Consider the following 72,089-nt stretch of genomic DNA (forward strand, 5'->3'; position numbering starts at 1 on the left):
TGGGTGCAATTCGTCGCTAAAATGATATTCAGGTACATAATTGTATTTTTCGTCATATTCTGTGAACTGTGATGCCCAACTACAATGAGTAGATCAATGTCGTTGGATCGTGTCTCTCAACCAAGATCCAATGCAAACGCTTTGAGTTTAACACATTTGCTGAATCGCGGGGAATTTAGGTATCCCAGCAATTATTTGACGAATATTTTAAATGATATTGCAGATTTTTGAAAGTAAGCAATGCACTTCACTTCGAAATGTTGTTCATTGATGATACTTGTAGATTTCATTCAACCATATATTGCGAAGGCTTTAAAATGTGATTGTGATACTTATTTGCCACTAACGAAACTATTGTAAACAAATTTCATGAGACCATTGTTAGACAACTACGCGAAAGATTTAACAGATCGCAAAGAATCGTACAAAAACTTCAAGAACAAACCTCTCTCAAGAAAAACTCCAAAGATCTAAATACATTTTACCCACACTGTAATAAATGCCTTTTTATGATTTAACCAGTTAAAGATTAGCTCGTCGTTTGAATTTTAATGTGTCTTTTTACTTAAGTCAGCTTCTGTATTATCCTCAATACCTTTAACCGTTGTTTTGCAAGCTTTCAACAATTTCCCATAGTTTTGAGTTTTCCGCCAGTTTAAAACCTCAAAAAAGCGACATCTAGCGCCATATGTGAAATACTAACTGCCACCCCCCTTTTATTCGTATTGCAAGGCCTAGTATTAGAGATGGCAGTGGTCCGGAACAGGAAAATTTGGTCTCGCCGAATTGGTCTCGCCATTTTGGTCTTGCCTATTTGGTCGCGGGACTAATTGGTCTCACCGATTTGGTCTCGGGACTATTTGGTCTCGGTACTATTTGGTATCGTGATTATTTGGTATCGTGATTATTTGGTCTCGGGACTATTTGGTATCGTGATTATTTGGTCTCGGGACTATTTGGTATCGTGATTATTTGGTCTCGGGACTATTTGGTATCGTGATTATTTGGTCTCGGGACTATTTGGTATCGTGATTATTTGGTCTCGGGACGGTTTGTCTCGTGATTATTTGGTTACCTAATTAGTTACCTCCTTTTCCAAAACAATGGTTCCAATAATTCGTTGCCACCTTTTCCAAAACATTCTCCTACCAATTAGCTGCCACCTTTTCCAAAATATTCTCCAATTAATTAGCTGCCACCTTTTCCAAAATATTCTCCTATTAATTAGCTGCCACCTTTTCCAAAATATTATCCTATTAATTATCTGACACCCTTTCCAAAGCATTCTCCTACTAATTAGCTGCCACCTTTTCCAAAATATTCTCCTATTAATTATCTGACACCTTTTCCAAAACATTCTACTAATTAGCTGCCTTTTCCAAAATATTCTCCTAATAGTTAGCTGCCACCTTTTCCAAAATATTCTCCTAATAGTTAGCTGCCACCTTTTCCAAAATATTCTCCTAATAGTAAGCTGCCACCTTTTCCAAAATATTCTCCAAATAGTTAGCTGCCGCCTTTTCCAAAATATTCTCCAATTAATTAGCTGCCGCCTTTTCCAAAATATTCTCCTATTAATTATCTGACACCTTTTCCAAAACATTCTCCTAATAGTTAGCTGACACCTTTTCCAAAACATTCTCCTATTAATTAGCTGCCACCTTTTCCAAAATATTCTCCTAATAGTTAGCTGCCACCTTTTCCAAAATATTCTATAATTAATTAGCTGCCACCTTTTCCAAAATATTCTATAATTAATTAGCTGCCACCATTTCCAAAATATTCTATTAATTATCTGACACCTTTTCCAAAACATTCTCCTGCTAATTAGCTGCCAAATTTTCCAAAATTTTCTCCTAATAGTTAGCTGCCACCTTTTTCAAAATATTCTATAGTTAATTAGCTGCCGCTATTTCCAAAATATTCTCCTGTTAATTATTTGACACCTTTTCCAAAACATTCTCCTACTAATTAGCTGCCACCTTTTCCAAAATGTTCTCCTAATAGTTAGCTGCCACCTTTTCCAAAATATTCTCCAATTAATTAACTGCCACCTTTTCCAAAATATTCTCCAATTAATTAGCTGCCACCTTTTCCAAAATATTCTCCTATTAATTGTCTGACACCTTCCAAAATATTTCTATTATTGCTAATAAATTGTTCGTGGTAAGAGGCGGGCTTTTAATAATAATAATAATAATCTTCTTGCCTCCAAACACGCTAGGTTGGGTTGGGTTAGGTTCCGAGACTCATTTGTCCCGAGAACCATTTGTCCCGAGACCCAATTGCCCCGAGACCCAATTGTCCCGAGACCCAATTTTCCCGAGACCCATTTGTCCCGAGACCCAATTGTAACGAGACCCATTTGTCCCGAGACCCAATTGTCCCGAGACCTAATTGTCCCGAGACCCATTTGTCCCGAGACCCATTTGTCGCGAGACCCATTTGTCCCGAGGCCCATTTGTCCCGAGACCAAAACCGCGAGACCAAAACAGCGAGACCAAATCGGCAAGACCATAACGGCGAGACCAAATTGTCGCGTACCGAAACCGTGACATCTCAGTACTTCGAGGGGGTTATGGACTTCTGTTATGATTTGTTTACATTTTTATCTGGTTTCGTAGCAATTTATAAAATTACAATCAAAGTATTGTGTTTTGAAAGGGCCTAGTTAAAATTTTGTATCGTTTGATGACGTAGTAAGGAGAAATTTTCATTCTAGATGTTGCTCACGTGAAGCCTGTTAGTGTCTCAGCGCCGCGTTAAGCCTATTTTATTCAGATTCGCGCGGCAAGGAGAAAAACCCGCCAAAAATCTTCTCCGCAAATTTGCTTTTGCCCCCAAATTTCAAGTTTTCGAAGTGTTTTTTTTTCTGTGTTTTTCCTCATATTTAAATATTTATCAAGCATATTTTTGGATACAGAAGAGTTTAAACTCTCAAAACTGTAAGGTTTTCTGTAGATATGAGATAATTTTTAAATCAGGTCGCTATTACCTTCGCAAAAGCCAATGTGTTACTAAAATAAACTTTCAATATTGCAAAGATTAAGCAAATGATAATATGACGTAAAATTAAATTTAAGAAAATGTCATATCGTGCCAAACCCGGTACTCTTCGAAGCGTACCAGATTTCGGCAGAGAGAATGACGATGGACACCGTGTTTAAAACAGCGAATACCAGAAATATGACACCGACATCAGAGAGGGACGTCTTCGAAAATTCCAAACCCCGTTTCTGTTTCAGATATTTCTGACACGAATTCTTGGTCAAAAGGTTATTAGCTATGATTTGATGTCCCGTTTCCCAAAAATTCATGAGTCTGAAAAGAAATAAAAACCTTTTATCTCCAGTAAAACAATTTTTAATAACGAATGAACTGAGAGCACCTGGAACTTAGCGTATCGCCGAAATAGCTTTCAACAAGCAGGGCACTATAACGAACCTTTACCAGTTACTTCTATTATTAAGAATATATGTATTTTATTGATTAATTGGACCTGCCGAGCTGTGAGCCGCAGTTCCAGGTGTTCAAGAACGTTTCAGAACTGCCAATTAAACAATTTTTTGTAAATAATACAAGTTATTAGTTATTTTGCTGTAATCCCTTAAATTTCACCCAAATCCAAGATTTCGAGAATTTAAAAAATTTTACAATAAGTATATTTTAAATTAAATCAGAAAAACTAATTGCATTGAGGACCTTATGGTGCCTGTATGGTGCTTTTGCGAATAGCCAGAGAGAGTGCGATACGTCACTCTCATATATTAATTCAGTCCTCCATCTTATTGGCCGAGGTATCTAAAGGACAAGATACTAAAAAGTAAACTCGACTATTACGCGCTTGAGCCCTAGACCAGCGACAAGTTACGTTGGTAGCGCCCGTAGAGATGCTATGGTAGCGCCGTAGAGCGCCGTAACAAAGGCCTAGTACGCTAGCGAATCGTGGCATATCGTAACCATTTTGATGCAATATCAGAGTTCTTAAAGTGATCGGGAACAGTTTAAAAACTAACCGCACACCTAGAGTTAACACTCTGACAGTCTTTTATAATACAACTTGGCATTTCATCAATTAATTTTGATTCAAATTGATCAACGAAACGACTAACGAGAGCTAAACATACTTGAAGACAAGGTTGTCAAATTAAAAAAAACCGACTTAAATTGTTCTGTTTGGAGTGCTAAAATCTCATTGGCTAAACGTCTATTTAAAGCAGCCAACCGTCAGGCAGGTCTAGCCAAGCAAGACAGTGAAGTTTAGAGACAGGTGTTAATGGTGAAGTCCGTATAAAATTTTATTTTAATTATAAAATGAACACTATCGTTACTAATTTAATTTCAGTAGTACCACTATCTTATAAAAGTACTATTGACGCTAAGAGACAAAAAACGTTTACGAGTGTACCATTCCTTTAAGGCAAGATACGCTATCAACTTGGAGCTGGTAACGAGAAAGAAATGCATAAGTGCTATAATTTATATCAGGAATACATAGATTTCTTCTTCTTGGAATCTTTATGAGGCCATAGACCCCATACTAATTACTGATTGAATGTAAGGAGAAGGGCGTTAACATTTATTTAACAGCGGGTACCTCCCTCCTTGCGTTTCATTGGCTGTTCACATGTATAAGAATTGGTCGCTCCAAGCTTTTAAAGCGTGCGGTTATACCAATATCACGTGAAAGTGGGTAGCTACTAAAATATTTTCGTCGGTAAAACTATAAACAAATGTGCGGTCACCTCGAAAAGACGGCGTATTTTAAACCTTCGTTCGGCTTCGTTCCATTAGTTTGGTTAGTGCCTATATTTTTTCAGAAACCACTTTCTTAGCTGCATCTCTTCCTATCCTTAGCATTTCTTTTACTTGTTTTTTTTCATTGTTAAAAATAGCTTATTTTTTACAAGTTATTTAGTCTAAAATTAAACACTAAAAATCTATACAGTCACCGAGTCTAACAATCGACACACACTCAGAGACAAGAAAAATAGACAATTTCTATTGCACAATAAACTGTGACGTCAAGAGATTTTATATGTGCATCGCGCTTGAAAGCAAAAAGTTTAAGCTAATATCTACGCGGGATAGACATCTGCTTGAACAAACATTCAAGCAAAAGCGGCGCCAATGAAAGCTAAAGCTTTACCTTTTCCAAAATATACACCTATTAATTAGCTGCCACCTTTCCCGAAATATTCTGCTATTAATTAGCTGCCACCTTTTCAAAAATATTCTCTTATTAATTAGCTGCCACCTTTTCCAAAATATTCTCCTATTAAATAGCTTCCACCTTGTCCAAAATATTCTCCTATTAATTAGCTGCCACCTTTTCCAAAATATTCTCCTATTAATTAGCTGCCACCTTTTCCAAAATATTCTCCTATTAATTAGCTGCCACCTTTTCCAAAATATGCTCCTATTAATTAGCTGCCACCTTTTCCAAAATATTCTCCTATTAATTAGCTGCCACCTTTTCCAAAATGCTCTCGTTATTAATTAGCTGCCACCTTTTCCAAAATATTCTCTTATTAATTAGCTGCCACCTTTTCCAAAATCCTCTCCTATCAATTAGCTGCCACCTTTTCCAAAACATTCTCCTATTAATTAGCTGCCACCTTTTCCAAAATGCTCTCCTATTAATTAGCTGCCACCTTTTCTAAAATATTCTCCTATTAATTAGCTGCCACCTTTTCCAAAATATTCTCCTATTAATTAGCTGCCACCTTTTCCAAAATATTCTCCTATTAATTAGCTGCCACCTTTTCCAAAATATTCTCCTATTAATTAGCTGCCACCATTTCAAAAATATTCTCTTATTAATTAGCAGCCACCTTTTCCAAAAAATTTTCTTATTAATTAGCTGCCACCTTTTCCAAAATATTTTCCTATTAATTAGCTGCCACCTTTTCCAAAATGCTCTCCTATTAATTAGCTGCCACCTTTTCCAAAATATTTTCCTATTAATTAGCTGCCACCTTTTCCAAAATATTCTCTTATTAATTAGCTGCCACCTTTTCCAAAATATTCTCCTATTAATTAGCTGCCATCTTTTCCAAAATGCTCTCCTATTTATTAGCTGCCACGTTTCCAAAATATTCTCCTATAAATTAGCTGCCATCTTTTCCAAAACATTCTCCTATTAGCTGCCATCTTTTCCAAAATGCTCTCCTATTAATTAGCTGCCACCTTTTCCAAAATATTCTCCTATTAATTAGCTGCCACCTTTTCCAAAATATTCTCCTATTAATTAGCTTCCACCTTTTCCAAAATATTCTCCTATCAATTAGCTGCCAACTTTTCCAAAATATTCTCCTAGTAATTAGCTGCTACCTTTTCCAAAATGCTCTCGTTATTAATTAGCTGCCACCTTTTCCAAAATATTCTCTTATTTATTAGCTGCCACCTTTTCCAAAAAATTTTCTTATTAATTAGCTGCCACCTTTTCCAAAATATTTTCCTATTAATTAGCTGCCACCTTTTCCAAAATTCTCTCCTATTAATTAGCTGCCACCTTTTCGAAAATATTCTCCTATTAATTAGCTGCCACCTTTTCCAAAATATTCTCTTAATAATTAGCTGCCACCTTTTCCAAAATATTCTCCTATTAATTAGCTGCCATCTTTTCCAAAATGCTCTCCTATTTATTAGCTGCCACCTTTCCAAAATATTCTCCTATAAATTAGCTGCCATCTTTTCCAAAATAGTATCCTATTAATTAGCTGCCACCTTTTCCAAAATATTTTCCTATTAACTAGCTGCCACCTTTTCCAAAATATTCTCCTATTAATTAGCTGCCACCTTTTCCAAAATATTCTCCTATTAATTAGCTGCCACCTTTTCCAAAATATTTCTATTATTGCTAATAAATTATTCGTGCTAAGAAGGGGGCTTTTAATACTCATATAAATAATCTTCTTATCTCCAAGCAAGGTTAGGTTAGGTTTGGTCTGGTTTGAATGGGTTGGCTTAGGTTATGTTAGGTTTGGTTTGATTGGGTAAGGTTTGGTGTGGTACGGTTAAATTTGGCTGGTTAAAAAAAATGCTGCAGGGGTGATATTTTTTTTAAACGAGACTTTCGTGTCCAGAGACCAATTTGTCCCGAAACCCAATTGTACCGGGACCAACTTGTCCCGAGACCCAATTGTACCGGGACCAACTTTTCCCGAGACCCAATTGTACTGGGACCAATTTGTCTCGAGACCAAAAGTGTCCCGAGATCCATTTTCCCCAAGACCCAATTGTCTCGAGACCCAATTTTCCTGAGACCAATTTGTTCCGGGACCCATTTGTCCCAAGACCAAATCGGCGAGACCAAATTGTCGCGTACCGTTAGTCCAATCTTGGCTTGATGTTTGTCCAAAATCGGATAGAAATTTGTCAATCTGGGGTGGATTTTAGTCCAATATCGATGAGAAATATGTCTAATGTGGGCTTGGTTTTAGTCCAATATCGGTTAGATATTAGTCCAATATAGGCTTGATATTAGTCCAATATTGGGAGGATACGAGTTAAGTTTTGCGCATTTGCGTAAAATATGGATAATAGCCTGACCATTTCTGGATAATAATTGATCCCACAATAAATGATTCTTGGTCCAATTTTGGATGAAACTCGAAATCTGGCTTATCATTTAACAGTCCCATCTTTGACACAAGTTACGTTATCCAAAAATAGATGAATAACTGTGCTATCTCAGAGTCAGCCGTTTGGATCCTTTTGCATCCAATTTTGGAAAACGTTTTCTAACAATGTAAAGCCTGCTCTTTAACCGATGGAATACCTCATGTTTATGACGTTTTTGATGAAACTTGATGCGTTTTTTGCCATTATATGAGTATCGAATTCCAAAAAGAAAAAATCTTTCCCATAATGTAATGGCTTTTTCAATTTGTAACCGTGAAGGCAAAAATACTCCAAATGAACAACGCTGCTGATGTAAACTGCGTTTCCTTTGTTGAATTCGTCATCCATGGGATAACGTGTCTTCTCCATAGGAAACTTCTTCAACCTTCTCTCGAATTCCTCAAAGAGATCTTGACGGGTTGCCTGTTGAATACAATTTGAACTCGACACACATAAACAATAAATTCAATTTTCGGTTTAGTTGATGCAGTGGATTTGGTTTGCCGATGTATATGCTTAAAGGGTATGTGAATTTACAATTTCATATCATATTTTACCACGACAGTGGTATTATTTTACACTTTCAAGTCTCTACTTTCAAAATATCAAGTTTTTAACATAATTGAACCAAAGTTTCTATTTTTAAAATCCATTTAAAAATCACAAAAACTCAGTTTCGATATATCAACAATTTTGTCTTGTCGAGTTTGATTGCCTATTTTATGTCATCACTATGACGTGAGGAAAAAAGCGCGGGAATCCTATACGCGAAGTATACGCGTCTCAAGCTTCTCGCCAGGCTAAACTCTGGGTCTGATAGCAGAGAGAGAGTGGCACCATGTCACGTGAAAAAAATATGAGTGACGTCGGACTACAGAAAACGTTTTAGCCTTTCTTAAAAACAGAATTTCATTTAAAGCATTTTCAAAAGCATATTGCCAAATAAACAGAAATTGGACAATTAAAAGCTTGATATTTTTGAATTCACAGAAACTAATTCTATCTTTTGCTATATAAATCAGAGGTTTTTCAAATGAAGCTTCTCAAGTTCTCATTCCCATTAAGGGAGAGTTCAGGTAACATAATATTATTCTTTGAAAGAACGGCCTTTTTCTAAATAGAAAAGGTAAAAACTCTTATTACATAATGATTATCATTAAATTATTCTTAAAAACGAGGACTACTGAGCCGCCATTGCTTTAGTGGCGTCTGTTAAATCTCACCACTTTATACGTAGTTTTTCACAAATATAGTCTCTTAATATATTATCGAGACAATATTGAAGCCCGCAAGGTGGATAAAATATTGGTTTTGCCTATGTCGAGCATGGATCTTCAATGAGATTTTGACCTGTCGCCTATTGAAGAAGACTATAATTTTAACTCAACACACATCAATGACAAAATAATTTTTCAGTTAGGTTGACACAGTGGTTTGATTTTGCCAATCTATGGGGCTAACTCCGGGCATCAGTAAAAGGAGTTTTCTAACTTTAAGCCTTTGATTTGGCCACTATAATAATAGATTATATTTTTAAACGTGTTTTCGAGTTTGGGGTTATGACATGTTGCCGCGCAACCTTTTGAGGAAACCAGAAAGATAAACATGGTGTAATGTTCAAGTCCCTTTATACCTTAATATATTCATAGCTCTTTGCCCCTCGATGGAAAAGAGTACGCAAGTCTGGATATTTGAAGATATCCTCGAAGTGATTTATATTGCGATCAATTTCTAATGTCAATTTGGTTGACAAGTGAGCTTTGAAAACTTCCACCAATAGGAAACAGCGGACGAAATAGGTGGATAATAAAACCTTCTTGACTATATCGTATTTGATCTCCATGATTTTAAATACACTCGAATAAACCCGGCGGAGTCGCGGCACGAAACGGTTGGCAATTGTGTAAAATAATTTCAAATTGAATAAGACGAGGAACACATTGATAATAACCCAAACCTAAATAAGTGAAAAGTTAAAAAGAATAAAATGGTTAGCTTATGCCCGTTCGTAGGTAGAATGAGGAATTCTGGATCTTGGAGTTCCTCCCTCGGGCTGACCGGATAAATATTAGGAGAAGGTAAACATGCCTGTGGATTAAAGGCTTGAAAAATTGCGGTCATTGATATATGGTTCTCGGATTCGTGGTAATAAGAAAGCATGTTGTGTTCTGTGTACCATTTTGGGTGCGTACAAGTTTGGTTAGTTTTTTTTATGAATCTTGAACAAACGGTGAAAAGTTTATAGGTATATGTAATGGAAAGATCGTACTAAAAGGAAATGAGAAATCTATAAAACTTTCCACAAAGGTGACATGTAAGAAAATAGTACCTCATCGTTCTTCATTTCGCGGACAGGAATGTACGTTATATTTACCCTGATATAGAACAAAAATTTGAATTTTCTCCCAAATTCAAATTATCTATAAAAATGCCAAGAAAATTTACCGTCCTGTTGGATGTAAAAGGAATTTAAGATAAAAATTCTCTCCAGGATTTAGACCATCGTAATTACACGTTCTTGAAAAAATGTTGTATCGTTTCTAGAGAAAAAAAAAACAAAATAATCTTATACTTGCACTTTCCATTTTTCGACTTGTTCGGCAAGGAGGCCTCGTGATCGTAATCCATATTCTCGAGGAATGCAGTTTTGCAAATAAAAATCTTATGGGGCAATTAAGTAACGACAAACAGTGACTTTAATCTGTTAACCATCAAGTCTAATTGTCCATTATTAAATCACGACAGGACTGTTCACGAGTTCAAGAGCGAACTTTTTAAAGCCTACCCAACAGTATATCGCAAGCTGATATATTCCTTTCTATTTAGGCTTATTTTCTTCAATAATACCTTTCTTTTGAAATTATGCACGGAAAATACGCTAGAAAATGTGTTTTGGCTTTACCTTAATCGTGACGATATTACGTTTCCTTACTTTTAATTTGTGGTTTTATATCTAAATATTAGAAACCTGTTGCGACTCGACAGTTGCAGTAGGAAATGACTTACGAAACGATTTGCTTAATTTCTTAACTGTGTGTTTAACATAAAATTAATTAGAAAGGTTGACAAAGCGAACTAAGGATACTCGATTAAACATTATACTCTAAACTAAAACTCTATTTACAACTCCCTCTCATACACTATGTTATCTCGTTTATATACAGTCTTATCCTTGTTTATCCAGTTTTTTATAATTATTAGTTTTTTAAGTGATAGCCTTCAGGTCTAGATTCTAGTTCGATTCGATTCAGTTCATTCTTTATCTTGGCTGTTGTTTTGAAGTTGCAACATCCTCCCCACAATGGACACTGTTCATTCTGCCGAAACTTCTAAACGGTGTAACATTTGAATCGCTCGACGTATGATAGTTCCGCCTGGTAATCGAGCAGCTACGGCTCGGACGCTCCAATCTCGGCCAGGAAACACCTCTTGGATTCGTCCTAGTCTCCAGCTTTGTCGAGGAAGCTTGGGCTCTGACAAGAGGACAAAATCGTCTTTCTTGAACTCTATGACCCCATGTATTGGCTTTCTGGCTTGAGCCGATTTGAGCTATAGCACGTATGAATGTTCCATTGTTTCCAAAACTGATCGAGGATCATCTGTCTGTAGCGTAAACGTCTGACCATCTGTGTTCGGCTAACGGTTGGTGGCGTAGCTGTAAGGTTCTGACTTGGCGTTGGCCAATGAGGAAATGGGATGGGGTAATGGGAGAGGGCTCATTGACTTCGTTGAGGGTGTACGTTAACGGTCTTGAGTTGAGCACTGCTTCTATTTCCGTCAAGCTCCTCATGATTTAGGCTACTTCGACCCAGCGTCTTCTTTAAGCATTGTTTGACTGATCGCACGACTCTCTCCCAAAAGCCTCCCCACCAGGCCGCTCGTTCGACGATATACTTCTAACGAATATTTTTCTGATCCAAAAAATCTTGAAACTCGTTGTTCTCGATGCTGGTCCTTTAGTTCTTGCTCGGCTCTCTTGAACGTTCTTACATTAACCAAATAGACCGTGGTAATAAGACCTCTGCGTGCGACGAACCGTCGAAATGATAGAATGAATTTCTCAGTACTCAGGTCTGTCACCACCTCTAGGTGTACTGCTCTGGTTACTCCGCAGGTGAATAGCGCGATGTACACCTTTTTCTGATTCTCATCTTCTCTTATGAATAACGGGACCGCGAAGTCAATGCCTGTAGTTGCAAACGGTGGCGTTTCCGATATTCGATCAGCTGGCAGGGGTGCAGCTATCTGAACTCCAGGCTTGGTGCGGAAACGTCTACATTTCCCGCATCGGTTGACGATCATTTTTACTAACTGGCGTCCTCGCCTGATCCAGAACTCCTCTCGCAATTGTACCAACGTGCTTTCCAGACCGCGATGTTTTACTTCTTGATGGGCAACCAAAGCGATCATTTCAGACAGCCAATGTTCAGCGTGTAACACATAGGGGTGTTTTGATCCGTAGCTGATGTTCGCAAATTGAAGACGTCCTCCTACGCGTATGACGTTATTTTCGAAGAATGGTTGGAACTGGAGTATCTTTGATGTCTTTTCTAATGGTTGACTCTCCTGAAGACGCTCAAAATCCTCAGGATACGCTTGACGTTGAGTTTCTCGAATCCAATAGAGCTTTGATCCTTGAAGTTCTTCCGCGGTGAGTGATCCTTTGCGGCGATCATTGACTGTAGTTCTCGAATTGTAGACGAAGCGCATAACCCATGCTGTGACCCGGTAAAGACGATTGACCCGGCTATATTTCGTCACATCAATCAAAGGCTCTGAGGCCGTAGTACAAAGGAGGGTGACAAGACTTCTTTTCTCCTTGAGGATTGATTCTTCTTCTTACTTGAAAGTCGTTTGTGATCCATCCGGCCATTGGTCTCTCTTTTCTTTTTTTATTGAAAGTAAAGCTTGCACGTTTGGCCTCTGAATTGCATCCTCACAAATAGCATCTCGACGTATTGAAGTACTTTGAAGAGGGCGAAAAACTCTATCTGTCCATCAGCGGAAGCTTGGAGGCAAAAATGTGAAATTGTAAGAACTTCTTAATTTGGCAATCACCAATGATAGCTCATTTTAAAGTACTCTTTACCTCTTGTTTAATACCCTCTTCAGACGACGCGTTAAAACCACGGCTTGATTGAGAAAGATAGTGAGAGGCATTGTTAGATATCGCGAGTTTCTTCTGAAAACCTGAATTTCGTTTAACCAAAATAGCTTTACGATCTGTTAGTTTTTTGTTTTTTTTCTAAAGTAACAAGAGTATTAAACAAGCTATGTCTTATTAGATCAAGATTTTACGCACCGTCTGAAGGGGGTATTAGGGCCCAAATGGGCCCGGAGTCTAAGGGCTTGTAACTCTGTAACGGTTCGATTTAGACAAAAACCGCTGAGGAAATTTCGACACCAAATTTTGCAAGGAATCTACTGTTACAAGGAACGCATACATCTCTGAAAACTGCAGGGTTAACTATTGTTGAAAATTCGAGTTCTTTATAAACCCGGTTTCTCCTTTCTATCAAAACTTGCAGAGGTTAACGGTAATAGTTAGTATAGGGCGCTGTCGGTTAGCTGTGGCATAGAGGCTTGCCACCACCCCTCTATGCATTGTAAAGGCGTTAGATAAGTGGCAATATGTCGCAAGATGACTTGGTCCAATTAGCTAGCTGAACTTATGTAGAACTTATAGCAGCTCCACTCTATTTATTGAAGTTGTAAAAATTGTTTCTATCGCTTCAATGGAAAGTTTAACCCTTTTGTGTCTCGGTAGGCCTAGCGAATTCTTCTGTATTCAAACAATAGGGGTTGTACCCCGTTTGGAGGTTGCAAGAAAAGTGCGTAGCTCAGGCTACAGAGAAAAACCCCCGTAAACTTACCATTCTACTAAGAGTTTATTGATATAATCCCGAGAACGAGAATTTACAAATATAACGTAAATACGAAAACCTCATGAATTTAACATCGATTACTATTCGATTTACAACAATCTTCAACAAGTTTGTGACTGAAACTGAGCCCGAATTGAAATTTACTGCGATAGAAAATCTAGTAAACTTAAATAAACAATAGATTACTTACGTTTGGAAGTACGACTTTCATCACAGATCTAGTATCCATAATGAATGACAACTCAGTACCAACACCACATGATAAATATATGACAAACACGCCAAATCTGCAAATGAAAGGATGAAAGAGAAACAATCACTATCTACATGATTTCATAAGTACTGCTGAAATCTTTGAGAAACAAAATCAGTGTTGTACTAAAGTATTTCTTAAGCCTGAAACCATTTAAGGCAGGATATTTATAAATATTTGTCTCTTTCCGCTGAATATTCTACAATAATATATAGAATATATAAACTCTTAAAATTATCAATATCAAGAAGTTGGAAAAACAAAATATTATTTCTCCGGGTCAAGAGCAATCACCCCATTTCTTTAACTAAATACGCAAGTTTCTAGTGGCATTTATTGATAAGCAACAGCTTATTGGAAATAACTTCCCATATATTCGTTTAACACGGTGAAAAAAAAATGAAAAGGGTTTCGTAAGATTTCTTTATATACCAGGACAATGAAAACGTAAGTAATGAGTATGAACCAAGAATTATGATGAATTATAAATTAGTCGTGTTAAGTGGAGATACGGTTTTTTATGCACAAGCTCAAGTCAAAACAATCAAGGAGTGAGAACTAAGGAGTAGAAGCTGTAGAATTATATTGGGAAATATAAAATGATATCGCTTATATCCTATAGGCTTATTATTGTGAGTCGTACGAGAAACTTCATTTGTCATTTATCCAAAATCGACTTCTCTACTGTTTTTATTAATATTTTTTTTTCGTTTTTTCAAAATACTAAGAAGTTTTTTACATAAGTTGCATTGATTATGTAAAGAAAAAACGTCTTCATTACTCGTCCTGTACAGCCTTTCTTGATGCCGCACCAACCAAAGCAGGGCCAGCAAGATTTGACTGTTGGTGTTAGGCGCATTAACAGTTATCTAAACTCAAACCAATTTCTTAAGTTGCATTTCTGTAGTCAACATTCTTGCTAAGTTGGCAATGGTTAGTTGATTATTATTAGTGATATTACATCATAATGAGGCACATAATATCAGAAATGCGGCCGATATATATACGGTTGTAAACCATCGTTTCGATCATGGGTAAACGGTAGAGTCAAACCACCTTAAGGCTGGTTTTCACTGGCACGAAACGCAGGAAAAACCCCGTTTCGCGCCGATTTTTCTGAGGTAACTGGCCGCAAATTTTAGTGTTTTTAGGGCGGCAATCACGGAATTGGTTTTCCATTTCTCCGCAAATATTTACGGAAAGGAAAGCGGTGGCCAATAGGAATCAACGAAAGCGTGACGTTATAGGCTTGGTTTTGGTCAGATCGCGCTAGGTCTTTTTGACGCCACTTTTTTTTTAAATGAAGTTGTTTTTGTTGAAAAGTTAAATTTCTAAAAATGTAAACGATTTGTTAAAGAAGTTTATATTTATCGTTATCAGAAGTCCATTAAATTAGCCTAGGAAGTGAACAATTACAATGGCTGGTATAGCGTACGTCTCTGCTGGGATAAAAACTCCTTCTAACTCCATGGATAGGGGGTTAAATTTTTCCCCCTTTCCTAACACAGTTAGAAATCTCGAGCTCCTCTCTAGGAAGTCTTTCTTGACGTGAGCGGGGCGGGACTTCTTCAGCCCATGAACGCTGGATCTCTAAAGGGTAGATTGTTTGCTTTATAAAAAATTAAAAAAGGAACGGCCACGGTTGTTAAAGGGAGGGTGAAGTAGAAAATCAAGTGGTTTTTATATCGATTCTTCTACTAATTATAAAAAGGCAGGGGGTTACGCGATTGGTCGGACGTCCTTATTTAAAATTATCCTTTAAATCTGAACCTAATTTGAATTTTAAAATCATTCGGAAGTATTTCCTGAATGTTTGACTATGCACACTGGTCTTGTAATTAGTAGGAGAATCGATAAAAAATCACTTGATTTTCTACTTCACCCTCCCTTTAAATAGTTTTTTTTTCAATAGGTTTATGAAGAGTCATAAAAAACTGAATGACCCTGACTGTTCCAAAATTCACACCCCATCCCTTCTCCTATGCTAAAGAGGGCTCGCTTGTACAGTCGAAGGGGGCGTTTTCGGCCAACAGTTTTTTCTCTCTCGATAGGGCAAATTTTGGCGTACGAGTCGCACCTAAACCGGAGATCTGAGAAAAATTACCGCAAGGTGGCGAATGTGTCGCCCTTCTTCAGTATTGCTACACAAGAGAGGGGAGTCCCAAACCCCCGCTTTTGGTTACTTCCTAGGCTAATTTAATGGAATTCTGTCGTTATTTATACGATAAAAATTAACATTTTTACATAAACAATGAAAATGGATAGGATGCTAATGGTGCATTTTCAACTAGACTGGTAAGCCTTGGTCTCCGCGAGCTTGTGCTCTTTCATATTACAAGTTTCATTGAAAACAGTTTGCCGCCGGGGTTTTTTTTTTTTTTTTTTGAGGAATTATCAGCATAATTATGAGGAATTTTTCTAAAGGTACCGTGAAATTTGTATTGTGAAAGCAGGCTTTAAGACACTTGTTTTAAAGTCAAGCTCTCATCAAAGAGCCATGCTACGGAATATGATTTGAGAGTTAAGTGATATATGCAGGTGATATGGATGTTTCAAACAGATGACACTAATATATCAATGAAAAAGTATAGGGTAAAAATATCTATAGCAATTGTAGTATAGATACATTTAGACACATGTACTGAACGTATCTATAGCAATTGCAGTACAGATACATTCAGACACATGTACTGAACGTATCTATAGCAATTGTAGTACAGATACATTCAGACACATGTACTGAACGTTTCTATCTACAATCTAGCAGCATATAACAATACATTCGTACTGCCTTGGAAACGCCACTATTTGACGACTATGCAACAAGATGATAATAAAAAATTACCTCGGGAAGTTTTCAACACCGTGTGTTCTAAATATTTAATATAATATAATATAATAGTATAGAGAGAAAGTGAAAATTGGACTTGACTATTTGGGCATGAGTTAAGCATTAAACAAAAACGCTTTCATTCAATAAAATTAGGGATGCACCGATATGGGTACAGCCGATATATCGGGAATTCGTAGCCGATATATCGGCCGATATTATCGGCCCATAAATAAATAAAATTTCTCTATGAATATCGTTTCCAAGAGCAGAATCAGCATTATTTAGGACTTTTGCCCTTTTTACTTTGTTTTATTAGAGACTTGTGTCACATCTCTTTCGTTTAATGTGGTATCGATACAAATTTTAGTCTTAACCCTTTTCCTTAAAAAAGGGTATGGTCTAAGTTAAATCTTTGCTTGGTTTTTAGTATAAATGCAGCTCCTTTCCTTGTTCAAATTGAAGTAGCTTTATAAGCAAACTTAGGGACCACAAGTGAAAAGTTCAAAGTGTAAATTTGTGACACCAAACACATTAGAGAGCGTCAGTGTCGACTTCGATTGTTTGTTGGAGGTATGGGAAACTAGGGAAATTACTTTCTCATAGTCGTGAACAACGGCATACAACTGAGATATTTGTAAACCTTGCATTTTTAAAGGGAAATGTTAAATTGTGTGATGTGATTAATTAGTATTGAGTACTTTATTTCTTGTCAAATTTTTCCTGCAAATATCGGTTTACACGAAGCCGATATTGGCCGATACCGATAAGAAAAATATATGCCGATAAATCGGCCGATATATCGGTGCATCCCTAAATAAAATATTCTTGTTCAAAACCAGGTTAGGTTAGGGTAGGTTAGGTTGGGTTGGGTTGGGTTAGGTGTGTTTTGGTTAAGTTAAGTTAGTATTATTTTATAAATCACTTAACAATGTTCCACCTTTTCCAAAATATTAATGTTTATCTTCATTGACTTTTCAAATAATATGCCTTTTCCAAAAAATTACATTTTATATTTACTTCCGATATAGCATTACTCCTTTTTGTATAATATTGTTTTTTATTTTATATACTTAATATAATAGAGATTGCCCTCCCTATCAATCCCAGTTTGGGGGGAATTTGTCCTTGACATCCATTCGGGGGGAAATTGTCCGGGAGATTTTGTCGCCTACCTGAGCGGATTATGTCCATTTCTTCTCCGATGGGGGGGATTATGTCCTACATCCCTTACAAAAATCTTAAGAGTTCTAGAGAAATTTCTTTGGAACCTTACGGAGCCCTTGGGATCATTTTCTAAAGAAACTATTTCCAAAGACTTCCTTGGAATTTCCTAAAGAATTCTTGAGATAAATGTCCAAAGAATGTCTTGGGATTATTTTCTAAAGAAATTCTTTAGGAATTCTACAGATAAATTTCCAAAGAATGTCTTGGGACTATTTTCTAAAGAAATTTTTCAGGAATTCAAAAGATAAATTTCCTAAGAAGGTCTAGGGATTATTTTCTAAAGAAATACTTTTGGAATTCTAGAGATCAATTTCCAAAGAATGTCTTGGGATTATTTTCTAAAGAAATTCTTTAGGAATTCTAGACATAAATTTCCAAAGAATGTCTTGGGATTATTTCCTAAAGACATTCTTTAGGAATTCTAGAGATAAATTTCCAAAGTAGGTCTAGGGGTTGTTTTCCAAAGAAATTCTTTAGAACTTCTTGAGATAAATTTCCAAAGAATGTGTAGGGAATATTTTCCAAGGAAATTAGTTAAGAGTTCAAAATAAATATTTTTTAAAAAACATTGTAGAGAAAATTAGGTTAAACGCGTTTCTGATACTCGAAAAAAAACTCAGTGAATATACATTATTAAATTTAACAACAACGTCTGTATCTACTGCTTTAAAAGCAATTTCACACTGCATGCGAGAACTTCCCTCTCTATAATAGGTGTAGTTCAGCATATAAGAACTACACTTCCTGTATTGGGATATGGTTCTGCATGTAAGAACTATCCTCGTTTCAAGTGGCTAAATTAATTTACCCACTTCTCTATATATTTCCCAAGAAAATTCCAAAGATATTTCCCAAGAAAATTCCATAGACATTTGCTAAGTAAATTCCAAAGGCATTTCCTAAGTAAATTCCAAAGACATTTCCTAAGTAAATTCCAAAGATATTTCCCAAGAAAATTCCAAAGATATTTCCCAAGAAAATTCCAAAGATATTTCCAAAGAAAAAGAGGCCAATATTCCCCAATTTCCTAAAGAAAGCCTTAAGGATTTCCAAAGAAATTTCCCAAGGAATTTTCTTAAGAGTTCTTAAGAAGATTTTTGTAAGGGATTCCTTCTAGGGAGCTGTAATATGATCCACTTCTGGGTTTTCTTAACACTTATGGTATTAGGTCGGGTAAGTTTAGGTTTTGATATATTAACCCGAATATTTTTAGGTCAGGTGTGGTTAGATTAGGATTGGTTTGATTATTTGAATTTCAATTGTTTTAGAATTGTAAAAGTTACGTTAAGGCATGGTACTTACGCTGCTTACTTAACAAATAAGGCAAACTTATACAGTTAAGAATTGTTCAAAACTCTATTAAACACTGGTATTTCCTAAAACAGCGGTCGCTTTTCTAAAACTGCAGTTTTTTTTCTTTTTTTGTTGTTGTTACCGTGGTTGCTATTACGTTAAATGCTCTTACAAGGTACAACCAAAATTTTAAGGCACTTCTTGCAGAGCTTGAATTTTAAAATTTGAAAGGAATGTCAGAACGTTTTACGGTGCATCAGTTTCGACACGAAGTTTGGTATGTTTTCTATGTTAATGTTTTTGTTAGGATTTCTTTTACTCGGGCAAAAAACTATGAGACATCTAATTTATATCAGAATTGATATCCGATAGTTTTCTAAAGCTATGATATAGAATAAGCATTAAATAATTCCAGATATATTATAAATATTTCAAGAATCGTTTACTTTTTAGTTAAACTATTATGTTTAAATGCTTTAATTTAAATGGATACTTTCGATGCTAAACTTTAAAATGCATACATTTGTGATAAAAACTAAAATATAAATTACTAACCTTTTATGAATCTCAGCCGATGTCGTCTCAAGTGAGTGATAGCGCCAGAAGTTCGAGCAATCAGGATCTCTATATTGAGATACGATCTAAAAATTAGGGCTGAGTCTACTTTCTTTCTCTTTTCCTTAAGCTTCAAATATGTTACTTTCTTAAACCGACTTTTGTGTTATTACGAGAATTTTAATGCTGTCAAATACAGTTGAATGGAAAATGCGTACTGTAATATCTTTTATACTATTATTGACTGAGGGTTTAGCTAAGGCAAAGAGCGGTATAATGCCTGGTAAAATTACAATAAATGTCTCTTTGCATATAACAGAGTAGCGTAATTGACCATTCTACTCTAACAATTTAATATATTTTAAATATTCCTAGCACTATGAGTGCAAAAAATGGTTCTTCCCATAGTTTGAAACTTTGTGCTTCCGAACTCTTAACGACTCACACCTACAAACTATGCTAGAAAAATGTCAAGTGATATCATAGATCGGAAAGTATATTCAACTGCTAATATTTGATTCCATGGAAAAAAGAAACAAAACTTGATATTGTAATATTTTTCAAATGTTTCAAAAGTTGTAAAAAAACTACTAGCGGCTTCATTGAAGACCCTGGCCAGCTTCTTGCCAACGACAAGGACCAGTAAGACAAAAGTGTACGGGGGTGGAGCTAAAACTTCAGGCTTACCAAGCTTAGTTCGCTGGGCAGCGGGGAAGAAAACTTCTTGGTATCCTATTGGTGCCGCCCTTTCGCTTTAACGAGAAAGAGACTAGAGTTCCGTTAGTCCTTTTGTTGCCAGATTCAACAATTTCGATCGAAACAAAGGGACAGCGAAATCTGTTTATGGTGCATTCAAGGTACAACTCATCGAGTGTTGGAAATAATAATAAAAAAAAACATGTACTTTCCGCTTTATTCAACGCAGGCATAAGAAACTCATTTAACAAGATATTTTTAATGCTTTAGAATTGCTAAAAATGAATACCAAGATTTTGAAAACTGAAGAAGCGTGTTCGTTAATTTCTTCGGAATTATCAAACTGTAAATGTCCCAATAACTTACGTCTCCTGATTGACGCGAGAGGTTTTAAATCCAACTTCATGTTATCGGGTCAAGTATATTTAGTTATATTCATGCCTGTACTGTACGTATCACTTTATCCAATTTTAACATATACATATTTCGAAACATTTTATTTTTCAAATATAAACGGGCTAGGTGAAACGAAACATTGAAAACAAACACATCGCAAGAGATAACAGTTTTCGAAACTATTATGTAGCATCATTAGGGTTTGTTTTGGCAAATACTCGAATCTTCCTATTTTAAATGAGAGTTTTTAATGAACATATACGCATCATTATGGGGAAACAATTTCAAGTCGTACAAGTTGTATCACTACTTTTACCATAAGTTTATAAGATATGATCCATAAGTAAGACAACTATACTATACTTCGTTATGCTAGAGACTTACTGAAAGCTATAGTTAGAGAATGGAGCGAGAATTGACTACACTCAGTTTTGCAGTCCATCTTCCTATTCAGTCTGTACTAAGCCTTGGACAGCGCATCACCAGGCGAGACGTTTTGAGAATTTATGTCGTTTTTTCTGCGTCACATTATGATAAGATCTCAGTAACCAATGAAAAACTTATGGAATATATCTTATGAACATATGCTTTTACAAACTTGAAACACTTTTAACTGTAAGTCCTCGGTAAGTTTTCAATGTTGACAAAAGGGGAACAGAAGACCAATAGTAACAGTTTTTCTTTTCACTCGAATGTTAATGAGCTTTTCTAAACAATTTTTACCTCATAACCCTATAACACCGTACTTAAATATTGGTCGCTCGTAAAGAACCTATTGTAAAGCCATTTAACATAAGAGAAAAATAAATTTCACTACCGCGACATGTTCGATTTAAGTTTCAACTCCAAACCGGAAGAGGTTGAACGCAGGACCTTTTCTGATTTTCTTGTTTGGGTTACTCAGTTTAGGTGTAGAGATGGAATGACAGTTTCGCTTCTGGTGAATCAAGCTGCAGGAGACGCATTGGTGTGTTATTATTAAGGTGCGCTTGTACCAAATAGGTGTTATATAAAAGAGGAGGTGCTTCTAGGGATGCGTCGTTTGTAACGTTTAGCACCACGTGACACCCCTATCGCTATTAATGACGGTTCGACTATCATATGACATATGCAGTGGCATTATGGGTGCTTTTGAACAACCTGATAAAGCCGCAACTAATCATTGATGCAATGTCTTTCGACCTACACTTATGTAGACATGGTTATTTAATTTCCAGTTTTATCTATTGGAAACGAAATGTCTCTTTACATCCATATTTTTCATAAAACTATTGCCAACTTTTATAATGACTTTCTCTAAACGTTAAATATACTTTGCCAAGAGATTCGAAGTAAAGCTGGTATAAACAAAGCGATAATGATGGACTGCTAGGAAATACAAAAAATATCAAAAATTAATTTCTGCGAGATAACCTAGAAATTATATATCCTCTTTAGTACATCTGCACTAAATTATCAATGAAAGAATCGTTCTTTATTGTTAATATTAAAGAGGTCAATTGACATAACATAAGGTTTAAAATATTTTTCATGGCCTTTAGTACAAGCTTTCAGCGAAATAAAAGAAGCTTCGAATTACTGAAAGAGCCTTTTTTCTCACTTTATTGGTCGATAAAAATGAAATGGCATCAGAACCCAAAGTGGCTAAGAAAAAACATTACTAGATCATTATTAAAAATAATTTTTTTATATAGAAATCGTTTGATTTTCCATTACATAATTATTTTAAAATTATTTTAAAATGGAGAAAGATGGATTCATGAAATCCCGTACGCTACCCGTTAAATCCAATTTAAGAAATCCGAAATCAATGCTGATTTCGAAATCAAACAAAAAATCCGAAATCAGCAACGAAATCACAAAATCACTAAAGAAATCATAAAATCAGTAAAAAAATCACAAAATCAACAAAGAAATAACGAAATCAGAAGCAAAATCAGTAATAAAATCGTGAAATCCATTACAAAATTCACGAAATCCAAAATCAAAAGAAATCACAAAATCCGACGAAATTACGGGGAAAAATCTCAAAATCCGAGGAAATCACGCGAAAAACCTCAAAATCCAACGAAATCAAGGGAAATATTGCAAAATCAGTCGAAATCTCGGTAAAAATAGCAAAATCAGTCGAAATCACGGTAAAAATAGCAAAATCAGTCGAAATCACGGTAAAAATAGCAAAATCAGTCGAAATCACGGTAAAAATAGCAAAATCAGTCGAAATCACGGTAAAAATAGCAAAATCAGTCGAAATCACGGTAAAAATAGCAAAATCCGACGGAATCACGGGATAAATCTCAAAATTCGATGAAATCCATTGGATTTTATCGAATACTGAAATCAAACAAAATCCGACGAAATCAAATTGGATTTCGAAATCCCGTACATTTTTTCCTAAACTTCCGACCCCTCGACCGCTACGGTCACATCGGTCTTAAAAATGTATTACTACTCTAATTACACGGTTGTCTTCACCCACAAGCTGAGCCTGAGATGATAATATTTCGTTCACTTGACGCTTGCGACGCAATAGTTTCGTGGAAAGATGTTTTATCCTTCTATCACCAACAGCATATTAACCATGGTCAGCCTAGGGTAAATAGCGTTCACGATATAAGCCAGCAACTTCAAACCATCGCGCCTCCAAATTCACCGATAAAGAAGAAAACACCACCAAACGGAGAAACAATGAGCTTGAAGTGGTAATTAGTACCTCTCCATTAAGTGAACGGAGGCGAGGAATTTCGGCAGCGTTAGGAATGGATCGGTGGCGACTTATTTATTTTATTTATATCAAGTCCAAAATTTCTTCAAAATCTCACACAAGTAACTATTACATAATAGTTATTTTCTCGTTCCGATGGGTTTGCTTAATGAAACTACATTTCATTTCTCATTAGTTGAGTTTGAAGGAAATTCTATTAAAGGACCTTGGTCGCTTGGTAGCTATTTATAAGAGTGAAAAATAATTTGACTCAGGGGCGGACTGGCGGCGTTTTCGTGAGGTGGGCATTGAAGGGTCGCGGCCCCTAAAATTTCATATCTTAGCGGCCCCAATTTCCCAAAAGGACCAAAACCGTTCTCCAGCCACGTTTTACTTTTACATTATGAGGTGAATTAACCATAAAATCCTGTAATCCGGCTAAAACATTTGTGACTAATTAACAATTTAAATGTGACTAATTATCAATTTAAATGTGACTAATTATCAATTTAAATGTGACTAATTATCAATTTAAATGTGACTAATTATCAATTTAAATGTGACTAATTATCAATTTAAATGTGACTAATTATCAATTTAAATGTGACTAATTATCAATTTAAATGTGACTAATTATCAATTTAAATGTGACTAATTATCAATTTAAATGTGACTAATTATCAATTTAAATGTGACTAATTATCAATTTAAATGTGACTAATTATCAATTTAAATGTGACTAATTATCAATTTAAATGTGACTAATTATCAATTTAAATGTGACTAATTAACAATTTAAATGTGACTAATTAACAATTTAAATGTGACTAATTAACAATTTGAATGTGACTAATTAACAATTTAAATGTGACTAAATAACATTTAAATGTGACTAAATAACATTTAAATGTGACTAATTAGCAATTTAAATTGACAGTAAGTAATTAAAAAACATTTCAGTAGTAGCAAATTTTAATTTTCACACTGTTTTTATTAAAAGCATTTTATGTTAAAATACTTCTCATTAGTTGGGAAGAATTTACAACATACTGATGTATATCGCTAAATGGTACGTTGTTAAGTAGTTCTCTTTCAACCAAAATCAATATCAAAGCTTGAAGATTTTCTTGTCCAAGGGACGATCTCAGTCTGTTTTTTATAATTTTCAATTTTGAAAATGCTCTTTCGCAGCTAACTTGGCTAAATCAGTGAGCACAAAAATAGAGGAGAGCCGGAGAGACCAAATTCTCCGTCAGCCCCCCTTTCAAAAACGTTACCAGTGCCACTGGCTCTCTAGGAGCGTGGCGCACATGCGCAATCGGCGCAAGCGAGAGAAAAAAAATCAGAGAAGTTTGTTTACGTTATTACGGCCGAGGCTTAAGTTTTTCGGCGATACTCCGATACTCGTGCCGCTTGCGTGCCAATTCCCCCTCTCTCTTTCTCTCTAACCGTATTTTCGGGTATACCCTTTTTGAATTTCCCTCTCAAAGGATCACGTGTGCGCGAGGTAGGTGCGCGTGAGAACCATGGTGCCCGGCCGTTATAAAGTACCTTCCCCCTTCTAACTTTGACTCTCCTTTGGATTTGTGCTCCCTGGCTAAATGACAATGCTATTAAATATTCGTAAGCCAGATATAGGTTAGTGTAAGCTGCGGAATGTAGATTAAATTTATGAAGAAGCTGAAAGCAAGAAATCATGATCTTCATCCGCATTAACTGGGAACAATTCTTGGTCAGGAGATTTTATAGGCACTGGTCCAAAACTCAATTTTCTCTGTTTAGGATCAGAAGCTGCAGTTTGTAAACCTTCTACATTCTTAGCCCTAGCTTTTTCTGCGCCTCCCTTATATACTCTTTTCTATGGCTTTTTGATTTTTCAGGGCTCGACATTTCGATAAGTTTGGAAAATTTAAAAGTACAAAATAACGCTATTACGCTAACCACTAAATGTCTGCATTATTATGGCTTTGAAAACGAAAACCGAAAGTAAAAATATTTTTGCTTCTCAACTCAGTGACTCATGTCACGTGCACTAGCCACTTTCTTCCCCCTTCCCCATAAAGCCTTTCATAATGTTTTGAAACTTTTCTCTCTGTGGCTATATTGGCGTGGGCCGTGGGACGGTGGGAACCAATTTTTTACGATTGTAAATTTGTAAAGAGCGGTCATAAAGCCTAGGCTGCTAATATCATATAGAAAGAAATACAAGTCCAATGGCTTGCATTGCCTTGCAAGTTCATAACCTTCTTCTTGAGGCTTCTTCCCCCAATTTCCTACCTTTTTGTTTTCAAACTGTTTTTGAATTGATTCAAAATAAAAATTACCAAACAATTAGTCCTAAGACATTTAGATCAATGCCACGGCCAGTCGGCGTGGCCGACCGACCGGCCCCCAAACCCTTATTTTTCCTCCGGCCCCGTGGGATATTGCCCACCAGCCCCCGTGGCCAGTCCGCCCCTGAATTTTGACTACACGGTGTTACGTGTATCAGATATTAAATTAATTTTTAAAAAAGTTTTGAATTTTTTTTAACAACAATTTGGAGTATAAGAGTTATGAAGGAGGCCGAAAATCCAAAGAGACATACGCGAAAAATTACGATAAATGCCAACACGTTGATAACAACAAATGCATCCGGTGTTTCTGATCTTTGACAGGGATGCAATTCCAGTTTCAAAGAAGGGTTCAGATCTACCAAGCAATCACCCTCTGTCAATTGGCGAAATCTAGAAAAAAAACGTTATCGATTGTAAAATAGTTTATAGGAAATGTTCCATAAGTTTGTAACTGATTACTGAGAGCTTGTCATGAAGTGACGTAGTTCATAGATTCTCCTAAAGCGACGCCTGATGAGGCGCTGTCAAAGGCTTAGTACAAACTAAATAAAATGATGGACTGAAAAACCGATTGTAGTCATTTCTCGAACTAGCTCTCAGTAAGTCTCAAGCATTAACAAGTTTAGTTAGTGTAGTTAATGTTAACAATTTGTTCCATGGCTAAAAATAATATTAAAAACTTGCTTAGAAGAGGAACTGCTACATCATGGATTTTTTTATCTTACTTTATTTTGAAGTAAATTTAAAATTTCTGGAACTTTTACTATATCTAATTTGTAAAAATTAAGTAAAATATGAAATCCATGAAGTAGGAGATCTTTTTCTAAACCAGTTTTGGACTATATCTTATAGCCTTATGATTGTAATAATATGAGTTAATTTCATTAATAAAATTGTTTTTCTACACAACAAACCAAAATACAAACTCTTACATTATTTATTTTTCGAAACACTAAGATTTTCCAAATTGTTTTTAAATTTCCTTGAAGACGGGTGTGTCTATAATTGCGGTTCCTTAAATAGCAAAGCGGCTCCAAAAAACAGCGGTGTAAACCTCACATAACCTAATACTATTTGAATCCAAATATTCCAACTTAGACCATCATAAATGACTAGCGTTTCTCACACTCCAGCTGTACTGCACTTTAGGGTACTGCTGTAACGGGTATGCTGCGTTTACGTAGTCGGTACTTAGGGAGCTGCCGTTACGAGTAAACAGCCGTTTCTATTTAGAAAACCACGGTTTTGAGAACCATTATGAGGTCCGCTCATATGGTAAGCGCTCGTATATAGGCTTGTACATATTAATCCCGATAACATCGTGCCTTAGAATTGAATTCGTGAATCGTACCATTTGTTAGTGACTTTAATTAGTGTTTGCGAAATATTTTTCTTGAAATACATTGCCCGAATGGAGGATATCGGAATGCATCTTGCTTTTTGCAACGTAACACGAATTTGGGTTCGCTTCTACGCGCTTGAATACCTCAGCGTAAGCAGCGCTTGTCATTGCATTTTTCTAAAAAAACATTAAGTCAACATTTAGCCAATCGGAGCCTTGAGTCATCTTGATTACTGACCGAAAGAAAATTGACGTTTAATGATCCGTCCTTTTTCAATAAAGGTCTAGCATTGGGAAATTTAAATATATCCTCCATGGCATCAAAGGGAACAGTGCCAGTTTTGGTAGAAAATTCAGAAGTCATTTCCGATGATACAAAGATTAAAAGAATAAAAGATGTCAGACTCCATGTTACTGAAAGAAATCGAGCGACTCCTTCACATTTTACGCTCTGAGGACCTTAATTAAAAGAAAGTTCGATAAGAAATTTGAAAGAAACGTCACTTTTAGGATTCATACTTGTTCCGAGAAGGCACTGCAATAAAAACATTCCATTCACTTCTGATTTTACTTTCCCATACTTTGAAATGAGCTTCCCAATCTTGTAAATCAGCAGAGCCAAGCCAATAGAAGCCACAATTATCTAAAGTTATTAAATATAAACAGGGCAAATGTCTGTAGCTCTTAGTAATTTTTGCAAATGGCTTCCTGTTCTGTACTTTTTATAAATGAGTATTTCATTAGATTGACTATTTAACTATTATTTCGTAATAGATTGATAATAATAATAATAAAATTTGGTTTATTAGTGCAGATCAACAGTACATTTGGAGTACCCACAAGGATTTACACTTGTGTGCATTTGAGCACCATTAAGTTAAGAGTAACTAAATTACCTTAAATATATTTACTCGTATGCCCCTAACTATAAATATTTTCGGTACACCAGCGGATGTTAGGAGGCTCTAAATTGAATTGGAAGTAGCTAGATCACGTGGGGAAAAGATATTACTCCGGAGTCCGGAGTAGTGAGTTTGAAATTTGGCAATGCGCAGAGAGATAAAGACAAAATTTATTCTTTCACTTCGCTGTAGGAGCTACAAGTAATATTTTTCACTCCGCAACGGGCAGCTAAACGAAATGCCTTGTGGAAAATAAAAGATGACAATTCATAATATATTAAGTATATATATTTATAACTACACTGATATCCCCATTTGATTAAACTTTCCAAGCCAGTTACCTCCACTTGCTATTCAATACGAGATATCCCGCTAAAAATATGGAAGAGGCACGGGGCAGCTTTCATTAAAAGATAAAGTTAGTCTTCATTTAGAGTAAAATTGACCAACGAATGCTGCAATCAAGAAATATTACGCTGACCAAACTGTTCAAAGATTCTTGGAGGAACTAAAAGAACGAAATATTCAACAAACTAGCAACGGGAGCCAACAGGGCCCTTGGCGATTTTCCAGGTATTTAATACTACTTATCAACTATATAAAACTTAACTTACTTGATGTATTCATTCTGTCAATCTAAACAATTGCCAAATCAAACTTTATTTCCCACTGACCTTTTATTTCCCACTGACCTGAAAATCAAGGTCCAATCAAGTTAAATTTAAACAATAAACGACTCGCTAATTACAACACAAATAGTATGTGGTACTTGAAACGACCTTCGCAAAAACCTTTTAGCCATTCCCGACCTGAGCCTCAACCAAGCTGCAAAACTCTCTCAAGCGTATGAAGTCTTTCCCTGCAAGCGGCGGCTAGGTGTAAGGCCTAAGTACTAGGGCCACCGCTGACATATTTACACCAAATATAGATGCTTCACAACCCTACCATCAGCGCAATTACTGATTTAATAACCGGCCAATTGAATAATCCAAACAGTGAATCATCTCCCATCGCATCGCAACAGCCCCGTTCGAGAACAGCTTGTACTCGAAGGGGGGTAAGCTATTGATTTGTTTCTTGATTAAATAGTCTTTATTTAGGTATTTACTGCATGAAGGATGAACTAGGAATGAAACTCTAGAGATTGAAAACATGCCTATTTATACAACACTGTCGGGTTTATTTTTTTACTGATTAGGTAAAACATTAGATACAACAATAGGATCGCAGTCCAGTATAGAAATGATCCGTGCTCCTGCCAAACGTCTCAATGTATGGCCTACGGCTGGAATTTGATAGAGCTCTCTCTTTACGTGGTTGTTAAGTCTCGTGAAATCCACGCAAATTCGCAACTCGCCCATGACCTTCGTAACCACCACCATGGTAGCACACTAATCCGTGGCTTCTTTGATTTTAGAGATGACTTCCAAGTCGACCATTCGGTTAAACTCGGCCTCAACTTGCGACAATAACCGTATTGGAACTCGTCTTGGGGTTGTAACTGCATACGGTATAGCGTCTTGCTAAAGCTTCAACTATATCTTGTATTCACGTGCGACTCGGCCTAGTCCAAATAAAAGTCTAGGATAATCTTCCATAGGACGCATACTCGATAGTTCTGTCAACTGTACCTCATCAAAACGTTGAAATTTTCTCAGGTTATTCGCTCGCTTTGAAGCTTAATAGAGGTACTTGCAATCCATCAATGACGTAGATCTCGTCTTCTATGCTGATGTTACAACTTGATAATTCGTCTACAACTCATCCCTTGCAATTGAGGATAGTTTTCCCCCGGTTCGAATAGACGTCGATTAGACTTTTGCAAGGGCAAATCAGGAAACTTTATATTGTAAAGGGTTGCTGGAATGGCGCAGACGTCAGCACCGATGTCTATCTTGAAAAATACTTCTCGGTCATTGACTCCGATGTTCACCATCCATCGTTCTTGACTTCTCAGTGGTTTTTATTGTGCCCAGGAAAATATCGGCCTGGATGACTCGATCCTAGATCATCTTCGGTTGTGAACTCACGATTGAATTCCGCCGCTGTTCCCAAACATAGACGCTCGTAATGGCCCGTTTTTCCGCACTTTCGGTATTTAGCTTAGTTAGCTGGACATCGTTCCCGATTATGCTGCTCGGATTGTCCGCATTTCTTGCACGCAGCTGGGACAGAAGGGTTTATCGCACCACCGTTAAATTTGTTGAACTGATAAGGTCGATCCTGTTACTGCTTGTACTTTCTGGAACTGAACTTTTGCCAAGATACAAGTTTGTCTACTGCTGCTGGAGTTCCGTTATTTTTAGTTCCGCTGTGTAGAACCTTTTTCTGTCTCCGAATCCCTTCGGCCTGGCGGGCGGTTGAAATGGCCTTCTCCAAAAGCCAGGGTACTATCCAATGGGTCCAGGATGGTTTGCAAGGTTTGCTTAATTGGTTTGCTTATAAAGTTGTGCAAAGTAGTATGGGGTGGGGTGGGGTGTTGCTGAAAGGTGTGCAAAGTTTGCGTAATCAGTTTGCAGGCGCCAGGTGTGAAAACTAGTAGGAGTTTTGGAAGGTGTGCAAGGTTTGCAAAATCAGTTTGCTGTTGCGAGGTGTGCAATATAGTAGAATTTTTTAAAGGTGTGCAAGTTTTGCATAATCAGTTTGCAGTCGCCAGGTGTGCAAACTAGTAGGACCCCCTCATTCTCCCTACTAGTTTGCACACCTGGCGAATGCAAACTAATTACGCAAACCTTGCACACCTTTAACGAACACACCCCCTCAACACATACTACTTTGCACAACGTTATAAGCAAACCTTGCACACCATCCTCACTCTCACTACTTGTTTCCACACCTGGTACATTGCAAACCTTGCACACCGTTCAAGAACACGCCACCCTACCCCATATTGCTTTGCATAACTTTATATGCAAAACTTGCGCACGCTTCGAGAAGTCGTTACCCTACCCTACCCTACCCCATGCTACTTTTCACAACTTTATATGCAAATCTTGCAAACCTTAATATTTTTCCGCAAACCCTGCTCAAAATAGCACACATCGAGTTAAAGCTCCCCTTTTAATTTTAAAACCACTATCTAACCATTTTTATTAAATTTTAAAAGGTTTGCACAGGTTTTTCGTCTTGCACACCTCTATGGTTTTCCGCAAACCCTGCTCAAAATAGCACATATCGAGTAAAAAGCTTCACCTTTAAATTTAAAACTAGTATCAAACCATTTTTCTTAATTTTAAAAGGTTTGCACAGCTTTTTTGGTCTTGCACACCTTTATGGTTTTCCGCAAACCCTGCTCAAAATAGCACATATCGAATAAACAGCTAACGTAATATTTTTTAAAAAGTACTATCTAACCATTTATCATGGTTTCACAGGTTTTTCGTCTTGCAGACATTTTTCTTTAGCTCCAAATACAACATATAGAATAAAAACATATTAATGTATTTTTAAACATACCAACATTTTAACTTAAGTTTAAACATGGTTTGCACATGTTTTTCGTCAAAGCCTGCTCAAATTACAACATATAGAATATAAAGCTTCCTTCGTAGCATTAAAACCACCATCTTACGACAATACGAAAGTTTTAATATGGTTTGCACTGCTCTTTCGTCTTGCACACCTTTCAGTTCTTCTGCAAACTCTGGTCCAAAAATAACATCGGAGAGTAAAAATTCCAATTTAATTGTTTAAACTATTCTTCTACCATTTTTTCAAAAGTTTTAAGACAGCTCACAAATATCTATTTCTATTTAATGCAAATCTTGCCGAATAAGAGCTTTTACCATTTTGCAATTACTTCAACGTACTTTACACAACCTTCTCGTCTTGCACATGTTTTAATATGCCGTGAGAAGTTTCGTAGTCAAACCTGCAATCGTGTAGCAACTTTCAATTTTGATTAAAAAAATTGTCCTATAGAACGGTCCAATGATACGTTTTACGATGAACTTCAACGTTATTTGTTTAATTCCGTATGGTGTAAAACTGGATTTGAAATAATGTATGAAAGAACTTATGAAACTAATCCACATCAAAATTTAAAAAAGGTTGGAACGGAGCCTCCGTGATGATCTGGGCCCGTGCGTGTCGATTTTTATGTGAGGAAATATCCGGTTTCATAGAGGAAAGATCTTTACCATATATGTGTACTAGGTGGCGCTTTTATTACCGTTGCGACCCTGGCGTTCCATAAATTATCGTTGATATTTTAGGGACAAGTATAAAAACTTTGAGAAAGAGAAAGATTTCACCCTTAAATTAACGTTATTGTTTTAGGGCATATTTTTTTTATTAATTTATTGGTTCAATTGTATGGACAACAAAATTAATTATGAGATTTTAACATTGTGGTTTTTTAGTGAAAAAACTTCTTGCAAGACGAGAAGGCTGTGTAAAGTACGTCAAAGTAATTGCAATATGGTAAAAGCTCTTATTCGGCAAGATTTGCATTAAATAGAAATAGATATTTGTGAGCTGTCTTAAAACATTGAAAAAATGGTAGAAGGATAGTTTAAACAATTAAATTGGAATTTTTACTCTCCAATGGTATTTTTGGACCAGAGTTTACAGAAGAACTGAAAGGTGTGCAAGACGAAAGAGCAGTGCAAACCATATTAAAACTTTAGTATAGTCGTAAGATTGTAGTTTTAATGCTATAAAGGAAGATATTTATTCTATATGTTGTAATTTGAGCAGTCTTTAACGAAAAACATGTGCAAACCATGTTAAAACTTAAGTAAAAATGTTGGTATGTTTAATAATAAATGAATATGTTTTTATTCTATATGTTGTATTTGGAGCTAAAGAAAAATGTCTGCAAGACGAAAAACCTGTGAAACCATGATAAATGGTTAGATAGTACTTTTTAAAAAATATAACGCGAGCTGTTTATTCGATATGTGCTATTTTGAGCAGGGTTTGCGGAAAACCATAAAGGTGTGCAAGACGAAAAACCTGTGCAAACCATTTGAAATTTAAGAAAAATGATTAGATAGTGGTTTTAAAATTAAAAGGGGAGCTTTTTACTAGATATGTGCTATTTTGAGCAGGGTTTGCGGAAAACCGTAAAGGTGTGCAAGACGAAAAAACCTGTGCAATTCTTTTAAAATTTAAGAAAAATGGTTACATAGTGGTTTTAAAATTAAAAGGGGACCTTTTTACTCGATGTGTGCTGTTTTTAGCAGGGTTTGCGTAAAAATATTTAGGAGTGCAAGATTTGCATATGAAGTTGTGAAAAGTAGTATGGGGTAGGGTAGGGTAGGGTAGGGTAGGGTAACGACTTCTCGAAACGTCCGCAAGTTATGCATATAAAGTTATGCAAAGCAATATGAGGTAGGGTGGCGTGTTCTTGAACGGTGTGTAAGGTTTGCAATGTACCAGGTGTGCAAACAAGTAGTGAGAATGAGGATGGTGGGCAAGGTTTGCGTAATTGGTTTGCTTTTAAAGTTGTGCAAAGTAGTATGGGGTGGGGTGGGGTGTTGTTGAAAGGTGCGCAAGGTTTGCGTAATCAGTTTGCAGGCGTCAGGTTCGCAAGCTAGTAGGAGTTTTGAAAGGTGTGCAAGGTTTGCAAAATCAGTTTGCCGGTGCCAAGTGTGCAACCTAGTAGAATTTTTGAAAGGTGTGCAATGTTTGCATAATCAGTTTGCCGGTGCCAGGTGTGCAATCTAGTAGAATTTTTGAAAGGTGTGCAAGGTTTGCAAAATCAGTTTTCCGGTGCCAGGTGTGCAATCTAGTAGAATTTTTGAAAGGTGTGCAAGGTTTGCATTATCAGTTTGCAAACTAGTAGGAACCCTATCCAATTGCATCTTTTCGGACAACGCTTTGTCCAGTACGCCCACGACAGTCCTATCTCGTAAAAGTTAGTGCGCCGTGTTCACACGTTTCAATCTGTGCTCTTCATGCCGTTAAAATTTTTTCACTAGTCATCCGTCGTGCTGGACCCTTGAGTTGAACGTGGTCCGCTCGTAAATGACATTCTAACTTATGATGAAATGACCTTCATATTTCTGAATTACTGTGGTAACTCGGTTGTATATCTGGAAGCTCTGACATCCTTTTCTCGAAGCAACTCACGGAACTTTTTTGTCCACTGTATATTCGTGATGGATATACGTAAAAGTCAAAAATTTCGCTTGCCGCGAGGACTGTCAATCCTAGCTTTAGTTTCCAAATTTCAAGTTCCCACCCTATACAGTATACTTCTCGAAATATTGCAGGTGATGTTTACCTTATTTTGTCACTCACTCACTCACCGATCATCAAAATTTTAACGTACTTCTAGGAGAGATAGAAACTTAAAATTTATGATTCAGTTTTTATTTCTTTTATAAAGCACAGAAAAATTAAAGCATCCTGAAATTTTTATAAAATCGTTCTTTAGTTCTTGATTTTAAAACTAGATGGTGTTGCCATCTTTTCAACAGAAATAGTGTGGGATCTTGATGAAAGGACGTAACGGTCCAGAGGGAACCGAAAGTAAAATACATTTTAAGGCTAATAGCAGTAGTAGTTTAAAAGGAATCTGTCTTAACTGATGTGACATCCTTATATTAGGATATAGCGTACAATCTTTTCGGCATATTCTCTGGGCGTCGAAAGGGGTAAATCAGCGTAAATATGGACAAACGTTAGCAATTATATTGGCAAACGAAGTATAACGAGAGAGTCTTGTTTTAATTTAACTACCGAAGTATAACAAGAGGGTCTACAAAAAGTAGTGAGATCCTATCAAAAACATTAACATGTACAAAATTGGGCCAAGCCTCGCTTCGTGCTCTCTCCGCCGTAAAACGTTCTGAGATCCCATGTAGAGCCAAATCTGTCATTTTCTTCTCATTCAATCGCCAATTGAACAATTATGTTATAAATTAAGTCCTTTTCCTTATTAATAACCAATATTCTTCAACTTATCATTAATTTACATCTTTGTTCGTATCAAAAATGTCGTGACTTGGCAATCGCAGGTAAGTAATATTAAAAGGGAGTCACGATATTATTGATAAGAACAAAGATGTATAATAATGATGTTGTGTTATTGATTAAGCATTTTCTAGTTAAAAGTAGTTTACTTTATTTAGCTAACTTTACAAGCCCGTGTCATAATAGCGACTGACGTTTCTTATCGCCTAGTCTTGTCGGCATGATGTATGAGGTCAGAGGTCACATGTTCCTGTTAGTTGGTTTTATCTCTGATAACCTTTGACCCCAATACAACATCCTTTCCTTTCCATTTAGTTATTACAATACAACAAAAAAACATCCTTTCCTTTCCATTTAGTTATTACAATACAACATCTTTTCTTTTCATTTAGGTACTTTAAATATTATATGAGTTTTAAGAAAACTTGGTTTTAAAACGTTGGTGAGAATCTTTGTGGTGGTTTACTCTCTCTTCTTGGACGTTGTTGTAATAATTTTCCATCTGTGGCTTCTTGCATTCCTGGCAATCTATATTGTGAGTTGCCTGGAATTAAACTGCTGATTATTGGTGGTTGAACTCTAGTTTGCGTTTGCTTTATGCTTTGTCTTGGTTCTTGAACACAGCCCTGATTCTGGAATATTCTTTCTCTTTCTTCGTGTTCCTGGTCCAATGTGGCCTTTTGCGAGCACGCTTCTTGTGTTGGCTTTGCAGCTTGTGGTCTTTTTGTCGTGTTGTTCGATTGAGAAATTCCTGCTGATGGCTGTACCCTTATTACAGGGCTATGTTGAGAAATTTGCCCGTGTTGCTGGTCTGTGTTTGTTAAGGCAATTTTTATAGTTGCAGCATGTTCGTTTGTGGTGTTTTGTGCCTGTAGTTGCGTATTTCTTTGTATTATTCTCTGTTGCTCTGTTGGTTCTGTGTCAGGTCTTAGATGAGCTCTAGTTCTGCGAAAGTCTTGGCCCATGTCGGTTCGTATGTGGTATGAGTCGGGCTCCTGGGCTTTCGGTTTTATTATTGCCTTTTTCCACATTCGTGGAGCCGTCTGGTATCTAACTCTCTGTCCCTTTGTTAGCGGTTCAAGTATAGTTCTGTGTTGTTAATGATTCTTCATGTGTCTGTGCGCTTGATCTAGACTTTGCTCGATTCTTTCCGTTGGATAATGAGGTTTCAGTGATTCGATATTGGTTGTCAGAGGTGTTCGTATGCAACGTCCCATCAACATTTCGGCTGGCGAGAATCCACTCTTCTTTGGAGTGGTTCTGTACTCCATCAAGACGTAATTTAGATCTTTGCCATCTTGCTGTGCTTTGATGTACAAATTTTTTATTGTTTGTATGGCCCTTTCCGACATGCCATTAGACTGTGGATAATGAGGGCTCGACGTGATATGTTGTACATGCCATTGACGAAGAAATGTTTTAATTTGTGTTGAATTAAAGGGAGGTCCATTATCTGATATTAGTTTCTGAGGTGCACCGTGTCTTGCAAATTGAGGGTTCATAAAATCTATTACTTCTTGAGCATTGGTATATTTTAATTCCTTAGCTTCTATGAATTTAGAGTAGTAGTCTACCATCAATATGATGTGTTTGGTATTAACTTGAAACAGGTCTGTGCCTACTACCTGCCAGGGATGTTGGGGCACTGGGTGAGGCTGTAGTGGCTGTTTCCGATTTGCAGGGTCCCTACTTCGACATGTAGCACAGCTTTGTATGTAATGGGTTAGGTCGGTGATCATATTAGGCCAGAACACTTCTTGTTTCGCCCTGGCTATCGAGTTATTTATTCCATGATGAGCGCCATGTATTTCTTTGAGGAGTTCCTGTTGTAGTGCCTTGGGTATGACCAACGTCGTTCCTCGATATATCAGTCCATCCACTTCGTGTAGTTCTGTTTGATACTGCCAGAATGGTTGTACTTCCGTTTGGACCTGTTTTCTATGTAGGGGCCATCCTTCCTTTATGTGTTCCTTAACTTGTGATAACGCTGCGTCTTGTTCGGTAGCCGTTACATATGTTTCTTGTCGTACTGGTGCTAGTGTTGTAACTGCATATAAGGTTGTGAGCGGCGCATCTAGTGCTTGTGTTTCTATCTTCTGATGTTCTTGTGGGGCCCGTGAGAGTGTATCCGCGACGTATAGTTGACTCCCCGGAACATATACTAACTGGGGGTTGTATCTGAATAGTCTTAGTAGTAAGCGTTGTAGGCGTGGTGAAAGAAGGTGCATCGGCTTCTTGACGATTGCCAAAAGCGGGTGATGGTCGGTTTGAATTGTAACTTGCATACCAGCTATGTAATATTCAAAATGTTCACACGCGTAAACTATAGCGAGCATCTCCTTTTCAATTTGAGCGTATCTGCTCTGTGTTTCTGTAAATGTAGTTGAGGTATATGCTACTGGCTGATTGTTTTGAAGAAATGCTGCTCCTACTCCTGTTTGACTTGCATCTGTTGATATGACTTTAGGTAGCTTCGGGTCGTAAAAGCGTAATATGGGAGCTGTTGATATCATTTCCTTCAGTCTATCATAGTGTTTTTGGTGTGTTGCATTCCAATCATAGATCACATCGGCTATTAGTAGTTCCCTCAAGGGATTTGTGTCTTGTGCGTGTGTCGGAATGAAGCGGCAGACGTAGTTCACCATTCCAAGGAATCTTTGAAGTGCCTTTTTGTCTTGTGGTGGTGGCAGTGAGCATATGGCCTCTACTTTCTTAGGATCTACTTGTACACCATGTTTTGTGATGATATGGCCAAGGTAATGGATCCTTTCCACGGCTAATTGCATTTTTCGCGTGCTGAAACGTAGCCCCGTTTCTTTTGCACGTTGTAGGACTTTCCGGAGTATTTCCAAATGTGATTTCATGTCTGGGGTGGCTATCAGGAAATCGTCCGTTGAAATGTGTACGTTAGGAAATTCATGTGTTGGGTAGAGTTCACGCATTTTGTGTTGGAAGACTTCCGTAGCTGTGGCTATACCGTAGGGTAAGCATTTGAATCGAAATCGTACTTGTGGAGTGGCGAATGTGCATAATTTTGAACTTGCGTCTGTGAGTGGGATTTGCCAAAATGCGCTTTGTGCGTCTAGCACTGTGAAAATCTTGCATCCCTCCAAATCCGCAAAAATCTCCTGTGTCGTGGGTGTTGGATATGGTTGACGTTTGATCGCGCTGTTGAGATTTCTTGGATCAAGGCAGATTCGCACATCTTGTTTCATTTCTTCGCCTGGTTGCGTAGGCTTCTTCATTGGTTTGGGTACTACTACCATAGCGTGTACCCAATCTGTGGGTTCGTTAATTGGTGTTATAATGCCTAAGTTGATCATCCGTGTCAGTTCGTCATTGTTGGCTTGTCGATAAGCATGTGGTATTTTATGACTGGTGGACACTGATGGCATCGCATTGGGTTTCAGCTGAATGTGGTATTGTCCTGGTAGACGTCCCATTGTGTAAAATACCATATGGTATTGTTTAATTAGGTCACACGCGTTGGTTGGTGTTGTCGTTGTTGTGTCTATAGCGATAGTGTGTTGTGTTAGTGGTGGCGGTGGTAGTAACGGCGTAGATATTCTGTAGATCAGGCCTAGTTGTTGTGATGAACGAGCGCCCAAAATCGGTGTTCGATTTTCTGTGGTAACGTAGTATGGACATTCTGGAAGGCAAGCCATTCCTGAGGTGCTTGGTAAGTGAGTGACGCCTTCTATCGTGATGGGGTGACCCGAGTATGACGAAACCGTATATAATGATGGTAGTAGTGGTGGTCGATAGGGAAGCGAGTCGTACATTAGGCGTGTGATGATGTTAACTTGCGATCCAGTGTCGATTTTGAATGTATGTAATGTGTTATATAAGTAGACTTTTTCATACATTTCGTCCGTGACCAGTGCTTCTTGGGTGAGGTGGTCTGTGGAATCGCATGAAAGGTTTCTCTTGGGTTCTATTTGTTGCGCTTCATCCAATGTGAGTGGGGTCTCTTGTAATGGTTGTAAACTGAGACCATGTAAGTACATGGTTGTGTCGTCTTCAAAATAATTTCCAGGGGACTCGTAGTCGATGCTATTGTAGGCGTGTTGTAAAGCAGTGTGGTCGTCTTCATGCCGAAGGTGGCGTGTCTGTGGTAAGGTGGCATGGGGGTATTCGCGTGTGTGAATTTCCGATACTGATCGGCATACTGCTGCCCAATGTCCTTTCTTGTGGCATTTTGCACACGTGGTGCCTCTGGCTGGGCAATATCGTGGGTTGTGGTGCGTGCCACAGTTTGTGCATGAGGATTGTCGTCGCTGTGCAATCTGCTGCATTGTTGGCCTAAATTGAGGCTGGTAGCGAGTTGAAGACTGTTGTATCGATGGTGTTTGGTGCGCATGTACTCCTTCCTGTTGGGTTTGTCGTTGTGGTTGGTGTCCTGTTTGGTAGCTCCTATTTCTATCACGACGACGTTGTATCGCATCGATTGTCGGTGCACTTGATGGTAGGATTTGAGCGTGTGTGGTTGCCATTACTTGTGCTTGTGTGTTGGAGATTTCATGTGTTTTGCACATCGTTATCGCTGTTTCTAGGTCCAGTGCGTTGCCTTTGTTGAGCAGTAAGAGTCGTAACGGATCATCCTTAATGCCTGCAACGATCATCGTGCGAAGGAATGGGTCTTGGAACTTTTCCAGTTCGCATGCCTGAGCTTTCAATTTTAGGTCCGTGTAAAAATCATCAAAGGTTTGGTCTCGTTGTTGCCGCGCTGTGATGAAAGCAAATTGGTGGAATACGTCTGTAGTATACGGAGCATAATACGTATCAAAGGCTTGTAGAATTATTTGCTATGTTCGTGCATCACCAACTTCCGCAATCTCTAGGGTCTTGTAAATTCGTCTGCCGGCTGGGCCGATGATGTGTAAAAATGTTGCGACTTGTGACGGTATTGTTTCTTTACCCAGTTTTGCTGCTGCTGCGAGGTATTCGAATTCCTCCTTATATTGTTTTCAGGCGGCGGCAGGATCCATTCCGGGTTCAAAAGCTTTAGGACTTATCATAGTTGCCATTGTGGATTGGGCCTTGGTTAGCTTGGGCCTTGGTTATTCTCAGTGCTTCCGTGACTTCGCTTTTTATTATTCCGCTGCTAGAGATTGCTTCAGCTTCTTTGAATTGTGGCGCATCCCACCTCTATCACCATGTTGTGTTATTGATTAAGCATTTTCTAGTTAAAAGTAGTTTACTTTATTTAGCTAACTTTACAAGCCCGTGTCATAATAGCGACCGACGTTTCTAATCGCCTAGTCTTGTCGGCATGATGTATTGTGTCAGAGGTCACATGTTCCTGTTTGTTAGTTTTATCTCTGATAACCTTTGACCCCAATACAACATCCTTTCCTTTCCATTTAGTTATTACAATACAACAATACAACAATACAACAAATGATAGTCAAAGAATATTGGTTATTAATTAGGAAAATGACTTAATTTATAACATAATTGTTCAATTGGCGATTGAATGAGAAGAAAATGACAGACTTGGCTCTACATGGGATCTCAGAACGTTTTACGTCGGAGAGGGCACAATGCAAGGCTTGGCCCATTTTTGTACATGTTAATGCTTTTGATAGGATTCCTTGTTCTCGGCGTCGTTTCGAAAAGAAAATGACAGGAAAATATCATCGGCTGTGTCAGCCATCAAGTATATCAAGGCATTCACTTGCTCTTCTGGTTTCGCACTTAGGCCAGAGACATATCGAAAACGATCAAACCGACGGCTCCGTTTCGACTTGACATGTGGACACGTGAATTTGAAAGGTGCTTGCGTGTCAACGTTAAAAGACGTCGAGACTTGAGGCGTTGCAGTTACGATGGCGGCTTGGATGATTCTGATAGCGCGATACCTAAGTGATAGGGAACGTACGCGACTGAAAGGATACGGACCCGGAAAAACCGATTAGACATGAAGGATGAACTAGGAATGAGTAACTAGAGATCAAAAACGTGGCTATTTATACAACTCTGTCAGGTTAATTTTTTACTGGTTAGGTAAAACATTAGCTAAAATAATAGGCCAATAATTGACATAACGTAACAGTTATCCTTAGCAAAATCGGCCTCGCTCTGTGCAAAAGCCTCGTGACTAAGGGTGACTATAATTACGATCAACAGCCTCACACAGCTGCATGGACGGTGCCCTGAGAAATAGTATATCTCGATCCCAGACACCTTTTATACAATCAAAGGTGATAATGATTCTAATAAAGCGATTTATAACCACAGAGAAACTCAAGACGTCCTAAGCATTACAATTTTACAAAGAGCTAAGTCAACGGTAATAGTTTGTATAGGGCGCTGTAGGTTAGCTGTGGCATAGGGGCTAGCCACCACCCCTCTATGCATTGTAAAGGGATCCACCTGTAAATAAGCCACAGGCTTAGTGTGGAAATCCCTTCGTAGACAAAGCTTAGATTATTATTATTATAATTCCAAACTACTGGTTTTCCTTTTGACAAGAACGCTTTCTCCGCTCGAGAAGATCAAATATTTGATACCTTTACATCTTTGATACGCATGGTAAAATTGACACAATGGGGCAAGCTAACATTAACCCTCGTACTTTATACGTCACGTTCTCTTCCCGTCCGTACTTAAGACCATCTCAGTATATAGTAATCGCATACCCGGGATCCCCAGCACCTATGGACAGATTTGTTGACATTTGATGCTCCTCTTACGCATCCCTGCAAACGTTTCCCTTCCATGTTTCGTCTGAAAACCGAACAACTAATTTAGGAACTAAGTCTGTAGATTTATAGAGCGCGCACACCGGTTGTACCATTATGGCACTTCTTTCCAAACTATAGTTTGTATACGCTTAGTGGCAGTTGCGAACTAGGGGTGAAATCATATAGGATCAACACCCACGTGTTCAAGACTAAGCGAGAGGTGAGGAGCTGCGGTTGCTTACCAGTTAGGTATTATACAACACCACTGTCATCACTTGCCACATGGCAACGCCTTTACCATTACGCTAAACTTCGGCCCCTCAACAATCCCACATTGGAAAGAAGCAACAAAGTGTAAACATTACCGTATAGACACCACATTCAATTAAAACCGCACCCAAATTTCGCGAACCGCTGCGTTTAGAACTGCAGATGGTGTAAACAGTCAGTTTAATTACCCCGGTTGCCGGCCCCTCTGAATGGGTGCATCCTATAGTTGTTACCTCATAACCATTACCATGCATTGTTAAGAGTTAAGGTAGTCAAATACCGATTCAAACTAAATTGTTAGCCTTTATTATTTACTCAAAAATGTTCCTTTCTCCTTTAGTGTTAAAATTTACCCATTTGTCAATTACGGAGTAAACATCGCATTCGTTATTTTCGTGAGTTCCAAATAATATATGAGTCCTTGAAACCAAAAAAGGATGCGAAGTAGTGAAGGCATTCAAACGTTCATTGTACATTGTCGAAGGAATTATTGAAAAATCAGCCTCCTGCAAAAAATTCAAAGGAATAAATTGAGAACTCAAGTCAACATTATTACCGTCACAGTTGACCTACATTTCGTTTAAGCATACCAAGAAGTCCATTCCACGAACTACCAACTGCCAACCCATTATTGGAGTCTGAACTCGGGATCAAAGTAACGCTGGAATATTTTCAAGGTGAATGTTTATCCTTGATTATGAATTATTTTTTGAATCTTACGTTATATTGTCGACTCTTTCTAGAGCATTGAGGAATTTAATCATATAACCATACAGCTCTCCGTTTCCATTCTTAATGACATATGGTGGTGACTGGTAATAAAGAAAGACAGAGGATTGAAGATTATTCTTAACTTATTGGTGAACTGTTTTCTGTTTATGCGTATATGCACATTTAAATAACAGTAAGGTTGTGTCTGAAAATAGTGTCGATCTCGAGGTACAAAAAAAGCTATGAAAACTGAGGAACTTGTTAGAACATAGAGAAAGGAAAAATGTGGCAGCTAATTAATAGGAGAATATTTAGGAAAAGGTGGCAACTAATTAATAGGAGAATATTTAGGAAAAGGTGGCAACTAATTAATAGGAGAATATTTTGGAAAAGGTGGCAGCTAATTAATAGGAGAATATTTTGGAAAAGGTGGCAGCTAATTTTAGGAAAATATTTAGGAAAAGGTGGCAACTAATTAATGGGAGAATATTTTGGAAAAGGTGGCAGCTAATTAATAGCAGAATATTTTGGAAAAGGTGGCAGCTAATTAATAGGAGAATATTTAGGAAAAGGTGGCAACTAATTAATAGGAGAATATTTTGGAAAAGGTGGCAGCTACTTAATAGCAGAATATTTTGGAAAAGGTGGCAGCTAATTAATAGGAGAATATTTAAAAAAAAGTGGCAACTAATTAATAGGAGAATATTTTGGAAAAGGTGGCAGCTAATTAATAGGAGAACATTTTAGAAAGGTGGCAACGAATTATTGGAACCATTGTTTTGGGAAAGGTGGCAACTAATTAGGTAACCAAATAATCACGAGACCAAACCGTCCCGAGACCAAATAATCACGATACCAAATAGTCTCGAGACAAAATAATCACGACACCAAATAATCACGATACCAAATAGTCCCGATACCAAATAATCACGATACCAAATTATCACGATACCAAATAGTCCCTCGACCAAATCGGTGAGACCAATTAGTCCCTCGACCAAATCGGCGAGACCAATTCGGCGAGACCATATTTTCCTGTTCCGCCTTGCGATACGCCTATGCCAAATTCTCCCGTTGGGTGGCGTACGAGCGTTATTTTCGGGAAGAATGACATCATCAACTACAAATTTGATTGGCTGATACCATTTTCAACACCTCTCTCGCCCTTGAGCGTCTCGAAATGCATGTCAAGCCATAGAGAAAGAAAGGTGTTACTGGAGTGGCCGATAAATACAACACTCGTATCGTAAATTGTAACGATGTGTAGCACAGAATCCACGAGAGGCGCTACATGTTAGGCTTTGTGCGTACGACTATAGCGTCTTCTGTAGGGATAATAATTTAAAAATATTCACACAAATTTCTTAACTGGTCGCATACATTTGGCTTTGGCACGCTGGTGCGGCTTAACGCGAGTAATTTGGTGTAATATTGCTGTGTTGATAACCAAATTAAGTAAAAATTATGCCTGCTCTTGACCGAACTTTAAGGTATTTTAGTACAAGTTTTAGAACACAGATAGCAGCGCTGTATTACGCACCGATCCAAGCTGAAGCCGCTCATGGAGCGTCCACACGGCCACTCCAGTAACACCATACTTTCTCTATGGTCAAGCTAAGGCTAAGGCAGGAAAATATGGCAGTCACACAAATTTCATAACTGGTCGCATACCTTTGGCTTTGGCACGCTGGTGCGGCTTAACGCGAGTAATTTGGTGTAATATTGCTGTGTTGATAACCAAATTAAGTAAAAATTATGCCTGCTCTTGACCGAACTGTAAGGTATTTTAGTACAAGTTTTAGAACACAGATAGCAGCGCTGTATTACGCACTGATCCAAGCTGAAGCCGCTCATGGAGCGTCCACACGGCCACTCCAGTAACACCATACTTTCTCTATGGTCAAGCTAAGGCTAAGGCAGGAAAATATGGCAGTCCGACACTTTCCCCTATTTATTTTTGCTAACATCTATTTATATTCAATCCAAAAATGTCACGAAAACCTCTAAAACGTTTAACATTAGGAAGGTGCTTTTTGAAATGTCTAACACTCAGTTATCCGATGTGACATATTTATAGACACATTGGTTAATAAGAAAACTATACCATTTGAAGATAATTCTAGAAAGTAAAATTTATGCTTAATGTAAACATAAAAATCGAATATAGATGTTTAGAAATTAATTAAACAAATCAAAAAACGCTAACACATAACAAACGGTTATCACGATATTTGTTTAATAGGAAAAATGTTTCCCAAATACATGGGCAGTTGAGTTTATACAATTTCATAAAGTGAGCTTTACTTACAACTTGATAAGTGGCTCTGTAGTTATTTTCAAAATCAACATCCATTACAATCTACTGGCATTTAGCGTCAGCATTCGTTACATTTTCTCCTCTAAGCTAGTTGCTATTGAATTCGGACAGCCTAAAAGTTTATTACAAGCAACGTTGGACCTTTCTTCGTGTGGACAGAATTTGCAACAGCTACCCTAACTAAGATGTACAATTTCGGTAACGCTATGGGAAATAAACCATGTGTTTGAAATGTTTTTATTGGCTCGCGTGTGTTGATAATAATCGTATTACCTTAGTACAGGGTGCGACGTTTGAGAGGCACCCAATACAAAAGTTTCACGCTGTGTGAATTTAAGAAAGACCGGATTCCATGTGGAGAAAGATACAATCAATTAACGTTCAAGCACAGAAGAAAGATTAGTTGACGACTCGATGTTACACCCGGTAAATGAAATAGCGTGTTTCTTTTCGTTCCCTGAACGTTCGCGAGTAACGATTAATTTTCTGATATACGTGAAAATACACCGTACATAGATATGACCTGCAAGTTCATAAGAAATGTTCCATAAGTTTGTCACTGATTACTGAGAACTTTTCATGAAGTGACGTAGGTGAAACATCATAGATTCTCGTAAAGCGACGCCTAGTGAGGCTTAGGACAGACTAATTAGGAAGATGGACTGCAAAACTGAGTGTAGTCAATTTTCGCGTCGTTCTCGAACTAGCTCTCAGTAAACTTCTATCATTACGAAGGATATTTTGCGTCATACTTATGGAACATATGTTATAAACTTATGGCGTAAGTGAAAGTCCAATATAAAAAAATACGGTAAACGTTATATGGAAATGTCTACATGAGGACCTTTGTTAAAGTAGTTCTGCTCTAATGCAGTCGACATAAAATCCCCCAGAGCAAAAAAAAAGACAATCCCCTTTCACATTGGTCAAAATCCGACGGACGATATCCCCAAAGAGATGTCTCGGACAAAATACGTCAAGCCACCGTACAAACTCCCCCGTTTGTTACATGGATACAAAACCCTTCCCTATTTCGGCAATGATACGAAAATCCATCAAAGATAAGGATTCAATTTGACCAACATGAGTATACAGGGTGTTTGTGAAAGGTCCATCAATAATGAAAGGGCGTATTTATTGGGCCATTTTGAGTCGAAAATGTTCTATGATATTTTTCCGTCCGGGCCACTGTTTTCAAGTTATAGCCTTTATTTGCTCGAATAATTGAAAATCAAAGTTTCTGTAAATTATATTGGGTTGTATACGTGGAATTGCAATTCTAAACCCTTTGTTTATCCTTCATTAAATTGGAAACACTACGTTACGTGTAGGAAAAATGGAAATGAACATAATTAGATTTTAATTGAAGTATACTTGTCGACCTGAAGGAGATAGTGAAAACGGTACCTTTCTGCTCTATGTACGCAGTATGTTAAATAATTAATACTGTTTATGGATTAAACACTACGGTAAAACAGCTTACCCAGTTGAAGGAAGGAACAAACGTTAGCGTTTCGGCAGATTTTTGGTGATCACAAGCCTTGACCATATGTGACGAAAAATGTTTGCTCGTAGAATAGCAAATTCACAAGTTCGCAAAGATATCGTAACTAAAAAATGTCGCAAATTATCTGGTCGAGGGAATGAAAATCAGAGTTGCAGGGAAAATGTGTTCACTTTTGTTATATTGAAAATTCTGCAATGCCTGGGATTATTTCGGTTTGGTGAAAAGCATAAACGGTTAACTAAAAGAGGATGGGTATCATTTCTGGTTGCAAATTCGTACGGATTACACTTCATTTGTTGGGCAATCGAATTTCATTTTCGTGTTGAATTAGATGGGGTTGATATTTTGTATCAAATTACGTATGTATCGCGTGCTTTTGCGGCTTGTTAAATTATAAATAGCTGCATATTCAGTAAAACAATTAGCGACAACTTCGTCAAAATATGCACACTAACAAAAATGCCCATTGAAACAAATTCTTATAGAATTTTTGTAACGCTCGCCTTAAAGTCTAACGTTTTGCTCATTTGGACCAAAGTTTTGGCAATCGCTCAAGGCAACTTTGAAGATACCATTTTTTACATTGAGTGCAACGTTTACAATTCCCGGTATTTAAAATTGTTGCTCCAGTTGAAGCTGTGATTTATTATTTAATCTTAACTGTACCATATCTTTTTCAAATTGTTTTGGCTTTTCAAGCTCAGGCTGTGCGGTTTCGAGTGATTGAATTAGCTTATATGATTAAAAACCCTGAAAATAACGTTAAACACATCGCGACTATTCATACAGACATTGTGGAAATGCTTCAAGACTCGAATTCAATTGCAAAAATATTTTTATGTTTGTGGCTAATTGAATTCTTTTCTATTTAAACGTCGCTGTTAACGTCTCGATTTGTGTAATGATGCAAGAATCAACATTACACAATGTTGCCGAAGCGATATATACCTTTTTACCGTTAATTTCTACGTTATATCAGAAGTATATAATACTTCTCTTCGAAGTTGAGATTATTGTAACGTCATTCTTCCCATCATCGGAAAACGCGGGAAAATTAGAGCAAGGTTTCAAAACCTATCACGCTTGTAAAATAGACCCCTTGATATCGCTCCGCAATCCCCGGGCAGTTTTCAAGAACACGCCGTTGATGTCTGTCTGCTTACTGAACCGAGGCTTACGCGGAGGGCAGACTGGTCACTGGCAGTGAAGATTTTAGTTGCCTGCCTTTAAGGTACGTATTTTTCTTTCAGATTCATTTTAATGTTGGTTTACAAATTATAAGTCTCGTTTGAAAAGAAATATCACTACTAAAAGGTGTTAATAATTATCTCACCTAGGGTTAACGAAGAATTAATAATGGAAACTGTTCAGAAGTGCACCGAGATTATTCTGAAAAACTGTACAGGTGAAAAGTTCATTAACTCAATAAACGTAGAGGGAACAAATATCTTGATATGCCACGAAGCTTTATATCAAGAAACTATCAAGTTTCAGTCACTAATTAAGTATATGCTTGACCTTTTCCGCTTAACTTACGATAAAATTAGTATGCCAGCTGTGAACCCAACAAAAAAAGTTTAAAAGCAAAACTAGTTTAAAAAAGTCAACAATTATGATTATAAGTTGGTATGACACCATAGCTCAACACTTTTGGGTGCTAGATAAGTTTCTACACCCATTAGCGGATATTGAATGTACAGACTCCAATAAACTTGCGTTGTTTCATGCCTATGGCTACGAAGTGTTCACCGTGGCAAAAACCGTACTCATTCATAGAGAATTACGCAGCAATAATAGCAATTGTGATAATTTGGAATCTCCGATCAACGATTCCAGTGATAATATTAAGTATTCTAGCCAAAGAGAGTGTGATTATCCTTCACTTACTGAAGCCCAAAAATTGACAACAAACAAGGAAGATTTAAATGCCGATGGCATTTGTAACCACGGGAGTAACATTATAAAGGCGCTAGCTGAAGATGTTTTTCAAGATGAAAACTTATTCTTGTTGTTTATGGGAATTGCCCTAACCATCACAGAGAAACCGGAGAAATTGTTGCGACCCTTTTACAAGGAATGGACAAGTAAAATTGTGCATGCGACCTTCAATGATTGGCTTGAAGCAAACGAAGCTAAAATAAGTTAAAACAGAAAGGAAATGTCCAAGGGTTGTGCATGACTAAGGGACAGGGCCGTCGAGAGAGGGGGGCAATTCGGTCCATTTTCCCGGGGCCCGTACCTCTTGGGGGCCCGGCCGGGTCTCGACCTTTGTTAACTCTTTTGTGGATAATGGTTGTGAAAATATAAATATAGAACTTAAGAAAATGTTTTCAAGTGAGCTTAAAGGAACTGTAAAGAAGTCAGCGGACCGTTGAATTTGTTTTTAAAAAGGCATCCGACCCCTCCCCGTCAATCATTGACGTTAACAGCTGATGTAAAACGCGTCAAAGAGGGATTATTTCGTGATTGTAAAGCGGTTCCTCACATCAGGTTAATTCCTCTTGCGATTGGTTGTGAGCCGCCCCGCACCGGCGTTTCCCCAGTCCCCACATCAGAGTCTGAAGCCCCCGCTGAGGTTTGCCAGAACCAGTATTCGTACCAGTAGCAAAAGAGCTGTGATTGGCCCAATTGTATCACCTGCAGGATAAGGCTCAATAACACAGAAATAGGAAAATGCATTAACACTGTTTTCTCCGGGTGGCTGTGACGTCAATAACGACTTTTTCCAAATAAAAATTCAACGATCCGCTGAACTTTTTGCAGACCCTTTAAACAGTAAAAGGTTAAAGAGAATGAAGAGTACTAGTTTTATAACTTGAGAATTCTCTTAAATTCCTCTCAGTCCCTTATTCTCCTTTTTTCTTACTAATCATGAATCACTCAAAGTAGAATATTAACGGAGGTTTAAGTTTTGTTTCTCACGGGAATAACTCTACACCATGGAAAAACTTCAACATATTTACAGTTGTTTCTTTGCTGAGGAGAATCGCTCAGGCATAAATATTATTAAATATTTCATAAGCCAATAAGTCGTATGTCAACAGCTTTCTAACTTCAAAACTGATGGTTATGGGTTTAGGCAAAGTAGTCTAATAATTTAACAACACAACAAATAGTGCTGGCAGCGTCTCGCAGTCGCTCGTAAATGGGTTGCTTAATTGTAACTTGATATTCTGTGAGTTAAAATCAAAGAAGCCAAAAACACTTATCCGTACAAAAACAATAACCTGTAAAAATATGCCAAACTTCGCTTTGGACCTGCTACACGTAAAATGTTCTCAGATTCACAGCCTAGATTTAAATATAATTTTGTACAGTTCCTTTATATAATTTACTTGGCTATAATATTGATAATATTGTTATTATTATTATCTCATATTTTCTGTGCTATAGCCAAGAGACAATATATTTTATATAAAATGTATAAAATTTAAAAATATTTATATGAAACTTGGTCGTACGTGTGATCTCAAAACCTTTACGGTGTAGCAGTTCCAAAGCAAAGCTTTGCATATTTTTGCACGTTAGTGTTTTGGTTAGGATTTCTCTTCTTTTCATAGGTATAGTTTTAAAAGTGGTTTTAAAGAAATTTCAGTATTTTTAATTTTTTCCTTACTTTATATATTAAATACTAAATAAATCCCAAATTTTAGGTTTCTACCTCTTTTTAGAAGTTCTTTAGCTTTTTCATGATCGGTCAGTGAGTGAAACAATGAAAATTTGACCTTAGTTATTTTTTAAACTATATTAGGTACAAACTTGTAATTTTGCGTTAGAAGTAGGCCCAATAAGTTCTATTAGTTATTGAAATTCAGAAATCTACCTGTAACCAGAACGAAGATACCAGGGCTTAAAAGTGTCAAAGTTGCTACGAGAAAAGAGTTTTGGAGTGCTTTTGGAGAGTGCAAGGAGTGCTTAATTTGGCGGACCCGCAGCTGTGCACCCAGAAATTTTCCCTCCAATGATTTGGTGAAGCAATTTTTATAGGAGCCCGACTCATAACCATTCCCGGGGCCCGCAAAGCCTCTCGACGGCCCTGAGTTCAATAATAAAAAACAAGTCGTCGCGATACCTTCAAACTAAACAAGTCGTCGCGATACATTAAAATAAACAAATCTCAACACAATGACTTACCCAAGTTTCCTCACGTGCGATAACAATCTCTAAAGAGATACTGCACCAATTACCCCTTTTCTTGGAAGTTTTCTTGAAATAAGCTTTTTGTGTCCATTTGTTACAGTTTGACATATTTTAGGATAGAGATTTTAAAGGGATACTTGTAAAGGTATACTTAAAACAAAATGAAAGCGCGTTCTCACTTTATATTTTTAACACAGACTTCAACTTCAAAATATAATGTAATGAGATTTTGCATCTGGTTTTGTTTTTAAGTTTTGCCGCTCTTTAGAGCTGGAAAACCTATTGTTCCGACCTCTGTTGGCTGGACGACTGGTCGGCTGGCTGGATTATGGTGTGACCTGATGAGTTTCGTCATAAATAAACTTTTTGAATTTCGAATTTCCCGCGAATTTTCAACTCCAAATTCACCCATAGTTCACGTTACAACTCCTAGGTGGCGTAACGTATTTTATTTCAATAGAAATAATATTTCTGTCGGTGCAGGGAGGAGATCCTGCGACGTCCCGATCCATACTAGACGCCAGTGAAGGCGCTTGACCCCGTGACTCTACCAACTGACCCACGCTCGCTTAGTATGAAACCCGAGTTAAGTTAGACTGTAGAGTAGAGAGAGGTAGAAGGATGTGGATCCACCACCCACCCACCCTCCCCTTCCCGACGTGCGCCAACCAGCTGCAACTGGATTTTGTAAGTGGGAGAGGAGAGAGAGTAGAGAGAATTTTCCGTAGGCTGCGTGGCGCGCGCCAAATAATTTAGCTATGCAATTTAAATCAAACAACTTTAATCAAATCAAAGAGGTACACAGCCGTAATAGTTTGCCTTCCCCCTTCTATTTGGCACAAATATTATGAGATTTTTGGAAGTTTATTCGGTTCTGGCTTCTCTGATTAATTGGAACTTAGTACGTCATAAACAAAAAAGGAATGAGGCTGCTTTTGACGGTAATATCTATCGGGCCTGCCTTCTATTCGAGTACGATTTTCTCTGTTCTTTATCTCCACCATCCGTTTCCGTGTCACGTCTAGCGTTGTTCGGTAGGGCTTATGCAAATTACTTCATTTCTATTGTGTCAAGTTTCAAGACAACATGACTCGAGGCTAATTTTAAGCTACAAGCGTGCAATCAATGAATAATTTTAGTACCGAAACCATAGAGATAAAAGAGGAACAGTTTAGAGTCAGTTTTGTGACTGTTTTAAGGCATTCACCCCTTCGCATGTATGATGGGCCCGGGTGAAAGACTGGTGGCGCCCCTACACGCAGCGATTTTTGAAAAATAAGTTTTCAAAAATCCAGAAATTGCAACTTGGATTTCCGGCGCTTTAGTTTTTTATTTAATAACTCCTTCGCTCTTCGATAGTCATTCACCCTATCACACATGCGAAGGAGGAGAAGCGAAAAATCCCTCACAAAACGTTCAAGGACCGCTTTCCCCAATAGTTTGTCTAGGCCTTAATAGTGTTATAATGTCTATGACCGAAACGCATCTATTATCCCACAAATATTAGGTTTGCAACAAAAATATCAACAAAATTGTTCCAGTTTATAGGACAGAAGTTGGTTATTTACCTTTTTCATTAATCTATAACCCAAAATCAATCTAGATTATTTTTATTCATAATTGGAATGATATTTGATATTTAAAATAAAAAAAATAACCGTAAAGTATATAGGCCAGGGTCACCTTACAATAAATTTTGCTAGCCCAGGCAAAACGTTATATGGCCGGGGCCATCTTGTTAGTTAAACTTTCGAATTTCTAATGTCAAAAATGATTTGTTGTTCTGATTTAAAGGTAAAAGCCAACGTGGTCGTACTGACACAAAATCAAAGTTCGGACCTGACTACTGAATTATGTCAAACAAAGCATTTGCATTTTTATGAAAAAAAATTTGAACACTTCGTAACATCATAAGTTTATATGTTATGTTCCATAAGTATGACTATACGTAATGCTACTTACAGCTCGAGCTAGTTCGAGGAGAACGACGGAAGCGAGAATTGAAGTCCTACACTAGGTGGTTAATTTTACAGGGCTTTCATCTTCCTATTTAGTCTGCATACTAAGCCTTTGACAGCAGCGCCTCGCCAGGCCTCCCCCGCTTTACCAATCGAATATATGACCTACCTCACTCACTTCATGACAAGATCTCAGTAACTTATGGAACATATCTTATCAACTTATCGTGACATTTAAACAAAATATATGCCAACTCTTTTACTCCTTCTGCCAAAATTTTAATTGAATTTTAAATTAAATCGCATTGAAGAGGAAGACAAGAAACGAAAATTCAAGTCGTCAGTGTCCATTGAAATAAATCTGTCCAAATTTATTACTACTTGTTCCTACACTGCTTTGTTACTATAAAACGGCCGAGATGGCACCCATACCGAGCATAACCGTTTCGATATTCAACTTCTAAACTCAATTTCAGTTACTTCAAGACGACTTGGAAAAAATGGGAGTCAAAACTTAGATCATCACTTTGCTGTTGCTTAACGCGCTGTTCATTGCACCCATTTTTGCGGATGGGATATATTACGATCGTAAGTCATATAACTTAAAATATAACTGGCTCCTATTTATTATAGTTTAGTTTCTGTAGAAGTTTATAACACTTCCCTTGGAGAGAAGTGTACCACCACAAAGTGTGATGGGTAATTGTAACATGATTCTTCCCCAACATCCTTTAACATTTTAGTACTAAACCGAATCATGCACATACGAGATAAATAGTTCCCTCATCATTAATGTATCTATTAGCGCTTAACTATACTTCTTTTCGGGAGGAGTGTACGTTCCACAAAGCGGGGTAATTCGTAATTCATTTCTTCAGCCAATCAAAATTAATTACAAAAAAAGCGTTTTTCGCGGGTTATTTCTTAAGTACCAAGGTAGGTGGCTAGAGATGTGAAATTACCGTAATTTTTAAAAATGGTAATTTACCGGGTAAATTATCGAAAGGTTACCGGTAAATTATCGAAAGGTTACCGGTAAATTATCGAAAGGTTACCGGTAAATTATCGAAAGGTTACCGGTAAATTATCGAAAGGTTACCGGTAAATTATCGAAAGGTTACCGGTAAATTATCGAAAGGTTACCGGTAACTTACCGATTAAAATTTTGAAATTACAAAAATTGCCGTAATTTATGGTATTACCGCGGTAATTTTGTAATTTACCGGTAAATTACCATTCTAAAATGGTATATATAAATCGGTAATTTACGCTGTATTTGGTAAATTACCGGAAATTTACGGACGGTAAATTACCGACTCACATCTCTATAGGTGGCGCTTAAAAAGTTTCATTTTGCGGTAAACGTTTAGTCGTGTAAAAGGAAGGATTTACTTCACTTTCCCCTTCAAAAGTTGGTCAAGCTGATTCAACTTTTTGACCCATCGAGCTGAGTCAAAAAGTTCTATCGTCTGAAAGAGCCTTAAATAGTTTCCTCATCATTACTATATTTATTAGCGGCGTTTAACTATTTGCCAATTCGCATGCATGCGCTTGTTGATTCATTTTTGTCCCACGTCAAGACAATCCATGTTTGTGCCCGGTTGATTGTTGGCTTGGGATTTAATACCACCAAGCAGTTATAGAATTCACCCTAGCACGGTGTAATGTAATACCCATCTGAAGTTTGATGAGCGGTATAGCAAATATTCAAAAAGGGCTCCCTCGCCTGGGAAGAATCATGAGCTTACATAACAGAAGTCTTAAGAGGATACTGATAATTAATCCAAGCTCTAACTTTTTTAAAATTAGCTGACCAAGGTCAGTACTGCAATATAAACAATCATTGCGCGAAAAAGGAGTGCAGAAAGGGTGGTAAAAACGCTTGTCTTGATTTTTCTACCAAAAAACCTTGTACTTCGAGAAGTATCATGTGCCTGTGCCGTTGTCGATGAATCGGATATATTTCAATTTAAATACTCTGTCTAAAAGTGTATATTAATTTGAATGAATAAAAAATTACGAAAAAGATGATTTTGTTTCAAGAACATTACAGTGGCGTCGGAACCGGGGGGGGGGCAGGGAGGGCCCAAGCCCCTGCTACAACGAAATTTGGTTTTTAATTTTCTTTGTATTCATTTGGGTATTAAATTTTAGATTAAAAATAAAAAAAATTCTATATTTTAAGACCTACTGCATTACAAAAAATTGTAAACTAATGAAATGCAATTACGCCTAGTCAACCTAATATTAGAAGTAATATAAAAGATCGCCATATATCTAGCGAAGTTTCTTGTATTACTACTGTTATTATACTATTTAAAATTATACTTGAGTAAATTACGGCAACAGCTTTCAAAAGACGCTCTGGAGCAGGTTTGGGGCGTCATCCCATACATCCTCCTTGGTCTTCATCGGAGCCCGAGCCCCCCAACTTCAAAACACTTCCGACGCCCCTAAAGAACAAACATTCCGTTATGAAGGCTTACACCATAATTTAAGTACAATCAATACATATATACTTTTTTCCAGTCAAGGCTATGTTCCACGTGTTATCGCGATAGCAATCTTTAATTTTAAAAACACATGCTATGACGTTTTCATTAAATTTACATATAATATGGGGAAAATCGTAAAAAATGCTAGGATAACGGTGGCCCCAAGTTCATAGCGTGTTACTGCGCGAACGTATAAGGTCTAAGTCATGAGAAGAAAATTGTAAAATAAGAAGCCTTAATTCAAACACGTAGCGGTTCTCCACGACTATAATGGACGTGTTAAAAATATTTGGATAAAACAATGGCTCCAACATCGCCCTAGCCTTCAAACAGCCTCGTTTAAATAAACACCAGCTTGCAAAGTCCATCATATGTTTTGTTAAAATTCGTGTCAACCAATGAGAGAGCTGAACAGGTATACGGAAAACAAACCTCAAGCCAAGTTATTGCAAAGTTTTTCACTGTATACCATAACAGAGCCGAGATCGTACCTGTACAAGCATATCCAGCTTAAACACTTCGATATTCAGCTTCTCAACTCAACTTCAGTTAACTACTTGGAAAATGGGATTCAAAACTTTGCTTTTAACTTTACTGTTAGTTAACGCGTTTCTCATTTCACCTATTTTAGTATTTTTTTCCCAGGAATCAAAAAGTAAATTTTACTAAGAATGCATACAGCTACTAGAAAGAAATCATTGTTTCCCGTGTTAATTTCTTTGAATTCAGGTTTCGTGGGTATTCCGGGCTTGAGAACTTCTCGTAATTCTGATGGCGTCTTTCTAACTGGTTGGGTAGCGCGTTAAAGGAACTTGCGACACTATTTTTAGGCATGGATATAAGTTTAGCAATAATAATACTTTGATGGGTTGTCTAGGGGAATTAATATTTAACTATGGATAAACAGTGTCAGCATTGATAAAACTAAGAAATTACAGTTCAACATAATACTACTAAGATTATTATTATTAGTGAGTAGGGGGGCTCGCGCCCTAGCACCGATGCCACAGGCATATTGTGCACACTCGTATTCAGGCCTTGAATAGACCCGTGGCCACAGCGTAGCAAAGAATTCGCTCCACCGTAATAGAGGAGACCCGCGAGGGTTCCAAAGTGTGTGAATCAAAATATTCTAGTCTAAGCGAGGCGAAGCAGTCGCACTCGCAAAGTACGTGAGCGGATGTTTCTTCCTTCTCCTGACACGACCTACAGAGAGGGTCGTCGGCAAAACCCATCAGATGGAGGTGCCTATTAAGCCGATAGTGCCCGGTCAGAAGACCGGTGGCCAGCCTAATATCCCATCTGCTGAGCGAAATTAGGTCTCTAGCACGAGACCTGCAGGGACCATTGACTAACAGTTTTGTCTGTCTCTGGCCCTCCATGTTATGCCAGAGCTGGTTTTGTATGACAGTCAACCTGTCATGCAGACACCGTTTGACGTGCCTGTAGGGGATGGGGACGGCCGGCTCCGGCCCCAAGAGCTTGGCCTCCGCACCCCTTTTCGCAAATCTATCAGCTTGCTCATTGGCATGATATCCGCTATGCCCTGGCACCCAGTACAACAGAACCCTGTTGCAGGATGCCAGTCGCGCTAGCAGATCAAGGCAGCTGCGCACCAGTTGAGAGGTAATCTGACACTGGTTCAGCGCGCTCAGGGCAGCCTGACTGTCAGAATAAATTCTCACAGTCCGTCCGGTATACCCTTTGTTAATACAGTAATCTGCGCAATAACAGATCGCGGCCTGGAACACACTAGCGAAGGTGCCCAGGCAAGCAGAAAAGCCGACCCTTGTGGTTTGGCAGTAATAGCCGGCGCCAGCGCCGGAATCAGTCTTGGAACCATCGGTGAACTAAATAGTTTCACCCCCAGTGCCAAGAGACAGCAGGTTAGTCCACTCTGCCCGACTGGGAAAGTGGATGCTGAATGGCTTAGTGAAATCAAAACTGGTAACAGTTTTGTCAGAGCACATCGTTAGCGACGGCTCAAGTGCGGCGTACTCCCGATGGAGCTTCATATGGCTGTAATCCCAAAGTCTTGGAACCCAGCAGCCACTAATGTTGAGCCTGTAGGCCCCCATGACAGCCTCCTCCTCAATGAAGAGATGAAGAGGAAGCATGTCAAGGAGCACCTCCAGGGAAGCAGTTGGGGTCGATCTCATGGCCCCCGTAACACCAATGCAGGCAAGCCTTTGTAGCTTGCGCAGGGCAGCCTGCACCGTCTTAAGCCGGACCCTTGTCCACCAGACAAGTGCCTCGTAAGATAGCATGGGTCTGATGATCCCAGTATAGAGCCAGTGTACAGCCTTGGGGTTGAGGTCCCAAGTCTGGCCGACAGAGCTCCTGGTCCTCCAGAAGAGCATCTTGGCCTTCTTAATACACCGATCAAGATACGGCTTCCATGTGAGTCTGCAATCAAATGTCACCCCCAGGTATTTCACCTCGGAGGACTTTGTCAGGACCTGGCTAAAGAAAGAGATATCATTGAACAGATCCTTAGTATTCTTCCTCGTGAAAGGAACAAGGACAGTTTTATCAGGATTAACGGTGAGGTTAACCGCCTGACACCATTGCTCCACGCTAAAAAGAGCAGATCTCATAAGCGCGGTAAGAGTATCCGGACCTTCCCGGTAAAGACTATCGCTACATCGTCCGCATACCCGAAGCAGCTACAGCCCCCAGCACCCCCGAGCCTCCCCAAGAGTTAATCCACCACCAGGCACCACAACAGGGGGGAGAGCACTCCATCCTGAGGGCAGCCCCTGCTGGTAGTGACCCCTAGAGAGTCCCCAAGGAGGGACGCCGACACCTCGCGGTCGGTAAGCATGGACTTGATCCAGCGGCTAAGAGTGTCGCTGATGCCAAATCTCTTAACAGCTTCAGTAATAACCGAGCTAGAGACCTTTTCTTGTAGGATTAGGTCTTCCCTATAGCCGGCCCAATTAGTCCGTTTTGGATTGCGTATCTCCGTCCCCGCCGGGACAGAGGTAGTCGCGACAGTAAAGCAGATGTGCCTAAGATCCGACAGAGACAGCTCATTAGACACATGCCAGTTAGACACGGAAAACACGAGGTTTTCCGTGGCTAGCGTGAGGTCAATGACCTCCCTTCTATTAGAAGTAACAAAAGTAGGTTCATTGTTTTGATTAAGAACTAAATATTCTAGTAAATCATCACCTCTCCTGTTGCAGTCAGAACTGCCCCACGTGATGTGATGAGCATTGGCGTCTTTTCACATTGATTGAACAAATTGATCACCTCAATTGTCGGGAGAGAGTCCGCGTCGTGGGCAAAGTATGCAGAGGCAGCCGTGATAGTCAACTTGGCATGCCCAGTGGCCAGGACTAGCTTCACGGCCGCCGTGTCCTGGGACGTGTACAGCGGTAGAGAGATACAACAAAGATCCCTCCGAACCAGAATACACGCCCTAGGTCTAGCAGCAGTATGGTCATAAAATAGTGACCCCGCCGCGTCAAGACCGAGGATTTTGCCATGGCAAATCCACGGTTCTTGTATGAGGGCCAGATCAAGACCCTCTATATCAAACCTCCTGCAGAGTACCGCAGAGGCCGCCTAACTATGGTGCAGATTGATTTGAATTGCACGTAGCGTCCCCATGGTCCTTAAGAGAGGGGTTCAGAAGGGACCTAGCTACACCTCATCGGTCCCGAGAGGACTAGTGGCACCTCCCGCCCCCCGACAGGCAAGCTCCCAGTCCCAAGATCCTCCCCCTCATCAGGACCACTAGAACGCACATCGGCTGGATCCCGAAGGGTCCCATCCGATTCTTAGAGTAGGGTGGACTCATCCATGGAAGAACAAGCTTCCGAATGAGCCACTCCCTCCCCCTCTGTGCCTAGAGCAACACCAGCGAGCTCCACAGCGAGATTCCCCATCTCGCTAGTCCCACCCCTGCCGTAGACTCGGCTGCAGTGGTTTTGGTGGTTTCCGTGTGATGTAGGAGTTTGAAGGAACCCTTGTCCACTCCAGTGAAGCCCACGAAACCAGCATTCTTAATGGCGTCCAGCGAGGAGCCATCGATGGACAGTACCCAGTACCGCACGGCCCTGTCCACGTATGTCCGGATACATTTCCAATATTCGGTTGCAAAGCCTTCGTTAAGGGCCTTTAGGCGCCGGAACAGCACCGCCGGCTCTTTGGTGATCTGGTCCCTGGTGCGGCACATTACCTTAAACGGCTTAGGGAGTTCGCTAGCTCTCATTACTGAGAGCGCCGCATCCCCCACCATCGAGTAGGCTAAGTTCTCCATCAGCCATTGACCAGTGAACGTATCCTCATAGGAGTAAAGCAGGGCCCCGGCCGTCAGGCTAAAATTCGCAAAGCGCGGTAGACGGCTCCCCGAAGGCATCCCATCCAGCGCCACTAGAATCGCCTTCTGGATTGGGCCCACGTCTTCCTCCGTGATGACCGCCTTCGGATAGCCTTTTTTAACAATGGCCATCTTTTCTGCGCTGGCGGCGTCACTATAGGACTTAGCCATTTTTGTCGCCGCCTGCGAGGTGCTGGGAGAGGGAGTCGAGTCCTCCGTTCTAGGCCTCTTCAATTGGGTGCCACGTGCCACCGCACCCCCAGCGGGGGTGGAGACCGTTTCAGACCCCGATTTGGTCTTTTCCCGAGCAATCTGTCGTTTACGGCGACGTCGCACGGTACGTTTCGAAGCCTGACCAGTCACACGCACCGATAAATCGCTGGATACAGGCCCTAGCGTAGTGGTATCAGTGTGGGTTCTGCCCTGAGCAGACCCCTGCACCGTAGGTGTTGCAGTTTTAGATTTGTTTTTGATGTGTTATCCATGAGAATCCCACGAGTAAGGGGGCAAGTAAACGGTCACCACCCGGTAGTCCCCCACCCGGGTGGAAGGCTAGATACAACGGAGTGTCGCCTGGTGCCCCGAGGGGATCGTTAGCGATACCGTAGTTTTACTTCCCCGGTACCATGCAGCCCTCGGCACGATGCCTCAACACCTTGGCTTGAGAAGGACGCGTAGTGGTTACCAGCTCTCACCACCGAGGAGGTGTGATACTACGCATTGATGAGGACCCAAGCTCCCAAGCTAGCGTGTGTAGAGTTAAGAACGCGTGCGGGAAGCCAAAGCAAGGGGGGGAAAGAGAGAACACCCTATCTAGCTTGCGTCCCCAACTTCGAGATCCATACTACTAAGATATTTACTACAACGTTTTGTTTGGTTCTGGTCATAATCGCGAAGAACTCTTATGTTAATTAATTCGAAAGTACGATACCATGGTTTCTTGAAGAGGCGTTGCCCGTCGTTCCGATATAGATCCCGCGCGTAAAGTTACTAGGCCTACCGGACCCTTTGTTTAATACGAGGTTTGAAGTATTATCATGCGCGCACTAGCAGCGTTTAAGTCTTGGCGCCAACATCCTTCCTTGGGCGACTGGATCGTCTCGGGTCATCCCGGGGCCTTGCGGCTAACGTCCATCGGGTTCGGGTTCGGGTCCTGGTCCGGTGGTTATCGGCTGGCGTGGCAGCAGCAGGGCGAGGCAGCGAGCAGAGCGAGAGAGAGAGAGACCAATTGTGTGTCCCCTCCTTTTGTAGTTTTTTTGGTGCCCGCGTTTTGACGTCACGAATGTGATTTCGCGAGATTTATAGTTTTTTCGTGCCCGCGTTTTGATGTCGCGAATGTGATTTCGCGAGACCAGGTAAAAAACCAAACGCGACCAGAACCAGTTAAAAAGGGGCCCTTCATAAAGGGTTAGTTTGCGAACATATTAAAAAACATCTAAAGCGATAGTCGCTCAATATTTACATTGATTTTTAGGGAGGTCAATAAATTATTGTTACTTTCGCCTCCACTAGGCTTCGAACGACCTTGTTCGAGAATAATACATATTGACAAAAAGCTCTAATACAGTTCGAGAGAGAAAAAAAATCGCACGAAGTGATTCCAAAAAAATATAGCAAAAACAATTTAACATGAACAACCAAAATTAAGAATAAGGTAAAAAATCATGATTATATATACAAGGATCCTATTAAAAATTATACAATACTGCAGTAAAAAAATCATACTAAATTACACCTAGAGATAACCACTCTATATCACTAAATTATTAATAAAAACTGTCTTTGTACACAAAGACGCGAAAAAGTAAGAGATAAGTGTAGAAAATTAATTGTTTGAAGTAACAGATATTCAAATTTTCATTTTTGAAGACGTGATTATAAAACATCAATTATTTTAAAAAATTTCTTATCTTAGTTTCCTAAAGTAAAATATTTTATCCTTAAACATGTGCATCATTTTAAAAATAGAAAACGTATGCATTTTATTTGCTTTTAAAATTTAGAGTTAGTTTGAGTATTCGGGCCTATAAGGAGAATAAAATGGGCCGAAAATTGTTGATAGCAGACAAAATAAATCAAGCATGAAAACTTAACAAAACGTGTTCGTTTATTTTAAAGTTTTCGAGGTTTCAAAAATTGACGTGTTGTATATCTCTCAAAGCTACAGATCCTTTTGAATCTAATAACTACATCACAGTCAAAGGGCGAATGTAATTTTCGGTTCGCAATATTTTCAATTTTGAAATATAAAAATAAATACTTCTAGCTCTATTTTTCAGATATCCGAGTATTTGAACTTCCTCGAAGCAAATGTTTCTCGAAAATAAACAGCAGTATCAAGGTAGTTTCTCTGAAATTCTTGTGAAAAAAACTAAGATAAGAAATTATTTCAAATAATTGATGTTTTATAATCACGTCTTCAAAAATAAAAATTTGAATATCTGTTACTTCAAACAATTAATTTTCTACACTTATCTCTTACTTTTTCGGGTCTTTGTGTACGAAGACAGTTTTTATTAATATCTGTCACTTCAGTTTTAATATGAATTACAAGTTGGGAAAACCAAAATAATACCTCTCCGAGTCGGGGAAAAGACTAGTATACGACTCAATAAAGAAATACTAGAGTAACATTTTTTCGCTTTGTTTTGTCTAACGAGGCTTAAGTCAATGAATAGTTTTCTCTACATTGTCAAAATATATAATCATCCGCTAATCCTAGGTTTCAAATCATTACTTTCAAAGAATATTTAAGTTAAATTTTATTCTCTGATGCATATCACTAACCTGATAACGATTAGCCCTTTCACTGATCTAATTGCTACCATGATGCTTTCTTCTATTATAATATCTAAATATGATTATTTAAACGTGTATTTAACTTTCGGCTCACTCTGAACCGTTAATGTCCCTTCATTACAGACACGATAATCAAAACCCAAAGTTTACTCCACCTCAGGTCTCAATTATTTACTCTTTGGTTCACTAAGCCTATTGCGGATAAAACTTGATTTACCCGACAGAATCCAGGCCTTAGATTTCTTCGTGAAATAACTAAACCAAGGATTATTCTATATACAGATGTAGTATAGCTTAAGTAATATATAAACAGAAATTTCAAATAATAATATTAAAAAACATCGTTGGAATATCAAAATGAAACAGAGCTTTAAAGCTACAAAAGTACTAAATGCATCGTAATTACGAAAAAGATTTCCACATATTCACTTTATATTATGGAAAAAGTGAATATTAAGGTTCTGTAGGATTTCTTAACACATCAAAACAAAGCGAACTGCTAACTCGGCGCACTAGTGTGACAACGGACAGACACACACAGACAAAAAAATGGACTGCTTTTTAACTCTTTCCGTATTAATTTTGAATTGAGAAAAGAGATTATCTTAAATATTAAAATAAATATAATTAATATTTAATATTTTCTTCGTTAGTTGTTCGCCTTATTGAGCGTTACATCGTTTTAAAAAAGAATAATTAAACAACCTTGAGAGACTTGACTAATATTGACCTTTGAATTGAAGGATATGACTGTTGTTTCGCCTTACCCAAATAGGTAGTATATAAAGTATTCGAATCGCAGCTGTAGATAAGAACATCGCAATTGCGTGAACCTTGGAGGAAGACCCCTCCATTGGAAGGCTAGACGTTTCTCGTAACCCTAGCCGATCGCCGCGTATGTCTTAACCTTAAGGATGATGGTGGTGTTAGAAGCCAGGTGTACAGACTGGTGTCCATGTGGGATGGACAAAAACAAAGACCAGAAGATGGTGGTGTTAGAAGCCAGGTGTACAGACTGGTGTCCATGTGGAATGGACATAGACGAGAAGGTGGTGGTGTTTAGAAGCCAGTAAGTACAGACTGGTGTCCATGTGGAATGGGCGAAAGACTAGAAGATGGTAGTGTTTAGAAGCCAGTAAGTTCAGACTGGTGTCCATGTGGGGTGGACAAATGAACAGAGTTGTTAGACAGGCAATGGAGTAATAGCCTGTAAGTGGAATACAATTTCCGGGACTGCAAATGCGGTCTGGAAATTGAATACACGTTTGCTCCGATTTGGAAACTGCGAACGCGGTCACGTGGGTGTAACAACGGACAGACAGACAGACGGACAGACAGACAGACAGACACGTCGAAATTAGAACCTCTCCGTGACATACGTCACTCGGAGAGGTAAAAACTGTTTTGAAACTAGTATTTTAAAACGTATACTGAAAAGCAGACGCTCCATTTAAGTCTTGTGGTGTTGCGCGTATATTAGTTACCACGTTTGAACTAACAAGGCCCTAACCATCTATTATAGAAGTATTAATCTTGATTGCTTCAACGCCCAGTCCAACTCTGACTGACTACACGCGATTTTCTACTCCATCTTCCTATTTAGTCTGTACTAAGCCTTTGACAGGGCCTCATCAGGCGTCGCTTTACGAGAATCTATGACGTTTCATTTACGTCACTTCGAGACAAGCTCTCAGTTTCCAGTGACAAATTTATGTAACATATCTTACGAACTTATGGTTATAATTAAACCAAAGCTCCTTTGTAAATCTTGTCTTATTACTTTCAAAGCATTTGCAACCTATATTTTGCTATTTTTTCAAGAGTAGTTCTCTTGTCTTTTCCTGTTTTTTTAATTATACATCTATATCTATATAAATCAAAGTCCTGACTGACTGACAGACTGACTGATAATCATCGCCCAGCCCAAACCGCTGGCCCCAGAAGGCTGAAAATTTGGAGGAACGTTACTCGTAAGTAGTAGGCGCGTACTAAGAAAGATTTTTCTAATCCGCCGCCATCTTCATAAATGGCGCCCAGAAATGTAACAAATCTTCTCTTTGTAAGAAAGTCCGTGAGTTTCAACCGATTTCACAAATATTTAGTACACTGGATTCCTTTAACCTATAGACGGGTCTTGGTCTTTCGGGATCAGTTTGTTGCCACCATTTTAAATGGCGGCCAGATATTTAAAAACCTTTCTTTATAGAATGTCTGCGTGTAAAGTAATAAAAAATGTCCCGACGAGCTGATGGGCGACGCCGAGTGCCTTCGCTCCTAGGATGCTACAAAAATATTAGTCGAATCAGTAAAATGTACCCATACTTGATGGAAGTTCTTACTACACTCAAGCGATGCCGCGGGTAACAGCTAGTCTCCTATAATTTCCTGTAAATCAATTGTAAATTTCCTATTTTCCTATAACTATTACAAGGTTATATGTGGTCACCCTGAGTGCACAAACATATTTCGTAGATAACATAGACTTGTGAAAACACATGTCATATAATTGTGTACAAAACAGATCCCGTAGACTTGGGCACAAACAGATCCCTTAAAATTGTGCACAAACAGATCCCATAGAATTGAGAACAAAATGATGTCATAGACTTACGCACAAACAGATGTCATAAACTTGTGCAAAAAGAGATGTTATATACCTGTACACAAAAAGATTCCATGGACCTCTGCACAAAAACATTCCATACCCCTATGCTCAAAAATATGCTCAAGAATATCTCGTACACCAGTGCACAAAAATACTGCATATCCATTTGCACAAAAATATCCCGTATCCATTTGCAGAAAAATGTTCTTTAGACCTGTGCACAAACAGATGCAGTGGCCTTTGCAAAGATAGATTCCTTAGACCTCTGCACAAACCGATTCAGTAGGCTTGTGCACAAAAATATTCCGTAGACCTGTGCACAAAAATATTCCGTAGACCTGTGCACAAACAGATACCGTAGACATGTGCACAAACATATTCCGGATACTTGGACACAAACGGAAGTCACAGGGTTGTGCACAAACAGATGTCATAGTCTTGCACAAAAAATACATCATAGACTTGCGCAATAAGAGATGTCAAGGATATGTGCACATCAGATTTAACGGACTAGTGGACAAACAGAAGTCTTAGACTTGTTTACAAACAGAAGTCATAGACCTGTTTCCATAAAGATTCCATACCCATTTGCACAAAACAATTTCATACCCATTTGCACAAAACAATTCCATACCCATTTGCACAAAACGATTCCATAGACCTGTGCACAAAAATATTCCATAGACCTGTGCCCAAAGAGATTCCATAAAACTGTGCCCAAAGAGATTCCATAGAACTGTGCACAAAAGATTCCCTAGACCTGTGCTCAAAAAAATATGCCGTAGGCCTGTGCACAAACAGATGACGTAGACCTGTAAAGAAACAGATTCCGTAAACCTGTGCACAAACAGATGCCGTAGGCCTGTGTACAAACAGATTCTGGAGATCTGTGCACAGATTCCGTGCACAAACAAATTGCGTAGACTTGTACACAAGTGGAAGTCACAGGCTTGTGCTCAACACATGTCATAGACATGTTCAAACCAGATTCCATAGTTTTGTGCACAAACAGAAGTCATAGACATGTGCACAAAATATTTCATGGAACTGTGCACAAAACATTATATATGCTTGTGCACATAAAGATTCCTTAGACCTGCGCGCTAAAGATTCCATAGACCTGTGTACATAAAGATTTCATACCCATAGCACAAAACTATTCCATAACCATTTGCACAGAAATATTCCCTAGACTTGCGCACAAAATATTTCATAAAACTGTGCTGTGCACAAAAAGATTCCATTGACCTATGCACAAAATAGTCTATTGGCTTTTGTATAAACATGTGACATAGACCTGTGTACAAAAATATTCCATGGACCTGTGCACAAAAACATGCCTTGGACCTGTTCAGAAACATTCCATACCCCTATATGCTCAAAAATATTCCGCACCCATTTGCAAAAACATTTTCCGTAGACCCGTGCACAAACAGATGCCGTAGACTAGCGCATAAACAGATTCCATAGATTTGCGCACAAATATATTACGTAGACTCGTGCACAAATAGATTCCACAGACTGGTACACAAACAGAAGTCACAGACTCACACGGTTTTACACAATCCGATGTTATAGACTTGTACACAAACAGATGTCATATGCTTGTGTAAAAAACTGATTTCATAGACTTCCTCAAAAAGAGATGTCATCGACATTTGCACAAGAGATTCCGTAGACTTGTGCACATAAAGATTCTTCAGACTTGTGCACAAACATATTTTGTAGACCTGTACAACCACACATATACCATAGACTTGTGCAAAAATAGATGTCAAATATTTGTTCAAAAATAGATGTCAAATATTTGTGCAAAAACACATCCCTTAGAATTTTGCACAAACTGATGCCATAGACTTGTGCATAATCATATGTCCTAGACCGGTGTACAAAACATTCTATAGATTTGTGCACAAACATGAGTCATATACCTGTACATAAAAAATATTCCACGGGCTTCTGCACAAAAACATTCCATATACCTGTTCACAAAAATAATCCATGGACCTCTGCAAAAAAACATTCCATATCCCTATGCTCCCTACCCTATTGCAGAAAAATATCACGTTCACCTTTGCACAAAAATATCACGTACACCTGTGCACAAAATATTCGGTATCCATTTTCACAAAAATATTCCGTACACCTGTGCACAAAAGTATTCCATATCCATTTTCACCATAATATTCCATACAACTATGCACAAAAATATTTCGTACACCTGTGAACAAAAACGGTTCGTACACCTGTGCACAAAAATATACCGTACAATTGTGTATAAAAATATTCCGTACACCAATGCATAAAAATATTTCGTACACTTGTGCACAAATAGAAATCACAGGCTTGTGCACAAAGAAATGTCGCAGACTCGTGCAAAAAGAGATGTTATAGACATGTGCACATCAGATTCCATAGAGTTATGCACAAACATTTTCAATGCCCCTATGCTCAAACAGATTTCAAACCATTATGCTCAAAAAGATTCCATACCCATTTGCACAAAAATAATACGTAGACCCGTGCTCAAAAATATTCCGTAGACCTTTGCTCAAACAGAAGTCACTCGCGTGTGCACAAACAGATGTCATAGACTTGTGAATAAACAGATGTTATTGACTTGTGCACAAAGAGATGTTATAGACTTGTTCACACACAGGTGTTATAGACTTGTTCACAAACAAATGATTTAGACTTGTGCACAAACAGACGCTTTAGACTTGTGCACAAACAGATGCTTTAGACTTGTGCACAAACAGATGCTTTAGACTTGTGCACAAACAGATGCTTTAGACTTGTGCACAAACAGATGCTTTAGACTTGTGCACAAACAGATGCTTTAGACTTGTGCACAAACAGATGCTTTAGACTTGTGCACAAACAGATGCTTTAGACTTGTGCACAAACAGATGCTTTAGACTTGTGCACAAACAGATGCTTTAGACTTGTGCACAAACAGATGCTTTAGACTTGTGCACAAACAGATGCTTTAGACTTGTGCACAAACAGATGCTTTAGACTTGTGCACAAACAGATGCTTTAGACTTGTGCACAAACAGATGGAATAGACTTGTGCACAAACAGATGTTTTAGTCTTGTGCACAAACAGATGTTTTAGTCTTGTGTACAAACAGATGTTTTAGTCTTGTGTACAAACAGATGTTTTAGACTTGTGTACAAACAGATGTTTTAGACTTGAGCATAAACAAATGTTATTAACTTGCGCAAAAAGAGATGTCATAGAAATGAGCAAATCAGATTCCATAGACCTGTGCACAAACAGAGGTCGTAGACCTGTGAACAAACAGAAGTCGTAGACCTGTGCACAAACAGAAGTCGTAGACCTGTGCACATAATGATTCTTCAGACTTGTGTGCACATAAAGATTCTTCAGACTTGCGTGCACATAAAGATTCTTCAGACTTGTGTGCACATAATGATTCTTCGGACTTGTGTGCACATAAAGATTCTTCGGACTTGTGTGCACATAAATATTCTTCGGACTTGTGTGCACATAAAGATTCTTCAAACTTGTGCAAATAAAGATTCTTCAAACTTGTGCACATAAATATACCATAGACCCATGAACAAAAAATTCCATAGACCTGTGCACAGAAGATTCCATACTCCTATACTCAAAAGGATTCCATGCAGATTTGCACAAAAACATTCCGTAGACCTGTGTAAAACAATATTCCATAGACCTGTGTAAAACAATATTCCATAGACCTGTGTAAAACAATATTCCAGAGGCCTGTGTAAAACAATTTTCCATAGGCCTGTGTAAAACAATATTCCAGAGGCCTGTGTAAAACAATATTCCAGAGGCCTGTGTAAAACAATATTTCATAGGCCTCTGCGCAAAGAGATTTTATACTCCTTTGCACAAAAATATTCTGTAGGTCTGCGCTTAAACAGATTCCGTAAACTTGTACACAAACAGATGTTATAGTTTAGACTCGTGTAAAAATTTAATTACCTATAATTGGTAATTATCTTTAATTGCTTATTTTGTTTAATTATCTTTAATTGCTTATTTTGTTTAATTATCTTTAATTGCTTATTTTGTTTAATTATCTTTAATTGCTTATTTTGTTTAATTATCTTTAATTGCTTATTTTGTTTAATTATCTTTAATTGCTTATTTTGTTTAATTATCTTTAATTGCTTATTTTGTTTAATTATCTTTAATTGCTTATTTTGTTTAATTATCTTTAATTGCTTATTTTGTTTAATTATCTTTAATTGCTTATTTTGTTTAATTATCTTTAATTGCTTATTTTGTTTAATTATCTTTAATTGCTTATTTTGTTTAATTAAGTTTAATCTGTACTTTACAACTAAATTAGTTGGACGCGCAAAATTTATAATGACAATTAAGCTAGCTAATTGCCCTACCAATTTGATTATCCGCAGTTAAACGACGTAAGTCCTAGAATGACTTTCTTTATTACTTAACCCAAGCAAAAAAGTCTTAAGTTCCACAGTTTAAAGGTAAACCACGTAATTCGGAGCAGGTACTTAAAACTATTAAAAACAATACTTAAACTTTGTTTTTCTTAATGAAACAAAAATTGGCGCCCACTTTAAAAATGAGGCTTTCATTTAAGACCGTTTTCAAATCTATCAAACGTATAGTTATTTTTGTAAGGGTAGTTACAAAATGGGTAAGTTTGGAAAATTTCCCATGTTATTTCTATGGAGATTCTCTAGTTTTTCGCCAAAATCTGTGATTAATTTTATGGAAATGAAAACCACCCTTAGCAACTTTATGCTTTATAAAATAAACTATTGGATGGATCATCTTGAAATTTTTACCACATATTAAGGGCCCGGATTTTAGTTTAGTAGAAAAATTTCAAAACAATAAACTTAATACGAAAAAAATTAAAACCAATCCAAAAACCTTCCTTATACATTAGAGCCGTCATCAGGCCTTATCTTTAGTGTTTCAGACCTTAGTATTTCAACCTTTTCAGAAAAGTGCAATATCTGTAACCAGGGATAGATTTAATTTTAGAAGTAGGAATGGAGAGCAGAGTAATGTGGGCGCTTGTCAAAGTCCCGGACCCCCTTCCACGGGACGGAGGGGTATGAAAGAAGAGGTGGGTCATAGCGACAGAGGTATAAAGGAACTACGTATTTTTCGTCGTCCCCGTCAGCAACGTCATCAAAACGTAGTTTAAGTGAGCCAATAAGATAATTTACGTGTTGGAGGGAAGGGCTCCATACTGGGCTAGGAGTCAGACTGAAGTAAATACTAACCGTTCTCCATTCCTACTTCTAAAATTAAATCTATCCCTGGTCAGGTTTTATTGAATGCTTTCAAGCCAATATTACAATTTAATCTTTCAACTTTTTGAGAAAAATGCAATATCTGTAACTTCCTTGACTCGTGTGAAAAATAATTTTTCGTAATTTAGCTTGGTATGCATCTATCTTAATTGACTCTTTTTTAATAATGATAAAAATTTTAGACATGAAAAAGAAAATATAATTTTCTTATGACAAATTTAGAAGAAATTCAATAATCAATCATTTCGGTATCCTCCATGTGAACAGAATTACGATTGGACTGAATTCTCATTCAACTGATATGCCAGTGAACTGGCGGAAAGTATTTGCTTAAAAAACTGATCATATATATTGAGTGGGTTTTTTACTGCTCATAATGTTAATCAATTAATTGAACAAATTACGCATTCGAATCACATAAAAGTCTGTGAATTTGACGCTTTATATGTAATGTTTGGGCAATAAAATTGTACCCTGTCTATGGACTACACATCAACTTTTTATTGTGACAAAAATATATATTCAATATAATTGAATAAATCGTGTGGATTTAATCAATAGATTTGTCCAATAAAGTTTTTAGGTTGTTTTTATTCTAAAAATTGGGCATTCAACATCATGATTGATTTTGGAGTATAACATGAACAATATTGTGCACATAATTAGAAAAAAAACTAAAACTTGAGACGATAACCCATAAAATTATGTAACGCTTTTACCACGTTTTTCTGATCTCTATGCACGGCATAACACTATACATGATTGCCTAATTTAGTATGTGAATGCTACATCAATGCGGAATTCTTCATATATGCACAATTACAATTTCCACGCATTTTCCAGGTTTTCCTAGACATTTAAAACTCTGCAAGAACATGCATGTTTTGCGACTAACAATTTTACTATATATTTTTAATGACTGTTTATAATATCTAATCACATTCATATCCTAAATAATTATCCCCTATATGTGAAAGAGTGTATTTAAAATTACGTAACAACCAGTGATTTCGTTTCGAAAAAAATTGTAATTCCATTTCATGTTCTAAGTTTCTAACCTATTTAATGTTTAGCGATTAACGGAAGGGTGTAGAAGAAAATAACGTGATTTTTAATCGATTCTTCTACTAATTATAAGGCCAGTTTGAGCGTGCCATAGGGGGAACACGGCTTTCAGTGATGAAAGCCTGTGAACTCCCGAAGCCGTTCAAGGTGTCCTTCCGTACCAAGGACCGTCGCACCACAGATCCGGCGGCTCTTCTACGGCGACTTAAGGCCTACAACGGAAGGTTTTTGACCGACTGTTGGCGGTGCCTGAAGTCGTTCGATGAGAAGAGCACCAGACGCTGGATATTCCTTATTGATGGCTCCTCCATGGAGGCCATCAAGGAGGCCGGTTTTGAGGGTCTCACTGGTGTCGATGTCGGGACTTTTAAAGTCCTGAACGCACCGCATGACCCTCTCCAGAAGGTCTCCGAGGCTTCTGATGAAGAAGGAGACACTGTAGCCAGCGTGAGTGGGGAGCTGGCAGCAAATATTGCTGAAATTAATTTAGAGCCATCCTTTCCAGATGGCTCGGACATAGACCTCGGGACAGAGTCTGACTTTTTGAAGGACTCTGATACCGAGAAGTCTTCCGCTCCTAACACTGGGATGGGGATGGAGGCCGGGGTTGCTGCTGGCGGTGGCGAAGGAGATACCGGTTCTGGATCGGGACTCCAAGCTGCTGCCAAGCGGTAGCTAGGGCCGTCTCTCTTTCTGTGGCATGAGCATTAAGGTGATCCAGATTAACCTGCATCACTGCAAAGCAGCCTCGGCAGTTCTTTGCCGGAGGTTTGCCTTAGAGGGCCTGGACGTGGCCCTCATTCAGGAACCTTGGATCCATAATGGTAAAATCCTTGGTTTAAAGAATGCAGGTAGCATTTCTTATGATTTTACCTCACCCAACCCCAGGGCGTGTGTTCTGACAAGGAAGGGTCTCGACACCCTTCCGCTTCCGAACTACCTCACTAG

General features: G+C 38.2%; 1 protein-coding gene and 1 long non-coding RNA gene across 2 annotated transcripts; both read right to left on the reverse strand.

Annotated features, from left to right (window-relative positions):
* Positions 1 to 9,785: 9,785 nt before the first annotated feature.
* LOC149621257 (uncharacterized) lies at positions 9,786 to 10,125 on the reverse strand. Its single transcript, XR_016375480.1, has 3 exons — positions 10,072 to 10,125; positions 9,956 to 10,001; positions 9,786 to 9,894 (listed from the first exon to the last, which is right to left on the reverse strand). It is a non-coding gene; the product is annotated as an uncharacterized LOC149621257 (long non-coding RNA).
* Positions 10,126 to 23,707: 13,582 nt separating this feature from the next.
* On the reverse strand, positions 23,708 to 45,059 carry LOC149621258 (putative glutamate receptor). The gene is made up of 10 exons (XM_089855925.1): positions 44,942 to 45,059; positions 42,643 to 42,734; positions 42,496 to 42,583; positions 42,276 to 42,428; positions 27,663 to 27,786; positions 27,382 to 27,602; positions 27,204 to 27,320; positions 25,672 to 25,757; positions 24,484 to 24,665; positions 23,708 to 23,790 (listed from the first exon to the last, which is right to left on the reverse strand). Exons 1-10 carry the CDS (start codon positions 44,984 to 44,986, stop codon positions 23,708 to 23,710), a joined length of 1,191 nt encoding a protein of 396 aa, XP_089712051.1. The 5' UTR covers positions 44,987 to 45,059.
* Positions 45,060 to 72,089: the final 27,030 nt, after the last annotated feature.

Source organism: Phalangium opilio, unplaced genomic scaffold (assembly GCF_054372755.1).
Source record: "Phalangium opilio isolate 3A_F unplaced genomic scaffold, DU_Popi_V2 ptg000209l_1, whole genome shotgun sequence".
Lineage (NCBI taxonomy): Eukaryota > Metazoa > Arthropoda > Arachnida > Opiliones > Phalangiidae > Phalangium > Phalangium opilio.

Bases quoted from the DNA above. Each gene is read 5' to 3' on its own strand.
- LOC149621258 (XM_089855925.1), bottom strand. From the start codon at position 44,986: ATGGATGTTGATTTTGAAAATAACTACAGAGCCACTTATCAAGTT. The intron at 42,429-42,495 runs GTAGGTCAACTG...AATTTTTTGCAG, and splicing joins TTGGTATGCTTAAACGAAAT to GAGGCTGATTTTTCAATAAT. The intron at 24,666-25,671 runs GTATTTCTTTCT...TCACTGATTTAG, and splicing joins CAATGCAAGCCATTGGACTT to CCAAGTTAGCTGCGAAAGAG.